Genomic DNA, 66,536 nt, shown 5'->3' on the forward strand with positions numbered 1-66,536 from the left:
CCTCCTTTTCTCCCCCTCTTCTCTCTATATTTCTATCTCCTTCTCTCTCCCCCTCCTCTCCATCTCTCTCTCATTCCCTCCCTTCTCTCCTCTCTCTCATTCACTCTCTCTCTCCACTACCACACACACACGGGACTCGGAGCTGGGGCTGCGGGACTCGGAGCTGAGGCAGCAGGCCGTCTCGGAGCGGAGACGGCTTTCCGGCTTTCGGCAACATCACCACGGAGGTCCGCTGGACTGGAGGGCGGCATCTTCGGCCTGGATCGATCGCCTCAGCGCAGAGGGAGAACAAGGAGGGAAGAGACAGACCAAGACTTTTGCCTCCATCACAGTGAGGAGGTGCCGGGTGAACTCACTGTGGTGGATGTTAATTTGTGTTTATTGTGTGTTTTGTTATTTATTGTTACTGTGTATGACTGCAGGCAACGTCATTTCGCTCAGACCGAAAGGTCTGAATGACAATAAAGGAATCAAATTCAAGGAATCAAATTCAAATTCAAAATTCAAATTCAAGGAATCAAATTCAAGGAATCAAATTCAAAATTCAAATTCACGGAATCAAATTCAAATTCAAGGAATCAAATTCAAATTCAAGGAATCAAATTCAAATCCAAGGAATCAAATTCAAATCAAATTCAAGGAATCAAATTCAAATCAATTCAAATTCAAGGAATCAAATTCAAATTCAAGGGAATCAAATTCAAATTTAAGGAATCAAATTCAAATTAAAAATTCAAATTCAAGGAATCAAATTCAAATTCAAATTCACTTTTGGAATTGTGAAGTAGGCTAAATGTCTCACCCGCTTATCCCGATTTCCATAATTATTTACAGCGCAAAAATGGACAATTTCAGCAGTGGGGTTTTAACGTGCCCGCTACGCTGGAAACAATGGCCACTGCCTACCTGCAGTACATCGCGTGTACTCCACTTGGTGTAACGTAGCAACAGTACGGGTCATGGGTCGTGACCCCACTGCCGTGAAACCTCCCTATAGATAATAATATATATATAAATGTATTATATTATATATAAATATAATACATCACAATATATATATTATAATAAATATAAATATAATAACGTGAAAAATAAATATAATTAATATAAATATTAATAAATATAATAAATAACAGCGCGTACAGTTTTGGTCTCCTAATCTGAGGAAAGACATTCTTGCCGTAGAGGATTTGAGTCTAGGAGCAGGGAGGTTCTACTGCAGTTGTACAGGGTCTTGGTGAGACCACACCTGGAGTATTGCGCACAGTTTTGGTCTCCTAATCTGAGGAAGGACATTGTTGCCATAGAGGATTTGAGTATAGGAGCAGGGAGGTTCTACTGCAGTTGTACAGGGTCTTGGTGAGACCACACCTGGAGTATTGCGCACAGTTTTGGTCTCCTAATCTGAGGAAGGACATTCTTGCCATAGAGGATTTGAGCATAGGAGCATGGAGGTTCTACTGCAGTTGTACAGGGTCTTGGTGAGACCACACCTGGAGTATTGCGTACAGTTTTGGTCTCCTAATCTGAGGAAAGACATTCTTGCCATAGAGGGAGTACAGAGACGGTTCACCAGACTGATTCCTGGGATGGCAGGACTTTCATATGAAGAAAGACTGGATAGACTCGGCTTGTACTCGCTAGAATTTAGAAGATTGAGGGGGGATCTTATTGAAACTTACAAAACTCTTAAGGGGTTGATGCAGGAAGATTGTTCCCGATGTTGGGGAAGTCCAGAACAAGGAGCCACACACACAGTTTAAGGATAAGGGGGAAATCTTTTAGGACTGAGATGAGAAAAACATTTTATTTCACACACAGCGTGGTGAATCTGTGGAATTCTCTGCCACAGAAGGTAGTTGAGGCCACACAGTTCATTGACTATATTGAAGAGGGAATTCAAGTCAAGTCAAGTCAAGTTTATTTGTCACATACACATACGAGATGTGCAGTGAAATGAAAGTGGCAATGCTCGCAGACTTTGTGCAAAAAGACAAACAGACAAACAACCAAACAAACTATAAACACACACATATTATTTTACATATTAAATATTGGAAGGAAAAACGTTCAGTAGAGTTAGTCCCTGGTGAGATAGGAGTTTACAGTCCGAATGGCCTCTGGGAAGAAACTCCTTCTCAACCTCTCCGTTATCACCGCATGGCAACGGAGGCGTTTGCCTGACCGTAGCAGCTGGAACAGTCCGTTGCAGGGGTGGAAGGGGTCTCCCATGATTTTATTGGCTCTGGAGTTGCACCTCCTGATGTATAGTTCCTGCAGGGGGGCGAGTGAAGTTCCCATAGTGCGTTTGTTCGGCCGAACGCACTACTCTCTGCAGAGCCTTCTTGTCCTGGGCAGAGCAGTTCCCAAACCAGATGGTAAGTTCGATGTGGCCCTTGTGGTTAAAGGGATCAGGAGGTATGGAGAGAAGGCAGGTACAGGATACTGAGTTGGATGATCAGCCATGATCACATTGAATGGCGAATGGTGCAGGCTCGAAGGGCCGAATGGCCTCTACTCCTGCACCTATTGTCTATGTTTCTATGTCTATGTTTCTAAAAGCAACAAGATGCTAATTTGCAAGTATGAAAATGGCCATAGCTTTTTTAGCACTGAAGATATGAAGGTGAATTAGGTGTCAAATTAAACTTATTTTTATGCTTTATCTGATGGGATAAATTGCAGACTTGAGTTTTAAAATCTCAACATTTTGCAACATTGCTAGAAACAGGCCCTTCGGCCCCCCCTGTCCTAAATACTAGCGACAATTTACAATTCCCAGAAGCCAATTATCATTATTTATTCATTTATTATTATTATTATTTAATTTAACTCACGTCGCAGCGGCCTCTGCAGTCCGTCTGTCTTTTTATTTTTTTTTGTCTCATTTGAATGTAGTTTTTATTAATTTCTTTTTTGTGTATGTGTGTGGGTGTGTGTGTGGGGGGCGGGGGGTGGGGGAAACTTTAAAAATCTATCCCCTGCATGGAGAACCCGACCTTTTCTCTGTCGGGTCTCCGTTGTCGTTGGGGGCCGAGCACCGTGGGGCGGCCTCCAGCAGGAACGACCTGGGGTCTCCAGTGGCGGAGTTTTGGGGACAGAGCCTTCTCCAGGGCGGCTCCCAGGCTGTGGAACTCCCTTCCCCAATTGATCCGCAATTCCGTGTTCCTCACCATCTTCCAGTCCCGCCTCAAGACCCATCTCTTCACCTCTGCCTATCCTTAGCCCCACGTCCCCCTCCCTTTTCATATGTGCATTAATTGCCTCATATTGTGTTTTGTATTGAATTCTGTCTTTACTTTGTGTACTAGTCATGTCTCTACTATTTATTTCATTCCCCATACATGTTTTTCCTCTACCTGCTAAATTTTTGTAAGGTGTCCTTGAGACTCTTGAAAGGCGCCCATAAATAAAATGTATTATTATTATTATTATTACTCACCATCTGGCCGAGTTCGGAGCGGGTGGAGCGGTGGTGGCGACCCGACCCCGGGGTTTCGGAGGCTCCAACCGCAGGTCTGGCAGACAGGAACACCGACCGGGAGCCCGCGGGTCCCTGCTGGGAGACCGCTTTTCGGGGCTTCCGCAACGGCGACTGCACCCGCCCGAGTTGTGGGGTTGAAGATTACCTGGAGCGGGGCCTGACATCGCCCGGCGCGGCGTAAATGGCCGCGGGACAATTACCATCGCCCGCCGGGCTTTGACTCTGACTCTGACATCGGGAGGGGAATGGGAAGTGCAGGGGAGAGATAAGTCTTTGCCTTCCATCACAGCGAGGAGGAGATGCGCTGTGATGGATGTTTGTGTAAATTGTGTTGCGTCTTGGGTCTTTCTTGTGTGTATGACTGCAGACACAACATTTCGTTTGAACCTCAATGGGGTTCAAATGACAACAAATAAATTGTATTTTAGTGTAATTCTTAATAAACATTGAAGAAAAACGCCCAAAAAAATAAAAGTGTTGATATTGACCTTTTGCAAAAAATGGTGTAAATGGAAATAATGAAATAATGAAGTGCAATCATCAAAAATAAATAGATTCTCAAAACAAACAGAAATTAAAAACTTGTGGAGATACCAAGTCCCAAGTTGGGCCGCCCGGGATCGAGTGTAATACAATGGGGCCGCCCGGGATCGAGTGTAATACAGTTGTGCCGCCCGGTTGTGGTGGGGGAGCGAGCGTTATACCGTTGCGGGGGTGAGGGGGTGGAGCAATTGGGCCGCCCGGGATCGAGTGTACTACAGTCGTGCCGAACGGTTGTGGTGGGGGAGCGAGCGTTATACAGATGCCGGGGTGGGGGGTGGAGCGACTGGGCCGCCCGGGATCGAGTGTAATACAGTCGTGCCGCCCGGTTGTGGTGGGGGAGCGAGCGTTATACAGTTGCCGGGGTGGGGGGTGGAGCGACTATGCCGCCCGGGATGGAGTGTAATACAGTTGTGCCGCCCGGTTGTGGTAGGGGAGCGAGCGTTATACAATTGCCGGGGTGGGGGGCGGAGCGAATGGGCCTCCCGGGATCGAGTGTAATACAATCGTGCCGCCCGGTTGTGGTGGGGGAGCGAGCGTTATACAGTTGCCGGGGTGGGGTGGAGCAGCGTCGACAGTTGCTCGGGGCGGGAACGAGTGTGCTGGCCTTTATAAATCAGAGCATTGAGTATAGAAGTTAATAATAATAATAATACATTTTATTTATGGGCGCCTTTCAAGAGTCTCAAGGACACCTTACAAAAATTTAGCAGGTAGAGGAAAAACATGTAAGGGGAATGAAATAAATAGTAGAGACATGACTAGTACACAAAGTAAAGACAGAATTCAATACAAAACACAATATGAGGCAATTAATGCACAGATGAAAAGGGAGGGGGACGTGGGGCTAAGGATAGGCAGAGGTGAAGAGATGGGTCGTGAGGCGGGATGGAAGATGGTGAGGGACACGGAATTGCGGATCAGTTGGGGGAGGGAGTTCCAGAGCCTGGGAGCTGCCCTGGAGAAGGCTCTGTCCCCAAAACTGCGGAGGTTGGACTTGTGGATGGAGAGGAGACCGGCTGATGTGGATCTGAGGGACCGTGAGGGTTGGTAGGGGGAGAGGAGGTCAGGGGGGGGGGGGCAGATGGTGGAGGGCTTTGTAGGTGAGGATCAGGATTTTGTAGGTGATCCGGTGGGAGATGGGAAGCCAGTGAAGTTGTTTGAGGACTGGAGTGATGTGATGCCAGGATTTGGTGTGGGTGATGAGTCGGGCGGCTGCGTTCTGGACCAGTTGGAGTCGGTTGATGTAGGTGGAGCTGATGCCAAGGAGAAGTGAGTTGCAATAGTCCAGTCGGGAGGAGATGAAGGCATGGATGAGTCTTACAGCAGCGGGAATAGACCCATCAGGTGACAATTGAATGTGAAGGAAGACATTGCCTTGTGAACCAACACACAGCTTTACAGTGTAGCGGAGATGTGGAAAACATCCCATACAAACAATATACAATAGGTGCACGAGTAGGCCATTCGGCCCTTCGAGCCAGCACCGCCATTCAATATGATCATATTTGGTCTCCTAATCTGAGGAAAGACATTCTTGCCATAGAGGGAGTACAGAGGAGAATGGGGTTAGGAGGGAGAGATAGATAAGACATGATTGAATGGGGGAGAAGACTTGATGGGCCGAATGGTCTAATTCTGCTCCTATCACTCATGACCGTACGAAGCCCCAGACCTGGAACCGGGGCCTGGAGGTATCAACTGCTACAGCGGTGAACATGGTTCATCATGAACATTATCTTTGCCCAGGGTGTGTTCATTTCAAGTAACAGACAGTGTGCAAGAGGAAAGAGGGTTTCCAGATATTCAGCGTTCACCGGAGAGTGGGCCCGCGGGCACCTCTGTGCCAACCTTGTTCCTGGAGGCCGGTGACCTCATAGTGTAGAAAGCCAATGATATGTTAGCATTCATAGCAAAAGGATTTGATTATAGGAGCAGGGAGGTTCTACTGCAGTTGTACAGGGTCTTGGTGGTGATGAAGCTGAATTTTAGTTAAAATATAAGAAGATATTAAATTGGCTTCTGGGCTAGCTTACAGCTTATATTTAGTCTCAAATTAGGCTTGCCTCAGGTTGCGGGTGTGTGGGATAATAAATCCTATAACATTGTCTCCCAAGTGAGGAAGTGACAGAGAAAGAAACAGCTAGTCACATCTTTGAAGTAAGATGCCATAAATCAAATGGCCAATGTTTATGAGGGACCAAATGACAGAGAGGGAGCAGCGAAAGAGCTAGGGTGATCTCTGTGAAGATAAAATGGCATTATCCAAATAGCCAATGTTTATGAAGGACGAGAGAGGAACAGGGAAGTGGAAAGATAAAATGTCGTAAACCAAATGGCCAATGTTATCTTGTAACATGTAAACAAAAGGCCTTTGATGTGATGCATTCTGTGGAAACCTTTTCCTGTACCTCTGACCATGACTAATGTCTGTGAAATGTGCTAAGGGGACAAAAAAACCCTATTTAAGGCAATGTAATTCTGTTGTTCAGGGAAGGTGAACGGAGGACGGTCAAGTGTCTGTAATGGTCACTTGACTGGAGTTCTCCCTCCCTTCCATCGGCCGATGTAAAGTAAAGTTTTGAACTGGTCTACCAAACAGTTTGTGTGGTGTCTGTTTATTAAGAAGCGAACCTGGTTTAGTAGTTAAGAAAGTAGCTTTTTCATTGGCGTAGTTATGCAGGCCTCGCTGGGACCACATCAACGGCTGACTGTGCAAGAGGTTGCAGAGGTTGCCGGGATTGGAAGGGAGATAACTGAGCTCTATCGGCCCCCTTGTAAGACCGACTCCCTAGAAACTCCCGGGAACATCTGTGATCCTTCATCAGACATTGAATTGGTTCCCTGCCGAGGTTCTTAGCAACAGACAAAGGTAAGACCAGTTGGGCTTTATATGGGGTTTTTTTTTTAAGAAGGGATTGTGTATGTATTTTTAAGACAGAATTGTGTATGTATTTTTAAGAAGGAATTGTGTATATTTTTAAGAAGGACTTGAGCGGTTTCTCTTTTTCTCTCTCTCTGTCTATCTCTCTTTGTTTTGTTTTTTTCTCTCTCTCTACTAAGGGCTCATCGGCCTCGTTGAGACATCCGTGATTTGTCGGGTTGAGATACGGGGGTTGAGGTTTGCGTCTGGCTTATTGAGACATCCGAAGAGTTGTCGGATTGAGAAATAAGTGGCGTTGTATATTAAAGAGTTAAGAAGTCTGCCAGGTTGAGAAACGGGGGTCCCAGATAGCGGGTCTGCTTCGTTGAGACACTTGGGGCTTATTTTAAGAGTTAAGAAGTCTGCCAGGTTGAGAAACGGGGGTCCCAGATAGCGGGTCTGCTTCGTTGAGACACTTGGGGCTTATTTTAAGAGTTAAGAAGTCTGCCAGGTTGAGAAACGGGGGTCACGGATAGCGGGTCTGCTTCGTTGAGACACTTGGGGCTTATTTTAAGGAATAAAACGTCTGCCAGGTTGAGAAACGGGGGTCTTGGTTAGCGAGTCGGCTTCGTTGAGACACTTGGGTCGTATATTAAAGAGTTAAAAAGTCAGCCAAATTGAGAAACTGGGGTCTCGAGTAGCGAGTCGGCCTGGTTGATATATTTGGAACGATTCGGAATTAAGAAGTCTGTTTTCTCTTTCTCTTCCTCTTTCTTTCTATCTCTCTATGGGGAATGCTCTGGATAACAGTCCAACATATGTGTTATTTGAATCCTAGGTATAATAAGAAATTTAGAATGTTATGTTACAAGTTGACCAAATGGTTAATGGATGAAGCCTGGCCAGTAGGGGGAACATGGAATGTAGAGACATTTATATGGGAAAGGAAGACAGGAAAGAAATGGAAGAAAGGAATTAAAACATGGAAAGCAGGAACAGAGGAGAAGCATGAGGAAAGTAGAGTTCGAAGTTAGATGGATACTGTATGTAAGAAGGGTATAGAGTTAAGAAACAAGGAAAGCACTAGGAAAGGATGGAACGTATTGCAACTAGAATGCCAGTGGGCAGAGGAACAAGAGGAAATAATTAAAAGACAGACAGGAGGTGAGAAACAGGTGATGGTTAGTAAAAATAAACCCAGTACTGGTAAATCCTCTGGAGGAGACTTCATGTCTGGCACGACGACCCTATTTGGTAATGAAGATGAGGAGTTAGATAATCTTGGGAGATGTCCACCTCCCTATGTCCTACCAGTAGCAATGGCATCTTTACCTGGGACAGTTCCGTCAGTAACATCCCTATACCTTGAAGTTCTGACCTTACAAAGCTCCCCAGGATTGGGAGCACGGGAATGCCTTTCTGTGCGTAATTTGTTTAACGCATTGATGCTACCAGAACAGCTGGTCATTGTTAAATGTACTGCACACACTGGTGCTGGGGACCCTATAGCAAAAGGCAATAGGTTGCTGATAGTGTATCCAAACAATGCAGCCTGTACATCCAAATGCGTAGTGACAGCACGTAAACAGATGCTAGCAAATAGAACGGTCCTGCCAAACATGAAGGAGGTATGTACATTACAGAGGGACGCCTCTCATATATAATAATAACTATGGAAACAAGAGGGCTGTGCCATTGATTCAGCACACCCCGCTTGGACAAGTTGGTGTATTCGATACATTTTTACTCGTCTTACCTATGCTGGTAAGGAGGGAATGATAGGATAACAAAGGAAATGTGATGGCAGGCCTATGAATGTAAAATTTGCCAACAAAGTAATCCAGGCAAATCAATTAAGATACCCTCAGCGGTGACGTCAATGCCATCACGATCGTTTGAATGCATACAGATTGATTTTATTGAAATGCCAAGGGCCCAGTGTTATAAATATTGCTTAGTGATTTTAGATTTATTTAGCAGGTGGAGTGAAGCTCTACCAACAACTAATAATACTGCTGAAACTATGGTAACATTGTTGTTAAGAGCAGTTATTCCCAGGTTTGGCCTACCTACTGCCATAAGTTCAGACAATGGTCTTCATTTTATTGCGACTATTAATAAGGAAAAATGTGCACATTGTAATATTCAACAGCAATTTCACTGTGTACACCACCCACAGGCATCTGGGATGGTGGAAAGAGTCAATGAGGATTGCAAAATAAAATTACCCCGGAGGTAAATCCTTTTTCTGACAGGCAACTATGTTATAAAAAATTGGGGATGAAGGAAAATTTGATGGAGAAATGAGGATAAGGTAGGGAGACTGAAAAGTCAAGGGGAGTCTGACTAATCATGATCTGGATCAATGTCCAATTAGGGTTAGGTAACCAGGATTTTGGTAAACAGAAATCTTGTCAGAAAAAGGGAAAGTAAATTACAAAGAGATGTCTTTGAAGATGAAATATTATATACTGCTGGTAAAACAATGTTTTTGTATATATACTGCTGGTAAAACAATGTTTTTGTATATGTACTGCTTGTAAAACAAGGTTTTTTGTATGTGGAATGTGTGAAATTCAAAGCAATGAGCAAAGTTGTGTCACTTTAAGAAGTTTGTCCTTTAAAATGCAAATGGATAGTCTATGGTGTGCTCCGTTAAGAAACAGGCATGAATGGGGGGCGGAGCTATACTCGAATGATAAAATGTGTTGGTTGATTATAAATCTTTTGAACCAAGTTTAAAAAAGACTCATCCCAATTAAAGTGTTAAATGAGATTGGAAATGTCAAAATTACAGAGAAAAAGAAAATGTATTATTGATTACTGATTCTGAGTGAGTTCTTTTAGGAAAGATTGTTTTGATATGATAACAGAGGTTGTCTTTTAAAATGCAAATGAAGCAAGATTACTGTTTTCAAGCAAACAAAAAGATTTTGAAGCATGGGCTGTTTGAGGGAAATGATGGTAGATGAAAAATTGTATTATGACTTACAAAAGGGGGTTTGAGGGAACTCACAATGAGGGATAAAAGGTCAGAAGATAAAGTAGATTGGGGAAGAGAACATATTTGGAGAATTGAATATTTAGGTGGGGAGAGCCTCTTCGGATATAATTGGATTAAAGAATAAGTTCACAGGGAAGTGTTAAGAAGGTACACAAAATTGCTGGAGGAACTCAGCGGGTGCAGCAGCATCTATGGAGCGAAGGAAATAGGCGACGTTTCGGGCCGAAACCCTTCTTCAGACTGAACTGAGATACTGAAGGATCAAAGGAAGACAAAAGTGCTGGAGAAACTCAGCTGGGAACAAGATTCACAACTTTTTATTGATACAGGAAAAGCTGCGGTGTCCACCCCCTGGAGAGTGGGGGGGGAAGCCACCGACAGGCCCTGGGCAATTAACTAATTATGTATGGTCGGCAATTAACCCATGTCTTGCCAGATCTACATTCCCAGGTTGGAGGAGTTTTTGCTGGAAACCAGTGACCAAGGCCATAAAAGCTATACGGTGATGGTGCTGGGACAAGAAGAAATTGAGATTGTGTTGAAAAGAACAACCAAGTGTTGCTAACAACATGAACTGCTGTAAAGATTGAAGATCATCGTCGCTGGATACATTTGATTGACTGTGAACAGTTTGTGGAAACAAGGACGATGGGCTATTGATGCTCCCTTTATTCTAGGGTGGCCCAGCCCACATGGACTGAACTTTCTTCAGAATGGCAAGCTTGTGGACTAACCCACATTTAAAGGATGGTACACACCTCCTTTTAAACAAGATTGAAGTCAAACATGACAAGCGCAGCAAATATACCCTGACTACAGACAGTAAGAGGTCTGCAAAGGCCAGTTAAATCTACCTGTTTTTGCCACAACCAAGGCACTGGTGTATTTTTAGGAAACAGTATATTTGTGACAGGCATTGTTATGTTGCAAATGCAGTGCCACACAAGAGAAGCATGAACCAGTTACACCAGCACACGGGGAATTCCAAGCGAAGCCGAATAAAGGCTGAGCAATTTTTATGATCCTTTTCCTGTCCTATGGTAGTATCTTAGTGTCACGTCCGGGGGAGGTTGGTGGCCATTTAAAATGTTTGGAGGGACTTGTGGAACGATTGTCCACTATGAAATGATTGTGTTACTAGTGTACTATTAATTTGTCTGATGAGATGCTTATGGTTTTCGTATGTACTCAGCAAGGACTGTAGTTGTTATCAGAAATTTGATAAAAGGATGGAATGATGAAGCTGAATTTTAGTTAAAATATAAGAAGATATTAAATTGGCTTCTGGGCTAGCTTACAGCTTATATTTAGTCTCAAATTAGGCTTGCCTCAGGTTGCGGGTGTGTGGGATAATAAATCCTATAACATTGTCTCCCAAGTGAGGAAGTGACAGAGAAAGAAACAGCTAGTCACATCTTTGAAGTAAGATGCCATAAACCAAATGGCCAATGTTTATGAGGGACCAAATGACAGAGAGGGAGCAGCGAAAGAGCTAGGGTGATCTCTGTGAAGATAAAATGGCATTATCCAAATAGCCAATGTTTATGAAGGACGAGAGAGGAACAGGGAAGTGGAAAGATAAAATGTCGTAAACCAAATGGCCAATGTTATCTTGTAACATGTAAACAAAAGGCCTTTGATGTGATGCATCCTGTGGAAACCCTTTCCTGTACCTCTGACCATGACTAATGTCTGTGAAATGTGCTAAGGGGACAAAAAACCCCTATTTAAGGCAATGTAATTCTGTTGTTCAGGGGAGGTGAACGGAGGACGGTCAAGTGTCTGTAATGGTTACTTGACTGGAGTTCTCCCTCCCTCCTTCCATCGGCCGATGTTAAGTAAAGTTTTGATCTGGTCTACCAAACAGTTTGTGTGGTGTCTGTTTATTAAGAAGCGAACCTGGTTTAGTAGTTAATAAAGTAACTTTTTCAGTGGGACCACACCTGGAGTATTGCATACAGTTTTTGTCTCCTCATCTGAGGAAAGACATTCTTGCCATAGAGGATTTGAGTATAGGAGCAGGGAGGTTCTATTGCAGTTGTACAGGGTCTTGGTGAGACCACACCTGGAGTATTACGTACAGTTTTGGTCCCCTAATCTGAGGACAGACATTCTTGCCATAGAGGGAGTACAGAGAAGGTTCACCAGACTGATTCCTGGGATGGCAGGACTTTCATATGAAGAAAGACTGGATAGACTTGGCTTGTACTCACTAGAATTTAGAAGATTGAAGTGGGGATCTTATAGAAATGTACAAAATTCTTAAGGGGTTGGACAGGCTAGATGCAGGAAGATTGTTCTCGATGTTGGGGAAGTCCAGAACAAGGGGTCACAGTTTAAGGATGAGGGGGAAGTCTTTTAGGACTGAGATGAGATGAGAAAAACATTTTTTTTCACACACAGAGAGTGGTGAATCTGTGGAATTCTCCGCCACAGAAGGTAGTTGAGGCCTCAGTTCATTGGCTATATTGAAGAGGGAATTCAAGTCAAGTCAAGTCAAGTTTATTTGTCACATACACATACGAGATGTGCAGTGAAATGAGAAGTGGCAATGCTCGCGAACTTTGTACAAAAAGACAAACAACCAAACAAACTATAAACACAATCATAAACACACACATATTCTTTTACATATTAAATATTGGAAGGAAAAACGTTCAGTAAAGTTAGTCCCTGGTGAGATAGGAGTTTACAGTCCGAATGGCCTCTGGGAAGAAACTCCTTCTCAACCTCTCCATTCTCACAGCATGGCAACGGAGGCGTTTGCCTGACCGTAGCAGCTGGAACAGTCCGTTACTGGGGGGGGGGGGGGGGGGGAAGGGGTCTCCCATGATTTTATTGGCTCTGGAGTTGCACTTCCTGATGTATAGTTCCTGCAGGGGGGCGAGTGAAGTTCCCATAGTGCGTTTGTTCGGCCGAACGCAGTACTCTCTACAGAGCCTTCTTGTCCTTGGGCAGAGCAGTTCCCAAACCAGATGGTAAGTTAGATGTGGACCTTGTGGAGAGGAGAGGAGAGGAGAGGAGAGGAGAGGAGAGGAGAGGAGAGGAGAGGAGAGGAGAGGAGAGGAGAGGAGAGGAGAGGAGAGGAGAGGAGAGGAGAGGGGAGGAGGGTAGAGGAGAGGGGAAGAGAGGAGGCGAGAGGGGAGGAGAGGAGAGGAGAGGATAGGATAGGAGAGCAGAGCAGAGGAAAGGAGTGGAGAGGAGAGGAGAGGAGAGGAGAGGAGAGGAGAGGAGAGGAGAGGAGAGGAGAGGAGAGGAGAGGAGAGGAGAGGAGAGGAGAGGGTAATGGGGAAATCTTTCAGGACCGAGATGAGAAAAACATTTTTTTTCCAACACAGAGAGTGGTGAATCTGTGGAATTCTCTGCCACAGAAGGTAGTTGAGGCCACACAGTTCATTGGCTATATTTAAGAGGGAGTTAGATGTGGCCCTTGTGGCTAAAGGGATCAGTGGGTATGGAGAGAAGGCAGGTACAGGATACTGGGTTGGATGATCAGCCTTGATCATATTGAATGCGGTGCAGGCTCGAATGGCCGAATGGTCTCTACTCCTGCACCTATTGTCTATGTTTGGATGACAAGCAGGCAGCACCGGATATCTGGCATCATCATCAGCATCAGCAGCGCTGAGTACCCGGGTCATGTGACAGCGGGCAGGGCCGCCTCTGATGTCACCGCTCGGGAAGCGTCGGGGTTTAAAGGGGAGGGAGGGCGGCCGTTTAAAGGGGAGGGAGTGCGGGGAATCGGCCAACAATATTCCAGTCCCCAGGGCGGTGACATTTACACCACGAGATGTTCACACAAACATTTTCAGTCCGGGTCTGGGTTCCTGCAGCGACCTCAGTTCCTTCTTCCCGGTTGGACTGAACTTATTCTCCCCCAGCCTGAAACATGTGGAGGAATAAAGAGGAAATAAACAGATGAAACAACAGTGTCAATAACAGGGACTGGGGTTAATATTTCAACAACACTTACAGAACAAAATCACAGGAGAAAGAAGCCCGCGGATGGATGGATGGATCCCCAGATATTTGATCACATTAAACATTAACACAAACACTCACCCGATCAGCTCCAGTCTTGGGAGGGTCAGTATGAGGTCGCGGAGAGCGGGGACACATCGGTCTGTGAGGGAGTTGCCTGTCAGGTACAGCCACATCAGTGAGGGCTTTGTACTGAGAGCGGAGACGAGATCCTCGGCTCCAGAATCTGTGAGACCGACACTGTCCAGCCTGGAGATGAGAGAGAGTGAGGGTGAGGGACACAGAGAGACAGGAGACGGTGCAAATCCCCAGTGTTTATCAGTGACACAATTACTGATCATATTAATGTTCAGTGTCAGACACGCAGTGAGTGTAAACACAATCTCTCACAGTCTGGGACTTACTTCAGTCTCTGTATTTTACAGTCCGGGTTCCTCAGAGCCGCAGACACCAGTTTCACTCCGGAATCTCCCAGTTTATTCCCATGCAGGTTCAGCTCCGTCAGTGAGGGGTTTGTACTGAGAGCGGAGGCGAGATCCTCGGCTCCAGAATCTGTGAGACCGACACTGTCCAGCCTGGAGATGAGAGAGAGTGAGGGTGAGGGACACAGAGAGACAGGAGACGGTGCAAATCCCCAGTGTTTATCAGTGACACAATTACTGATCATATTAATGTCCAGTGTCGGACACCCAGTGAGTGTAAACACAATCTCTCACAGTCTGGGACTTACCCCAGTATCTGTATTTTACAGTCCGGGTTCCTCAGAGCCGCAGACACCAGTTTCACTCCGGAATCTCCCAGGTCGTTTAATCCCAGTCTAAACACAAACAGACAGAGTAAGAAACAAACCCCGAGGCTGAGATAGACAACTTCTCCCAAAGGGATATTTCTGGAAATACCTCAGCACATTATTGAACAAATCTGCGTGGATGTGGGTGTTTGGTGACTTTCACCATTTATTCTCATTCCCCGACAACCGGGACAAGATTTTTTCACATTCCCCGTGCAGTGAACGGCGGCAGGTCAGGGCAGGGCAGGCAACAGGAAGGGGTCGATCACCGTGACCCGGGGGATCCCAACCACCCCGTGCACAGTGACGGCCGCTCCGCCCCATAGAAGGGGTGCTGGACGGACGGAATAACAAAATAGTGGAACAATTTTACAGTTCAGTGTTAGCATCAAACGGACAGTTACCTCAAGTCCTGACACTTGTGCAGAACCGGCCACAGCCGCTGGAGACCTTCACACTGAATGCGGCAGTTCCATAGATTGAGGTGCTTGATTGTATCACAGAGCCTGATGGCATGAGACAGGGCCACACAGTCAATCGGGGTCAGTCCCAGTCTACTGAATGAAAGCGTTTCCACAGATCCCAGTGTCTGCTGAGACAGTGCAGGATTCTGTGACTCAAACAGGTAGTGCATCGTGTTCAGGAGCCTCCGTTTACCAGCTTCACTCCCTGTGTTTCCAGCCCGGTGTTTAACCTCCCCCTTCACCCAGTGACTCACTCGGCAGATTGTTTGATGAGATAATTTACCCAGAAACTCCTCCAGGATCCAACCTGTCCGTGGGGAGGAGAGACCAGCGACAAAACGGAGAAATACTTCAAATCGCCCGTCTGAATTGCCATGGGCTTTAATGAGGAGTGTCGTGATATCCCCGCGATCTACAGTCAGGAATTGTGCGAGTGCGGCTACAAACTCTTGGATGGTGAGGTGCGGGAAGGTGTACACCACGCTCCGGGCTGAATCCTCTCTCTCCAAAAGTTCCATCAGGAACCCAGACAGGAACTGTGAAGGCTGCAGATTGTATTTGATCAAATCTTCATCTGTGAACACAATTTTCTTCTTAGCCACTCCAGTGAAGGCCATCTGACCAACCCTCAGTAACACCTCACGGAGGTTCTCAATCTCACGGCCGTGGTTTTTCAGGATGTTGTAAATAAAGTAGCAATATAGTTGTGTGATGGTCTTGGGAACTCGCTGCGGGTCCCGGTGTGTTTGTGTGAAGAAGGGGCCCAGTGCCAGGACAAGGATCCAGCAGTAGGCGGGGTTGTAACTCATGGAGTACAGGATCTCGTTCTCCTTCACATGTTTGAAAACAGCTGCTGCCACCGTCTGATCTTCAAAATACCTGGTGAAATATTCCTTCCGTTCCTCACCAACAAATCCCAGGATTTCAGCCCAGACACTGATCTCTGCCTTTTCCAGTAAATGTAACGCAGTGGGGCGGGTAGTCACTAGCACTGAACACCCTGGGAGAAGCTTTTCCTGGACTAAACTGTACACAATGTCAGACACTTCACACCGGGACTCAGGATCTGGACACTGGTGCTTAGGTTCTGTGTCTCTCCGACTGTCAGCAAAATCGATTCTGCCCTTGAATTCATCCAGACCGTCAAATATAAACAGCAATCCCTCTGGGTTCTTCCAGACCTCCCGCAGCATATTCCCAAAGTAAGGATACTGATCCAGAATCAGTTCCCTCAGGGTTATTTTGCAGTTAATAGTGTTCAAATCCCGGAATTTGAAACTGAAGACAAACTGGAATTGTTGGAATATTTTCCCTGTGGCCCAGTCATGAACAATCTTCTGCACCATTGTTGTTTTTCCGATCCCCGCGACTCCGGACACTGATGCTGAACTCCCCGCGACTCCGGCTACTGATGCTGAACTCCCAGATCGGGATTTACTCCGGTAAAAGCTGCTGTGGAACAATTGATCAGTCCTGATTTTTTCCAGTTCGCCCCGGAGATGTTTCTCTTGCCATTTCTCATGGTCCCGACCTCTTGCCAGCAGCTCATGTTCCACCAGTGTCCGATCTCGAACAGTGGAGATGATTGTGAGCTCAGCGTATCGATCAAGCAGCAGGAAATTCTTAACCTTCTCGTTCATCAGGATGGTGTTTACACTCAGTGTTTCAGTCTGTGCTCGCAGAGTCTCCTTGTGTTTCCGTTGAACATCTGCGGACAGAGAGCCAGCATGTATTGAGTCTAGGAGCAGGGAGGTTCTACTACAGTTGTACAGGGCCCTGGTGAGACCACACCTGGAGTATTGCGTCCAGTTTTGGTCTCCTAATCTGATGAAGGACATTCTTGCTATTGAGGGAGCCCAGCATAGGTTCGCCAGATTGATCCCTGGGATGGCGGGACTGTAATATGAGGAAAGATTGAAAAGACTAGGCTTGTATTCACTGGCGTTTAGAAGGATGAGGGTGGGAGGGTCTTATAGAAACATGTAAAATTATAAAAGGACTGGACAAGCTAGATGCAGGAAAAATGTTCCCAATGTTGGGAGAGTCCAGAACCAGGGGCCACACACAGTCTTAGAATAAAGGGGAGGCCATGTAAGACAGAGGTGAGAAAAAACCTTTTCACCCAGAGAGTTGTGAATTTGTGGCCATTTGGGACTGAGATGAGGAGAAACTTTTCCACCCAGAGAGTTGTGAATTTGTGGCCATTTGGGACTGAGATGAGGAGAAACCTTTCCACCCAGAGAGTTGTGTGAATTTGTGGAATTCCCTGCCACAGAGGGCAGTGGAGGCCAAGTCACTGGATGGATTTAAGAGAGAGTTAGATAGAGCTGTAGGGGCTAGTGGAGTCAAGGGATATGGGGAGTAGGCAGGCACGGGTTATTGATAGGGGATAATCAGCCATGATCACAATGAATGGTGGTGCTGGCTCGATGGGCCGAATGGCCTACTCCTGCACCTATTTTCTATGTTTCTATAAGAGAGGAGGGGAGGAGATTGAGGGTGGAGGAGGGTGAGGAGAGGAGAGGAGAGGTGAGGAGAGGGGAGGAGAGGAGAGGAGAGGCGAGGGGAGGGGAGGAGAGGGGAGGAGAGGAGGAAACATTGCGGATGGTAACAGTCGATGGGATCAATTACAAGTCCAGGACAAGTGGCCACACACACAGTTTAAGGATAAGGGGGAAATCTTTTATCGCCGAGATGAGAAAAACTTTTTTTTCACACACAGACAGTGGTGAATCTCTGGAATTCTCTGCCACAGAAGGTAGTTGAGGCCACAGTTCATTGGCTATATTAAGAGGGAGTTAGATGTGGCCCTTGTGGCAAAATGGATCAGGGGGTGTGGAGAGAAGGCAGGTACAGGATACTGAGTTGGATGATCAGCCATGATCATATTGAATGGCGGTGCACGCTCGGAGGGCCGAATGGCCTACTCCTGCACCTATTTTCTATGTTTCTATGATCATGGCTGATCATCCCCAATCAATACCCCGTTCCTGCCTTCTCCCCATATCCCCTGACTCTCGCTATCTTTAAGGGCCCTATCTAGCTCTCTCTTGAAAGAATTCTCTCCAGAGAACCGGCCTCCACCGCCCTCTGAGGCAGGGAATCCCATAGATTCACACAACTCTCTGGGTGAGAATGACAGACTCTACTGACAGAGAGCAGCTGGCCACTGGAATCCCCGTAGAGGAGTCTGACTACTCAAAATGACCGAGGAATGTGACACTAACACATAGTTCCCTGTCCATCCTCCAGAGCCAGCAAGGAAGGCCCAACACCCAAGTTGTGACACATTCTCATCAGGCAGCTAAAGACAATACAATACCATTTATTAAAGACAGACATTCAGTTTCAGAGTGAAAGGAAGGCGGCTATGGGACTTTTCATGGAGTTTCCCCCTCTGTCTGTGTCTCTCTCTCTGTCTCTCTCTCTCTCTCTCTGTTCCCTCTGTTTCTCTCTCTCTGTGCCTCTCTCTGTGTGTCGCTATCTCTCTCTCTGAGTCTCTCTCTCTATCCCCATCTCTGTCCCTCTCTCTTATCTCTCTCTCGGTCTCTGTCCCCTCTCTCTTATCTCTCTCTGTCTCTGTCTCTCTGCCTCTCTCTCTCTCTCTCTCTCTCCCCCTGTGACTCTATCTGTCCCTCCCTCTCCCTGCCTGCCTGTCTCACACACACACACACACACTCACACTCACAATCACACACACTCACACTCACACTCACACTCACACTCACACTCACACACACACACACACACACACACACACACACACACACACACACACACACACACACACACACACACACACACACACACACACACACACACACACCCTCCCCTCCTGTCTCTCTCTCTGCCACTCACTCAGGCAGCTAAAGACAGACATTCAGTTTCAGAATGAAAGGCAGGAAGCTATGGGAATCCCATCCCATCACTTACCTTTCAGGTGAGTGGGCACTTCAGATAAACCCTGCCCCACCGTATCCATGTAGGCGAGCTGGTCTTTACCTGTTTAAACAGAATAACGTGTTAACATGAGCTTACACCCCAGCGGTATGAATATTGACTTCTCCAACTTCAAGTGACCCTTGTTTCCCTCTCTCTCCATCCCTCTCCCTTCACAGTTCCCCGACCAGTCTGACTGTCCTTGATTGCATAGAAACATGGAAAATAGGTGCAGGAGTAGAGGCCATTCGGCCCTTCGAGCCTGCACCATTCGCCATTCAATATGATCATGGCTGATCATCCAACTCAGTATCCTGTACCTGCATTCTCTCCATACCCACTGATCCCTTTAGCCACAAGGGCCACATCTAACTCCCTCTTAAATATAGCCAATGAACTTGATGAAGCTGAATTTTAGTTAAAATATAAGAAGATATTAAATTGGCTTCTGGGCTAGCTTGCAGCTTATATTTAGTCTCAAATTAGGCTTGCCTCAGGTTGCTGTGTGTGAGATAATAAATCCTATAACATTGTCTCCCAAGTGACAAGCAGAGAGGAGAAGCTAGAGAGATCTCTTCGAAGTAAGATGCCATAAACCAAATGGCCAATGTTATGGGGGAGGAGGCGAGAAAGGAAGAGAGAAACAGCTAGTCATATCTGTGAAGTAAGATGCCATAAACCAAATGGCCTATGTTTATGAAGGACCAAATGACAGAGCTAGGGTGATCTCTGTGAAGATAAAATGGCCTTATCCAAATAGCCAATGTTTATGAAGGACGAGAGAGGAACAGGGAAGTGGAAAGATAAAATGTCGTAAACCAAATGGCCAATGTTATCTTGTAACATGTAAACAAAAGGCCTTTGATGTGATGCACTCTGTGGAAACCTTTCCCTGTACCTCTGACCATGACTAATGTCTGAAATGTGCTAAGGGGACAAAAAAACCCTATTTAAGGCAATGTAATTCTGTTGTTCAGTGAGGTGAACGGAGGACGGTCAAGTGTCTGTAAAGGTCACTTGACTGGAGTTCTCCCTCCCTTCCATCGGCCGATGTTAAGTAAAGTTTTGAACTGGTCTACCAAACGGTTTGTGTGGTGTCTGTTTATTAAGAAGCGAACCTGGTTTAGTAGTTAAGTAAGTAGCTTTTTCATTGGCGTAGTTATGCAGGCCTCGCTGGGACCACATCAACAGCTGACTGTGCAAGAGGTTGCAGAGGTTGCCGGGATTGGAAGGGAGATAACTGAGCTCTATCGGCCCCCTTGTAAGACCGACTCCCTAGAAACTCCCGGGAACATCTGTGATCCTTCATCAGACATTGAATTGGTTCCCTGCCGAGGTTCTTAGAAACAGACAAAGGTAAGACCAGTTGGGCTTTATATGTTTTTTTTAAGATGGGATTGTGTATGTATTTTTAAGACAGAATTGTGCATGTATTTTTAAGAAGGACTTGAGCGGTTTCTCTTTCTATCTCTCTTTGTTTTCTCTTTTTCTCTATCTCTACTAAGGGCTCATCGGCCTCGTTGAGACATCCGTGATTTGTCGGGTTGAGATACGGTGGGTGAGGTGTGCGTCTGGCTTATTGAGACATCTGAAGAGATGTCGGATTCAGAAATAAGTGGCGTTGAATATTAAAGATTTAAGAAGTCTGCCAGGTTGAGAAACAGGGGTCCCGGTTAGTGGGTCTGCTTCGTTGAGACACTTGGGTCGTATATTAAAGAGTTAAAAAGTCAGCCAAATTGAGAAACTGGGGTCTCGAGTAGCGAGTCGGCCTGGTTGATATATTTGGAACGATTCGGAATTAAGAAGTCTGCTTTCTCTTTCTCTTTCTTTCTATCTATCTATGGGGAATGCTCTGGATAACAGTCCAACGTATGTGTTATTTGAATCCTAAGTATAATAAGAAGTTTAGAATGTTAAGTTATAAGTTGACCAAACGGTTAGGGGTTGAAGCCTGGCCAGTAGGGGGAACATGGAAAGCAGAGACAATTATATGGGAAAGGAAGGCAGGAAAGAAATGGAAGAAAGGAATTAAAACATGGGACGCAGAAGCAGTGAAGAAGCATGAGGAGAGTATAGAGTTCGAAGTTGGATGGATGCTGTATGTAAGAAGGGGATAGAGTTAAGAAACAAGGATAGCACTCGGAAAGGATGGAACGTATTGCAACTAGAATGCCAGTGGGCAGAGGAACAAGAGGAAATAATTAAAAGAGGTGAGAAACAGGTGATGATTAGTAAAAAATAAACCCAGTACTGGTAAATCCTCTGGAGGAGACTTCATGTCTGGCACGACAACCCTATTTGGTAATGAAGATGAGGAGTTAGATAATCTTGGGAGATGTCCACCTCCCTATGCCCTACCAGTAGCAATGGCATCTTTACCTGGGACAGTTCCGTCAGTAACATCCCTGTAACTTGAAGTTCTGACCTTACAAAGCTCCCCAGGATTGGGAGCAGGGGAATGCCTTTCTGTGCGTAATTTGCTTGAGGCATTGAGGCTACCAGAACAGCTGGTCATTGTTAAATGTACTGCACACACTGGTGCTGGGGACCCTATAGCAAAGGACAATAGGTTGCTGATAGTGTATCCAAACAGACAGCCTGTACATCCAAATGCGTAGTGACAGCACGTAAACAGATGCTAGCAAATAGAACGGTCCTGCCAAACATGAAGGAGGTATGTACATTAGAGGGACGCCTCTCATATATAATAATAACTATGGAAACAAGAGGGCTGTGCCATTGATTCAGCACACCCCGCTTGGACAAGTTGGTGTATTCGATACATTTTTACTCGTCTTACCCATGCTGGTAAGGAGGGAATGATAGGATAACAAAGGAAATGTGGTGGCAGGCCTCTGAATGTAAAATTTGCCAACAAAATAATCCAGGCAAATCAATTAAGATACCCTCAGCAGTGACGCCAATGCCATCACGACCGTTTGAATGCATACAAGATTGATTTTATTGAAATACCAAGGGCCCAGTGTTATAAATATTGCTTAGTGATTTTAGATTTATTTAGCAGGTGGAGTGAAGCTCTACCAACCACTAATAATACTGCTGAAACTATGGTAACATTGTTGTTAAGAGAAGTTATTCCCAGGTTTGGCCTACCTAATGTCATAAGCTCAGACAATGGTCTTCATTTTATTGCCACTATTAATAAGGAAAAATGTGCACATTGTAATATTCAACAGCAATTTCACTGTGTACACCACCCACAGGCATCTGGGATGGTGGAAAGAGTCAATGGGGATTGCAAAACAAAATTACCCCGGAGGTAAATCCTTTTTCTGACAGGCAACTATGTTATAAAAAAATTGGGGATGAAGGGAAATTTGATGGAGAAATGAGGAAAGAGCTAGGGAGACTGAAAAGTCAAGGGGAGTCTGACTAATCATGATCTGGATCAATGTCCAATTAGGGTTAGGTAACCAGGATTTTGGTAAACAGAAGTCTTGTCAGAAAAAGGGAAAGTAAATTACAAAGAGATGTCTTTGAAGATGAAATATTATATACTGCTGGTAAAACAATTTTTGTATATGTACTGCTGGTAAAACAATGTTTTTTATGTGGAATGTGTGAAATTCGAAGCAATGAGCAAAGTTGTGTGTCGCTTTAAGAAGTTTGTCCTTTAAAATGCAAATGGGACAGACAGTTTATGGTGTGCTCCGTTAAGAAACAGGCATGAATGGGGGCGGAGCTATACTCGAATGATAAAATGTGTTGGTTGATTATAAATCTTTTGAACCAAGTTTAAAAAAGACTCATCCCGATTAAAGTGTTAAATGAGATTGGAAATGTCAAAATTACAGAGAAAAAGAAAATGTATTATTGATTACTGATTCTGAGTGGGAAAGATTGTTTTGATATGATAACAGAGGTTGTCTTTTAAAATTCAAATGAAGCAAGATTACTGTTTTCAAGCAAACAAAAAGATTTTGAAGCATGGGCTGTTTGAGGGAAATGATGGTAGATGAAAAATTGTATTATGACTTACAAAAGGGGGTTTGAGGGAAGTAGATTGGGGAAGAGAACATATTTGGAGAATTGAATATTTAGGTGGAGAGAGCCTCTTCGGATATTATCGAATTAAAGAATAAATTCAAAGGGAAGTGTTAGGAAGGAACTGGAGATGCTGAGAGATCAAAGGAAGACAAAAGTGCTGGAGAAACTCAGCTGGTGAACAAGATTTACAACTTTTTATTGATGCAGGAAAAGCTGTTGCGTCCACCCCCTAGAGAGTGGGGGGAAGCCACCGGCAGGCCCTGGGCAATTAACTAATTATGTATGGACGGCAATTAACCCATGTCTTGCCAGATCTACATTCTCAGGATGGAGGAGCTTTGCTGGAAGCCATAAAAGCTGTACGATGATGGTGCTGGGACAAGAAGAATTGAGACTGTGTTGAAAAGAACAACCAAGTGTTGCTAACAACATGAACTGCTGTAAAGATTGAAGATCATCGTCGCTGGATACATTTGATTGACTGTGAACAGTTTGTGGAAACATGGACGATGGGCTATTGACGATGGGCTCCCTTTATTCTGGGGTGGCCCAGCCCACATGGACTGAACTTTCTTCAGAATGGCAAGCTTGCGGACTAACCCACATTTAAAGGATGGTACACACCTCCTTTTAAACAAGATTGAAGTCAAACATGACAAGCGCAGCAAATATACCCTGACTACAGACAGTAAGAGGTCTGCAAAGGCCAGTTAAATCTACCTGTTTTTGCCACAACCAAGGCACTGGTGTATTTTTAGGAAACAGTATATTTGTGACAGGCATTGTTATGTTGCAAATGCAGTGCCACACAAGAGAAGCATGAACCAGTTACACCAGCACACGGGGAATTCCAAGCGAAGCCGAATAAAGGCTGAGCAATTTTTATGATCCTTTTCCTGTCCTATGGTAGTATCTTAGTGTCACGTTCGGGGGAGGTTGGTGGCCATTTAAAATGTTTGGAGGGACTTGTGGAACGATTGTCCACTATGAAATGATTGTGTTACTAGTGTACTATTAATTTGTCTGATGAGATGCTTATGATTTTCGTATGTACTCAGCAAGGACTGTAGTTGTTATCAAAAATTTGATAAAAGGATGGAATGATGAAGCTGAATTTTAGTTAAAATATAAGAAGATATTAAATTGGCTTCTGGGCTAGCTTGCAGCTTATATTTAGTCTCAAATTAGGCTTGCCTCAGGTTGCTGTGTGTGAGATAATAAATCCTATAACATTGTCTCCCAAGTGACAAGCAGAGAGGAGAAGCTAGAGAGATCTCTTCGAAGTAAGATGCCATAAACCAAATGGCCAATGTTATGGGGGAGGAGGCGAGAAAGGAAGAGAGAAACAGCTAGTCATATCTGTGAAGTAAGATGCCATAAACCAAATGGCCTATGTTTATGAAGGACCAAATGACAGAGCTAGGGTGATCTCTGTGAAGATAAAATGGCCTTATCCAAATAGCCAATGTTTATGAAGGACGAGAGAGGAACAGGGAAGTGGAAAGATAAAATGTCGTAAACCAAATGGCCAATGTTATCTTGTAACATGTAAACAAAAGGCCTTTGATGTGATGCACTCTGTGGAAACCTTTCCCTGTACCTCTGACCATGACAAATGTCTGAAATGTGCTAAGGGGACAAAAAAACCCTATTTAAGGCAATGTAATTCTGTTGTTCAGTGAGGTGAACGGAGGACGGTCAAGTGTCTGTAAAGGTCACTTGACTGGAGTTCTCCCTCCCTTCCATCGGCCGATGTTAAGTAAAGTTTTGAACTGGTCTACCAAACGGTTTGTGTGGTGTCTGTTTATTAAGAAGCGAACCTGGTTTAGTAGTTAAGTAAGTAGCTTTTTCAAACTGTGGCCTCAACTATCCTCTGTGGCAGAGAATTCCACAGATTCACCACTCTCTGTGTGTGAAAAAAATGCTTTTCTCATGTCGGTCTTAAAGGATTTCCCCTTTATCCTTAAACTGTGTGTGTGCCCCCTTGTTCTGGACTTCCCCAACATCGGGAACAATCTTCCTGCACCTAGCCTGTCCAACCCCTTAAGAATTTTGTAAGTTTCTATAAGATCCCCCTCAATCCTGTAAATTCTAGCGAGTACAAGCCGAGTCTATCCAGTCTTTCTTCATATGAAAGTCCTGACATCCCAGGAATCAGTCTGGGGAACCTTCTCTGTACTCCCTCTATGGCAAGAATGTCTTTCCTCAGATTAGGAGACCAAAACTGTACGCAATACTCCAGGTGTGGTCTCACCAAGACCCTGTACCACTGCAGTAGAACCTCCCTGCTCCTATACTCAAATCCTCTATGGCAAGAATGTCTTTCCTCAGATTAGGAGACCAAAACTGCACGCAATACTCCAGGTGTGGTCTCACCAAGACCCTGTACAACTGCAGTAGGACCTCCCTGCTCCTGAACTCAAATCCTTTTGCTATGAACATTGTATCTGTTAGTTTAGTTGTTACCTTCTCCGAGTTAACAATGATCTATCCTACATTTTCATTCATCCCCATCCTCTGTGTCCATGTTCACACCTTACACTTCCTTATCTCTGTATCTCCCACTCCCCCGACACAGTCTGAAGGGTCACCCATTCTATCCATCCTGAGATGCTACCTGCCCTGCCGAGTTAAAGGGGCTGTCCCACCAGCGTGCGATTACATGCGTCTAGCGCGACCAAACGTGGTGGCTTGAGGCGTACGGCCTCACGGGGGCCGGTCCCACTTACAACCGCGGAGCCGTATGGAGTTGTGTGTGGCTGGTCCCGACATCATACTCACCAATTAGCCGGGCAGGAGGCGGGACGACTGAATTTGGACGTCGCATGGCGTCGGGCGGAGACGTCATCGTGCAATGCCACGCTGGGCGGTGACGTCATCGCGCAACGCCACGTGCTGGGTATATGCCGTCAAGCCGTTGCCTGCGGAGTATACCTGGAGTATTGCGTACAGTTTTGGTCTCCTAATCTGAGGAAAGACATTCTTGCCATAGAGGGAGTACAGAGAAGGTTCACCAGACTGATTCCTGGGATGGCAGGACTTTCATATGAAGAAAGACTGGATAGACTCGGCTTGTACTTGCTTGAATTTAGAAGATTGAGGGGGGGATCTTATAGAAACGTACAAAATTCTTAAGGGGTTGGACAGGCTAGATGTTGGGGAAGTCCAGGGCAAGGGGTCACAGTTTAAGGATAAGGGGGAAGTCTTTTAGGACTGAGATGAGATGAGAAAAACATTTTTTTTCACACACAGAGAGTGGTGAATCTGTGGAATTCTCCGCCACAGAAGGTAGTTGAGGCCACAGTTCATTGGCTATATTGAAGAGGAAATTCAAGTCAAGTCAAGTCAAGTTTATTTGTCACATACGAGATGTGCAGTGAAATGAGAAGTGGCAATGCTCGCGGACTTTGTGCAAAAAGACAAACAGACAAACAACCAAACAAACTATAAACACAATCATAAACACACACATATTCTTTTTCATATTAAATATTTGAAGGAAAAACGTTCAGTAAAGTTAGTCCCTGGTGAGATAGGAATTTACAGTCCGAATGGCCTCTGGGAAGAAACTCCTTCTCAACCTCTCCGTTCTCACAGCATGGCAACGGAGGCGTTTGCCTGACCGTAGCAGCTGGAACAGTCCGTTGCAGGGGTGGAAGGGGTCTCCCATGATTTTATTGGCTCTGGAGTTGCACCTCCTGATGTATAGTTCCTGCAGGGGGGCAAGTGAAGTTCCCATAGTGCGTTCGGCCGAACGCACTACTCTCTGCGGAGCCTTCTTGTCCTGGGCAGAGCAGTTCCCAAACCAGATGGTAAGTTCGATGTGGCCCTTGTGGTTAAAGGGATCAGGGGGTATGGAGAGAAGGCAGGTACAGGATATTGAGTTGGATGATCAGCCATGGTTCACCAGACTGATTCCTGGGATGTCAGGACTTTCATATGAAGAAAGACTGGATAGACTCGGCTTGTGCTTGCTAGAATTTAGAAGATTGAGGGGGGATCTTATAGAAACTTACAAAATTCTTAAGGGGTTGGACAGGCTAGATGTAGGAAGATTGCTCCCGATGTTGGGGAAGTCCAGGACAAGGGGTCACAGTTTAAGGAAAAGGGGGAAATCTTTTAGGACCGAGGTGAGAAAAACATTTTTTGTCCCACACAGAGAGTGGTGAATCTGTGGAATTCTCTGCCACAGACGGTAGTTGAGGCCACACAGTCCATTGGCTATATTGAAGAGGGAGTTAGATGTGGCCCTTGTGGCTAAAGGGATCACGGGGTATGGAGAGAAGGCAGGTACAGGATACTGAGTTGGATGATCAGCCATGATCATATTGAATGGCGAATGGTGCAGGCTCGAAGGGCCGAATGGCCTCTACTCCTGCACCTATTGTCTATGTTTTTATGTCTAGGTTTCTAAAAGCAATAGGTAACAAGATGCTAATTTCCGAGTATGAAAATGGCCATAACTTTTTTGATACTGAAGATATGAAAGTGAATTAGGTGTCAAATTGAACTTCTTTTTATGCTTTATCTGATGGGATAAATTGCTGACTTGAGTTTTAAAATCTCAACATTTTGCAACATTGCTAGCATTAGTGCAACAGTGATACAGCCTGGAAACAGGCCCTTCGGCCCCCCGTCCTAAATACTAGCGACAATTTACAATTCCCAGAAGCCAATTATCATTATTTATTCATTTATTCATATTTTTTAATTTAATTCTTAATAAATATTAATAAATATTGAAACACAGTGTTTTTATGGAAGTGTAACTGTGACACCTGCAACCTCCGGCAACCACCTGCAACCTCCTGCAACCACCTGCAAACTCCGGCAACCACCTGCAACCTCCGGCAACCACCTGCAACTAGCTTCGACCCAGAAGCCAATAACATTATTTATTCATTTATTATTATTATTATTTAATTTAATTCTTAATAAACATTGAAGAAAAACATCCAAAAAAAAAGAAAAGCGTTGATATTGACCTTTTGCAAAAAATGGTGTAAATGGAAATAATGAAATAATGAAATGCAATCATCAAAAATAAATAGATTCTCAAAACAAACAGAGATTAAAAACTTGTGGAGAAAGCAAGTCCCAAGTTGGGCCGCCCAGGATCGAGTGTAATACAGTCGGGCCTCCCGGTTGTGGTGGGGGAGCGAGCGTTATACAACTGCCGGGGTGGAGGGGCGTGATATAATGGGGCCGCCCGGGATCGAGTGTAGTACAGTTGTGCCGCCCGGTTGTGGTGGGGGAGCGAGTGTTATACAGTGGTCAGGGTGGAGCATCGACAATTGCGCCGCCTGGGATCGAGTGTAATGCAGTCGTACCGCCCGGTTGTGGTGGGGGAGCGAGCGTTATACAGTTGCCGGGGTGGGGGGTGGAGCATCGACAATGGGGCCGCCCGGGATCGAGTGTAACACAGTCGTGCCGCCCGGTTGTGGTGGGGGAGCGAGCGTTATACAGTTGCCGGGTGGGGTGGGGGGGGGGGGGGGGGGGGGGGGGGGGGAGCAGCGTCGACAGTTGCTCGGGGCGGGAACGAGCGGCGACTGCACGGACCGCGCGGGTTTAACGGGCGTCGACAGTTGGCGGCGGGAACAAGGTTTAAAGTCCAGAGGAAGGTGAGGAAATATTATTGTTTAATGGCCACATTATTCTGTCTGTCCGGGAATATGGTGGTGGGGGGAGGGGGCGCTGAACAACATGGTGGAGACCTGGGTCGTCTACAGCAGCGGGTCTCCACCCGGCGCGGCCTACAGACTCCGGTAGGAGGGGGCCGACTCTGTGTCCACGCCGCTGAGGACGTCCCGGGTGGGGAGAGAGTGGGAGGAGGGATGGGGTAGGGGTAGAGAGGGAAGGGGGATGGGGGAGAGAGGGATAGGGGGATGGGGGAGAGAGGGATAGGGGGTGGGGGAGAGAGGGGGGTGGGGGAGAGATGGGTGGGGAAGGGGGAGAGAAGGGGAAGTGTGGGGAGGGAGGGGGAGAGCGGAAGGGGAGGGGTGGAAGGGGAGTGAGGAGGAGAGGGGGAAGAGTGGAGGGATGGAGGGGTAGGGGAGAGAGGTGGAAGAGTGTGGAGGGAGGGGAGATGGGGGGGGAGAGGTGGAAGAATGGAGGGAGAGAGAGGTGGGGGGAGAGGGGGAAGAATGGAGTGGGAGAGAGAGGTGGGGGGAGAGGGGGAAGAATGGAGAGGGGTGGGGGGAGAGAGGGAGATGGGGTAGGGGAGAGAGGGGGAAGAGTGTGGAGGGGAGATGGGGGGAGAGAGGGAGAGGGAGAGATGGGGTGGGGGGAGAGAGTGGGAAGAGTGTGGAGGGAGGGAGGGGGTATGGGAGAGAGGGGGAAGAGTGTGGATGGAGGGGGAGATGGGGTAGGGGAGAGAGGGGGAAGAGTGGAGAGGGAGAGTGGGGGGGGGGTAGATAGGGAGGGGGTAGAGGTTTTTTTTAATCGAAATCTTTTTATTTAGTTTTCAAGACATAACAAGGTGCAAAGTTGTCCATTTGTTACAGACAGAGTGTACGAAAAGAATAAATAAAAAACAGGGGAGGGGGAGAGGGGGAAGAGTGTGGAGGGGTGGGGGAGAGGGGAGGGGGAGAGGGAAGAGTGTGGAGGGATAGGGGAGAGGGAGGGGTGGGGAGAGGGGGAAGAGTGTGGAGGGGTGGGGGAGGGGGAGAGGGAAGAGGGAGAGATGGGGTAGGAGAGAGAGGGGGAAGAGTGTGGAGGGAGGGAGGGGTGGGGGAAGAGTGTGGAGGGAGAGGGGGTAGAGGAGAGAGGGGGAAGAGTGTGGAGGGAGGGGGAGATGGGGTAGGGGAGAGAGGTGGAAGAGTGTGGAGGGAGGGGGAGATGGGGTAGAGGAGAGAGGGGGAAGAGTGTGGAGGGAGGGGGAGATGGGGTAGGGGAGAGAGGGGGAAGAGTGTGGAGGGAGGGGGAGATGGGGTAGGGGAGAGAGGTGGAAGAGTGGAGGGAGGGAGGGGGCGGAGGGGAGAGGAGATGGGGAGAGGGGGAAGAGTGTGTCTTTACTTTGTGTACTAGTCATGTCTCTACTATTTATTTCATTCCACTTACATGTTTTTCCTCTACTTGCTAAATTTTTGTAAGGTGTCCTTGAGACCCTTGAAAGGCGCCCATAAATAAAATGTATTATTTAGGTATGTTGCAAAACGTACCTGAAGCGTCGCTGAAAATCTGTCGCTGCGGGTGTGCGTGATTTTGGCGCCGTTTATAGGGGGGCGGGTTTAAAACGCGATTTTCCCTAGGCTGTTCAAATCGAGGATGTTCAGCCTAGTTCATTATTAACGAAAAATCGCTGGAAGATTCCGTCGCTTTAGCTATTATTACTTTTAAGGGATTTATCTAATTGTTATAGTAGTTTAAAAATTAACCTCTAAACCCGCGACCGCCGGCAAGCGGCCGGATCTCATACAGGGAACAACAGGAGGTAGGCTGTTTATTTTTACATTAAAACGGGCTTCTTAAGATCCCTTTATACAAAGTTTAATGTTGCGAGAAGCTAATTTTGGGCCCATTATATCCCGCAGTATTTTTCTGGGCATTTGTGGGCACAAATCTACCGCAATGTGAACGTTCTAAACCAGCGCGTTCACAGGATCCCACTAGAAAGCTGATTTAAATGGACTTTAATTTACAGCAATTAAACACTAAATTCCTTCCATTTGGCCAATAAATTAATGTAAATGAGATTTAAAAATCATGTTTTATGGTGAATTATTTGTGAATATTATTTGGACACTTAGGCTATTTAAAAATGTTAATCATTTATTAAGAAATGGATAGATGTTTAATCTAGTAATTGAAAGTTTGTCCTGGTATATGGTATTAGGGAGAGGGGAGAGTGGGGTGGGGGAGAGAGGGGAAAGAGTATGGAGGGAGGAGGGGATGGGGTGTGCGAAGGGAGGGGGAAGAGTGTGGAGGGAGGGAGGAGGATATGGGGTAGAGGGGTGGGGTGTGAGGAGAGGGGGAAGAGTGTGGAGGGGAGAGGGGGGAGAGTGTGGATGGGGTAGGGGAGAGAGGGGGGAGGGTGTGGAGGGAGGAAGAGGGACGGAGAGAGGGGGAAGAGTGTGGAGGAGAGGGGAGAGTGGGGGGGAGAGAGGGGGACGGGTGGGGGAGGGGGTAGGGGAGCGTGGGGGGGGGAGCGTGGGAGATGGGGTAGGGGAGAGAGGGGGAAGAGTGGAAGGAGAGGGAGATGGGTGGGGGGAGGAGAGGGAGAGGGAGGGAGGGGTGGGGGGAGAGAGGGGGCGGTGGGGTAGAGAGGGAAGGGGAGGTGGTGGTGAGGGAAGGGGGGTGGGAGAGAGATGGGTGGGGAAGGGGGAGAGAAGGGGAAGTGTGGGGAGGGAGGGGGAGAGCGGCAGGGGGAGGGGTGGAAGGGGTGGAAGGGGAGAGAGGAGGAGGAGGAGGAGGGAGTGAAGGAGGGAGAGATGGAGGGAGAGATGGAGGGAGAGATGGGGATGGGGTGAGGAGAGAGGGGTGATGAGGGAGGGTTGAGGAGGGGAGAGAGACGGGGAGAGGGAGGGGAAAGGGAGGGAGGGGGAGAGTGCGGAGGGGAGTAGAAAGGGGGGAGAGATGGAGAGGGGGAGGGGGAGGAGAGGGGTGGGTGAGAGGAGAAGGGGGGGAGGAGTTTGGAGGGGGTGAGAGGAAGAAAGACTGGATAGACTTGGCTTGTACTCGCTAGAATTTAGAAGATTGAGGGGGGGATCTTATAGAAACGTACAAAATTCTTAAGGGGTTGGACAGGCTAGATGCAGGAAGATTGTTCCCGATGTTGGGGAAGTCCAGAACAAGGGGCCACACACACAGTTTAAGGATAAGGGGGAAATCTTTTAGGACCGTGATGAGAAAAACATTTTTTTTTCACATACAGAGAGTGGTGAATCTGTGGAATTCTCTGCCACAGAAGGTAGTTGAGGCCACACAGTTCATTGGCTATATTTAAGAGGGAGTTACATGTGGCCCTTGTGGCTAAAGGGATCTGGGGGTATGGAGAGAAGGCAGGTACAGGATACTGAGTTGGATGATCAGCCATGATCATATTGAATGGCGAATGGTGCAGGCTCGAAGGGCCGAATGACCTCTACTCCTGCACCTATTGTCTATGTTTCTATGTGGTCTGCCGTTTAGCAGAGTGGGGTGGTGACAGCTATCGGTGGAGAAACCCTTGATAATTCCATTATTTGATTCATCACAGCTCCTGCAATGTCTTCGATGACGGAGCTCCTGGAAAGGTGTGATGAGTCACAGCTGCTGGATTTGACAAATCATTACTGCAAGAGGCTGGAAGCGGCGACTCAAGAGGCGGTGGAGAATGTCGTCTTCGTTCTAGCGTACGAGAGATATTTCAGTGAACAAGAGTACAAGGTAGGGAGAGGAATGGATGAGTGTGTAACTTCAGCCGATACACAAATGTTTTCATTCACAAATATTGTGGGCTGAAGGGTCCATTCTTGTGCTGTCCTCGTTGTAATGAGTCGAGTCATATACACGTCAAGGTACAATACATGTTTATTAAAGTCCACTCACTCACACAATTCATCTGCATGGTGTTACAGTAACTAGCAGCTACTCAAATGACCAATAAACATAATATGACATAGTGTTAATAGCAAAAGGATTTGAGTATAGGAGCAGGGAGGTTCTACTGCAGTTGTACAGGGTCTTGGTGAGACCACACCTGGAGTATTGCGTACAGTTTTGGTCTCCTAATCTGAGGAAAGACATTCTTGCCATAGAGGATTTGAGTATAGGAGCAGGGAGGTTCTACTGCAGTTGTACAGGGTCTTGGTGAGACCACACCTGGAGTATTGCATACAGTTTTGGTCTCCTAATCTGAGGAAAGACATTCTTGCCATAGATGATTTGAGTATAGGAACAGGGAGGTTCTACTGCAGTTGTACAGGGTCTTGGTGAGACCACACCTGGAGTATTGCGTACAGTTTTGGTCTCCTAATCTGAGGAAAGACATTCTTGCCATAGAGGGAGTACAGAGAAGGTTCACCAGACTGATTCCTGGGATGTCAGGACTTTCATATGAAGAAAGACTGGATAGACTCGGCTTGTACTCGCTAGAATTCAGAAGATTGAGGGGGGATCTTATAGAATCGTAAGGGGTTGGACAGGCTAGATGCAGGAAGATTGTTCCCGATGTTGGGGAAGTCCAGAACAAGGGGTCACAGTTTAAAGATAAGGGGGAAATCCTTTAGGACCGAGATGAGGAAAGCATTTTTCACACAGAGAGTGGTGAATCTATGGAATTCTCTGCCACAGAAGGTAGTTGAGGCCACAGTTCATTGGCTATATTTAAGAGGGAGTTAGATGTGGCCCTTGTGGCTAAAGGGATCAGGGGGTATGGAGAGAAGGCAGGTACAGGATACTGAGTTGGATGATCAGCCATGATCATATTGAATGGCGGTGCAGGCTCGAAGGGCCGAATGGCCTACTCCTGCACCTATTTTCTATGTTTGGATGGCAGGCAGGCAGCACCGGATATCTGGCATCATCATCAGCATCAGCAGCGCTGAGTACCCGGGTCACGTGACAGCGGGCAGGGCCGCCTCTGACATCACCGCCCGGGAAGCGTCGGGGTTTAAAGGGGAGGGAGGGCGGCCGTTTAAAGGGGAGGGAGTGCGGGGAATCGGCCAACAATATTCCAGTCCCCAGGGCGGTGACGTTTACACCACGAGATGTTCACACGATCACTGTCAGTCCGGGTCTGGGTTCCTGCAGCGACCTCAGTTCCTTCTTCCCGGTTGGACTGAACTTATTCCCCCCCAGCCTGAAACATGTGGAGGAATAAAGAGGAAATAAACAGATGAAACAACAGTGTCAATAACAGGGACTGGGGTTAATATTTCAACAACACTTACAGAACAAAATCACAGGAGAAAGAAGCCCGCGGATGGATGGATGGAGCCCCTGATATTTGATCACATTAAACATTAACACAAACACTCACCTGATCCGCTCCAGTCTCGGGAGGTTCAGTATGAGTTCGCGGAGAGCGGGGACACATCGGTCTGTGAGGGAGTTGTCTGTCAGGTACAGCCACGTCAGTGAGGGCTTTGTACTGAGGGTGGAGATGAGATCCTCGGCTCCAGAATCTGTGAGACCGACACTGCCCAGCCTGGAGATGAGAGAGAGTGAGGGTGAGGGACACAGAGAGACAGGAGACGGTGCAAATCCCCAGTGTTTATCAGTGACACAATTACTGATCATATTAATGTTCAGTGTCAGACACCCAGTGAGTGTAAACACAATCTCTCACAGTCTGGGACTTACCCCAGTCTTTGTATTTTACAGTCCGGTTTCCTCAGAGCCGCAGACACCAGTTTCACTCCGGAATCTCCCAGTTCATTATCACTCAGCCACAGCACCGTCACCGTATGGTTTGTACTGAGGGCGGAGGTGAGATCCTCGGCTCCAGAATCTGTGAGACCGACATATTCCAGCCTGGAGATGAGAGAGAGTGAGGGTGAGGGACACAGAGAGGCAGGAGTTGGTGCAAATCCCAAGTGTTTATCAGTGACACAATTACTGATCATATTAATGTTCTGTGTCACACACCCAGTGAGTGTAAACACAATCTCTCACAGTCTGGTACTTACCACAGTGTCTGTATTTTACAGTCCGGGTTCCTCAGAGCCGCAGACACCAGTTTCACTCCAGAATCTCCCAGGTTGTTGCCTCCCAGTCTAAACACAGACAGAGTAAGAAACAAACGGATACAAACCCCGCCCGGTGAGGCTGAGATAGACAACTTCTCCCAAAGGGATATTTCTGGAAACACCTCAGCACATTATTGAACAAATCTGTGTGGATGTGGGTGTTTGGTGACTTTCACCATTTATTCTCATTCCCCGACAACCGGGACAAGATTCTTTCTCATTCCCCGTGCAGTGAACGGCGGCAGGGCAGGGCAGGGCAGGCAACAGGCGTGTCCCGGGGGAAGGGGTCGATCACCGTGACCCGGGGGAGCCCAACCACCCCGTGCACAGTGACGGCCGCTCGGCCCCATAGAAGGGGTGCTGGACGGACGGAATAACAAAATAGTGGAACAATTTTACAGTTCAGTGTTAGCGTCAAACGGACAGTTACCTCAAGTCCTGACACTTGTGCAGAGCCGGTCCCAGCCGCTGGAGACCTTCACACTGAATGCGGCAGTTCACCAGATCGAGGTATTTGATTGTATCACAGAGCCTGATGACATGAGACAGGACCACACAGTCAATCGGGGTCAGTCCCAGTCCACGGAATGAAAGTGTTTCCACAGATCCCAGTGTCTGCTGAGCCAGTGCAGGATTCTGTGACTCAAACAGGTAGTGCATCGTGTTCAGGAGCCTCCGTTTACCAGCTTCACTCTCTATGTTTCCAGCCCGGCGTTTAACCTCCCCCTTCACCCAGTCACTCACTCGGCAGATTGTTTGATGAGGGAATTTACCCAGAAACTCCTCCAGGATCCAAGCTGCCCGTGTGGAGGAGAGACCAGCGACAAAACGGAGAAATACTTCAAATCGCCCGTCTGAATTGCCATGGGCTTCAATGAGGAGTGTCGTGATATCCCCGCGATCTACAGTCAGGAATTGTGCGAGTGCGGCTACAAACTCTTGGATGGTGAGGTGCGGGAAGGTGTACACCACGCTCCGGGCTGAATCCTCTCTCTCCAAAAGTTCCATCAGGAACCCGGACAGGAACTGGGAAGGCTGCAGATTGTATTTGATCAAATCTCCATCTGTGAACACAATGTTCTTCTCAGCCACTCCAGTGAAGGCCATCTGACCAACCCTCAGTAACACCTCACGGAGGTTCTCAATCTCACGGCCGTGGTTTTTCAGGATGTTGTAAATAAAGTAGCAATATAGTTGTGTGATGGTCTTGGGAACTCGCTGCGGGTCCCGGTGTGTTTGTGTGAAGAAGGGGCCCAGTGTCAGGACAAGAATCCAGCAGTAGGAGGGGTTGTAGCTCATGGTGTACAGGATCTCGTTCTCCTTCACATGTTTGAAAACAGCTGCTGCCACCGTCTGATCTTCAAAAGACCTGGTGAAATATTCCTTCCGTTCCTCACCAACAAATCCCAGGATTTCAGCCCAGACACTGATCTCTGCCTTTTCCAGTAAATGTAACGCAGTGGGGCGGGTGGTCACTAGCACTGAACACCCTGGGAGCAGCTTGTGCTGGATTAAACTGTACACAATGTCAGACACTTCACACCACCACTCGGGATCTGGACACTGGTGCTTAGGCTCTGTGTCTCTCCGACTGTCAGCAAAATCGATTCTGCCCTTGAATTCATCCAGACCGTCGAATATAAACAGCAATCCCTCTGGGTTCTTCCAGACCTCCCGCAGCATATTCCCAAAGTAAGGATACTGATCCAGAATCAGTTCCCTCAGGTTTATTCTGCAGTTAATAGTGTTCAAATCCCGGAATTTGAAACTGAAGACAAACTGGAATTGTTGGAATATTTTCCCTGTGGCCCAGTCATGAACAATCTTCTGCACCATTGTTGTTTTTCCGATCCCCGTGACTCCGGACACTGATGCTGAACTCCCCGCGACTCCGGCTACTGATGCTGAACTCCCAGATCGGGATTTACTCCGGGAAAAGCTGCTGTGGAACAATTGATCAGTCCTGATTTTTTCCAGTTCTCCCCGGAGATGTTTCTCTTGCCATTTCTCATGGTCCCGGCCTCTTGCCAGCAGCTCATGTTCCACCAGTGTCCGATCTCGAACGGTGGAGATGATTGTGAGCTCAGCGTATCGATCAAGCAGCAGGAAATTCTTAACCTTCTCGTTCATCAGGATGGTGTTCACACTCAGTGTTTCAGTCTGTGCTCGCAGAGTCTCCTTGTGTTTCTGTTGAACATCTTGCACGGGAACAGGCAGATAATGGACACAATGTTAGATGGCTCAACTCAAACCCAACAATCATGATTACAAGAATGAGTTCAATGCCCTTCAATGAATGGACGGATTTCAGTGGAGTGAGGTAAACCTGGTGAGAGAGAGATAGAGAGAGAGAGATAGAGAGAGGGGTAGAGAGAGGGGAGAGGGAGAGGGAGAGGGAGGGAGGGGGAGGGAGAGAGGGGGAGAGAGGGAGGGGGGGAGAGAGAGGGGAGAGAGGGAGGGGGAGGGGGAGAGGGGGAGAGAGGGAGGGGAGGGGGAGAGAGAGGGAGAGAGAGAGAGGGGGGGAGAGAGAGAGAGAGAGAGAGAGAGAGAGGGAGAGAGAGAGAGAGGGGGGGGAGAGAGAGAGGGGGGGGCGGAGGAGAGAGAGAGGGGGGGAGAGAGGGAGGGGGGAGAGAGGGAGGGGGGAGAGTGGGATGGGGGGAGAGAGGAGAGAGAGATGTGGAGGGAGAGAGAGAGGTAGTAGAGGAGGGAGAGGAGAGAAGAGGAGAGAGAGAGATGGAGAGGGAGAGGAAGAGGGAGAGAGAGGGAGAGAGAGAGAGGGAGAGAGGGGAGAGGGAGAGGAGAGGGAGAGGGAGAGGGGAGAGGAAGAGGGAGATCATCAGTTTGTGGGGAGGATTGTCGGGTAGACAGTGAAGACCAGGGAAACGGTGTCCAGGAGCAGGGGAGTGAGAGACAGATCACATTCATTCAGGTTTATGTTCACTCTGGTGGAGGGAACCTTCGTGATTCAAGGACCATAGACATTGTGGACTTCAGGAATGTTCTAAGAATCTACATATTTTCAGTATGTCAAGACCCTACCAGGAGTGTGTGGGGTTACACAGTGTGTCAGTACCGATCCAGGAGTGTGTGGGGTTACACAGTGTGTCAGGGTCCATCCAGGAGTGTGTGGGATTACACAGTGTGTCAGGACTCTATCCAGGAGTGTGTGGGGTTACACAGTGTGTCAGGGCCCATCCAGGAGTGTGTGGGGATACACAGTGTGTCAGGGCCCATCCAGGAGTGTGTGGGGATACACAGTGTGTCAGGGCCCATCCAGGAGTGTGTGGGGATACACAGTGTGTCAGGGACTCTATCCAGGAGTGTGTGGGGTTACACAGTGTGTCAGGGACCCATCCAGGAGTGTGTGGGGTTACACAGTGTGTCAGGACTCTATCCAGGAGTGTGTGGGGTTACACAGTGTGTCAGGGACCCATCCAGGAGTGTGTGGGGTTACACAGTGTGTCAGGGACCCATCCAGGAGTGTGTGGGGTTACATAGTGTGTCATGACCCATCCAGGAGTGTGTGGGGTTACAAAGTGTATCAGGACCCATCTAGGAGTGTGTGGGGTTACACAGTGTGTCTAGACACTGCCAGGAGTGTGTCGATTACACAGTGTGTCAGGACACCGCCAGGAGTGTGTGGGGCATTACTGCGCACACAGTCTCCCCGGGAGAGTACTGGATTTCACAGATCTGATACACTGCAAAGCCTTGTACAATTAACGCCTGGAGAAGCTGAAATAATGCAGTGTAATGGTTCTAGTGTACGTCAGAGATCAATTGATCTGTGAACAACTATCTGCCTCTTTGGTTCTCCTCGTTTTACCTGGCACTAAACATTATTCCCTTATCATGTATCTTTACAGTGTAAATGGCTCGATTATAATCACGTATTGTCTTTCTGCTGACTAGGCAGAATGCAACTAAAGCTTCTTGCTGTACTTCGGTTCAAGTGACAATACACTAAACGAAGCTAAATTAAACCAGAATTATAATTAATTAATTAATTAACGAGATTAAAACTGACGAAGGAGCAATCCATAGTGAATTCCCATGTCTGTCCCAATAATTCAACCTATGATCTTCCGATTTCCAATTCTGCAAAGCTCTGCACATACAGTTTCAGTATGACATCAATTCTAACGTAATTGGTGTGAACTGTACATTTCAACACTCACCTTCCATATGAGAGGGTAATTCAGTTAAACCTCCGATGATGTTCATGTATTCTTCGGGATCAGGACCTGTTCAAATCAACGAGCATTCATTAAACCAGACGAATAACATTGTTAACTCCAGTGTTTCAATGTGATATTCAGTTCAGTGTGTTGATTTACCGTACCGAGCTCCTGGATTTCTTTCAGTATTTTGTTCAGCTTCGGCAATTCGTTCTGCATTTTCACAAAGGATTCCCACATCACCCGCCGGGCACGGTTACCCTTCTCCATCACCAGACTGAGGAAGAGTGAGGAACTGTCTCTGCGGTTTCCCTTTGCCACGAGCTCAGCGACACTCTGTGAAAAACAACAATGAATATATGGAGAAGTGACTGAGACAATGCTGTTCAGTGATGGGATATTCTGGAAGTTTTGAGCATGGTGACAGGCGTTGGTCTGCCTCTTCATACACCCATGACACTGTGCTGACAAACTGTGTACTCCCAGAGTCCTGACAGTGCGAAACTCGCACAAAGAAAGCACATCAGCGCCTCTACTTCCTGAGAAGATTACGGAGAGTCGGTATGTCAAGGAGGACCTTCTCTAACTTCTACAGGTGCACAGTAGGGAGCATGCTGACTTGTTGCATCGTGGCTTGGTTCGGAAACTTGAGCGCCTTGGAGAGGAAAAGTAGTAAACACTGCCCAGTCCATCATCGGCTCTGACCTCCCGTCCATCGAGGGGATTTATCGCAGTCGCTGCCTCAAAAAGGCTGGCAGTATCATCAAGGACCCACAACATCCGGGACACTCACTAATCTCCCCACTACCTTCAGGTAGAAGATACAGGAGCCTGAAGACTGCAAAGACCAGGTTCAGGAATAGCTGCTTCCCCACAGCCATCAGGCTATTAAACTCGGCTCGGACAAATTCTGAACATTAATAGCCCAAGGTGAACAGCCGGAAGTGGTTGTGCATGTCGGTACAGAAGATGTCGGAAAGAAGGGGATGAATATTCTGCAGCGTGACTTTAGAGAGCTCGGAAAAATGCTGAAAAGCAGGACCCCAGGGTGGTTATCTCCGGTTTGCTTCCAGTTCCTCGTGCTGGCGAGAACAGGAACAGGGAGATACGAGACCTGAATGTGTGGCTGAGGAACTGATGCAGGGGGCAGGGATTTACATTCTTAGAGGGACGACAGATGGCACAATGGGCTAGGTGTTCGGCTGGCAACCGGAAGGTAGCCGGTTCGAATCCCGCTTGGAGTGCATACTGTCGTTGTGTCCTTGGGCAAGACACTTCACCCACCTTTACCTGTGTGTGAATGTGTGTGAGTGATTGGTGGTAGTCGGAGGGGCCGTAGGCGCAGAATGGCAGCCACGCTTCCGTCAGTCTGCCCCAGGGCAGCTGTGGCTACAGAAGTAGCTTACCACCACCGAGTGTGACTGAGGAGTGAATGAATAATGCGATGTAAAGCGCCTTGAGTATTAGAAAGGCGCTATATAAATCCCATCCATTATTAGATCACTGGGATCTGTTTTGGAGTAAGGGGGAACTGTACAAAAGGGACGGATTGCATCTTAACAGGTGGGGGACCAGCATTCTGGCAGGCAGGTTTGCCACTGCTACACGGGTGGTGTTAAACTAAATAAGGGGGATGGGGTGTCAAATGGGAGAGTCAAGGATGGAGTTAAAGGGAAAGAGAATAAAGGGATAGTTAATGACCCCAGAATTAACGGGAAAGGAAGCTCACAAAGGGATAGGAGAGTATGGCCAAGTGTAATAGGGATCGATGTGAAAGGTGAGATGCGTAAGGAATTAAAAGTATTGTATATGAATGCGCGAAGTATAAGAAGTAAAGTAGATGAGCTTGAGGCTCAGTTAGAGGTTGGTAGATATGACATTGTGGAGATTACTGAGACGTGGCTGTAGGAGGATCGGGCCTGGGAACTTAATATTCAGGGTTATACATCCTATAGAAAGGACAGGAAGGTGGGCAGAGGAGGGGGGTAGCTCTGCTGGTGAGGGATGGAGTTCAGTCCCTTGCGAGGGAAGACAAAGGGACCGACGAGGTAGAGTCACTGTGGATTGAGTTGAGGAATTGTAAAGGCAAGAAGACACTAATTGGTGTTATTACAAGACCCCCAAATAGTAGCCCGGATGTAGGGTGTAAGTTGCAGCAGGAGTTGAAACTGGCATGTAACAAAGGTAATGCCACTGTGGTGATGGGGGATTTCAATATGCAGGTAGACTGGGAAAATCAGGTTGGTTCAGGACCCCAAGAAAGAGAGTTTGTAGAATGCCTCCGAGATGGATTCTTAGACCAGCTTGTAATGGAGCCGACCAGAGAAAAGGCAATTCTCGATTTAGTGTTGTCCAATGAACCAGATATGATAAGAGAACTCGAGGTAAAGGAACCGTTTGGAGGTAGTGATCATAATATGATTAGTTTTAATCTGCAATTTGAGAAAGAAAACGTAAAATCGGAAGTGTCTGTGATGCAGTTGAACAAAGGGGACTATGAAGGCATGAGAGGGGAGCTGGCCAATGTAGACTGGAAAGGGATCCTGGAAGGAATGGCGGTGGAACAGCAATGGCAGGAATTTCTGGGCATAATCCGGAAGACGCAGGATCATTTCATTCCAAAAAGGAAGAAAGATTCTTAGGGGAGTAGAAGGTAGTTGACAAGAGAAGTTAGGGATAGAATAAAACTAAAAGAAAAGATGTATAACACAGCAAAGAGTAGCCGGAAGCCAGCGGATTGGGAAACTTTCATAGGACAACAGAAGGAAACAAAACGGGCAACACGGGCTGAAAATATGAAGTACGAAGGGAAGCTAGCCAGGAATATAAAGAAGGACAGTAAAAGCATATTTAGATATGTCCAGGGAAAAAGAGTAGAAAAGTCATACTTAGAGGATACTTAGAGATAATATATATAATCATCTGGATAAACAGGGTCTGATTAGGAACAGTCAACATGGATTTGTGCCTGGAAGGTCATGTTTGACTAATCTTCTTGAATTTTTTGAAGAGGTTACGAGGGAAATTGATGAGGGTAAAGCAGTGGATGTTGTCTATATGGACTTTAGTAAGTACAGTTCAGTACACGTGTGTGTGTGTGTGTGTGTGGGGGGGGGGGGGTCAGACTCGTTATAAATAAACCAACCTCCCCCTCTTATTCACTCAGGTCAATAACTGAGGTTATAAATAAATAAACAAATCAGCAGCGTAATCAGCGAAATAAATATACCCGGTAAATCTGGAGGAGAGAGAGAGAGCTGAGGTCTATCTCCACATAAACTACACGTCTGGGGGAATAAAACTGGGGTAAATAATATAAACTCACCGCCTGGAGCAGCGTCCTGAGATAAAACACGTTATAAACATCTCCCTCTCTCTGGCTCACAACCCCCCCCCCCCCCTCTCTGTAAATAATAAATACATCACCAAATAAACTACACCTGGGGAAATAAACCCGGTAAATCAAGGGTAAAATTGGGGTAAATAATGTTATAAACACACAGGGGAACGGAATAAACCCGGTCTGGGGTAAAACTGGGGTAAGTTAGTAAGTTTATTGGCCAAGTATTCACATACAAAAAATCTGCCTTGCTGCTCCTCCCACAAGTAACACATGACATGACAGTAAATAATGTTATAATACAGTATAATACAGTAAATAATGTTATAAACACACAGGGGAGCTAAAGTATACCTTGTCTGGGGGTAAAATTGAAGTAAATAATGTTATAAACACACAGGACAGCGGAATAAACCCGGTCTGGGAAAACTGAGGTAAATAATGTTATAACACACAGGGGAACAAAATACATACAGCCCCATAGTCATCAGGATAATGAACTAAACTCAAACAAAAGTTTGAACATTAACAGCCCATTATCAGTTTATTTGCACTTTATCTGTTTATTTATTCACGTGTGTATATATATTTATATATACAATGGTATATGGACACACTGATCTGTTCTGTATTCATGCCGTCTATATTCTGTTGTGCTGAAGCATGGCAAGAATTTCAATGTCCTATCTGGGACACATGACAATAAACTCTATTGAATCTTGAATAAACCCACTCTGGGGTAAAACTGAGATAAATAATGTTATAAACTCACAGGGGAGCAGAATAAACCCAGTCTGGGGTAAAACATCAGACCATTCGATTCTTGGTCAGGATGTGACATTTACATCAGAAATAAGACAGGTCTCTTACAGGCCTGTCAACCAGCCTGGCACTGCCCCAGTCCCACAATGGCCGTTACCCCCACTTTCCCCACTATGGCAGTCAGTGGGGTTCAGTAAACGGGGGAACACAGAGGATCTGTCGTGACCCTTTAATTAGGCAGGTTCATGAGCCCTTAAAACCTGGGACCTCTGCGGCAGTCTCATTACATTTCCTATTAAAGCGACTGGAAGATTCCTTGCAGGTCTGTCCCCAGCCTGGAACTGCCCCAGTCCCACTATGGCCGTGACCCCCACTCTGCACACTGGCAGTCAGTGGGGTTCAGTAAAGGGAGGAACCCACAAGAACTGCCCTCACCCATTAATTAGTCTGGTTCAGGAGCAGGACGTCTGCGACAGTGTCATTCAAAAAACACACTCACAAAATTATATTCATCATATTATTTTATATGATATCAATATACTTAATTATATATGATTACAGTCATATTTACAAGTCATATATTTATATGTAAATATAAATATAATAATATATAGTTTAAATGGACTGCAACACGGAAATAGGCTGCCCATGGTGTAATGTGGGCATTGACCACTAGATGACGCTTATTTACCCGATCTCATTTTCTAATAAGTTTAATTAATTAATGTGCAACTTTTGTCAATGACGAGTTATGACTTCCTTCTCAATTATATTTCATCTAAATCTGTGGAAAATGTCATGTAGTTTGGTGACTTGGGTCACGAAAATTGATTTCTATACACATTTTTGATGCTCGGCCCACAGACTATGGGTGGAATTCTCAGTGATAAAGTATGCGCTGAATTACTTGATACGACTGATACTTGCCCGACCTGAACATGCTTGTCGTATTAATGAGATGATGACCCTTCACACCAGGTCATTGGGACCCGGTCCGCATTCCTCATACCATGTTGATGCTACCGACACAACTACCGTAACCAGCGCTCACAACCCCACTCATCATCTCGACAATCTCAAAGATTATTAGAAAGTGTTCTAACTGTGGCGGCTCGCACCCTGCAGACCGCAAATTTTGCTTTGCTCTAGGAAAAATATGCCATTTTTGCAAAAGAAGAAATAATTTCTCAAAATGTTGGCGTACTTGTGGAATCCGATCACGCCCAAGGCAGTCTGTACACTGGTTAAAACATGAAGCTGCTGATAGCAAGAACCCAGAACTAGCAGCGCCACCTCCAGCTCTACTCCCTGAGCATGAAAATAGCAGCCATAACATAAACTCCTTGGTTGCTTCCACTAACAAGCAACTCAACCCTGAAGTTTCACTTCATGTCAACAACACCGTTACTGTTGCAAAGATCGATACTGGAGCCAAATGCAACGTCATGTCATTATCCAAATTTAAACGGATCAGAAATGACGAATGTATTGTAAACACTTTTACTACTTTGTTATCCTACAATAGACAATAGACAATAGGTGCAGGAGTAGGCCATTGGGCCCTTCAAGCTAGCACCGCCATTCAATGTGATCATTGCAGATCATTCCCAATCAGTAACCCGTTCCCGCCTTCTCCCCATATCCCCTGACTCCACAATCTTTAGGAGTCCTATCTAGCTCTCTCTAGAAAGCATCCGAAGAACCTGCCTCCACCGCCCTCTGAGGCAGAGAATTCCACAGACTCACAACTCTCTGTGAGAAAAAGTGTTTCCTCGTCTCAATTCTAAATGGTTTACACTTTATTCTTAAACTGTGGCCCCTGGTTCTGGACTCCCCCAACATCGGTGTAGCGGCAGATTTTTCTTATCTATCGAGAAACAAATTCTCTAGCCATTATTTGGATGAGAATGGATAAGGGGAATATCTTCTATACGCATGCAAGCTTCCTCAGAGACCTTCAGAGCTTCTTCACTCATCAAACTTCAACACACAGTATTTTGTTGAATAAATGCTTTATTGTTAATGGTAAACAGCAAGATACATCCACATTTCTTCCGACTTTACTGCAATCTTACTTGAATTCCAACTTGCAACTTTAAACATTACAAAACTCCCCGTGTCTCCGTAACATTGACATGGTCGAAGGATTGACATTCTCCATCGTCTCTCCAAATTAATCTAAAAACTAAACTTCTGCACACGCATCTAAGCTCCAAACACGCCCATAAACACATCATAAATCCCACCCACAATGTAACGGGTAGTCTAAACTTTAAAAGGACATGCCATCACCAGTGACATGCAAAACAGGCCAAATCGCCACTACCATATAACCATATAACCATATAACAATTACAGCACGGAAACAGGCCATCTCGACCCTTCTAGTCCGTGCCGAAAACGTATTCTCCCCTAGTCCCATATACCTGCGCTCAGACCATAACCCTCCATTCCTTTCCCGTCCATATAACTATCCAATTTATTTTTAAATGATAAAAACTAACCTGCCTCCACCACATTCACTGGAAGCTCATTCCACACAGCCACCACTCTCTGAGTAAAGAAGTTGCCCCTCATGTTACCCCTAAACTTCAGTCCCTTAATTCTCAAGTCATGTCCCCTTGTTTGAATCTTCCCTACTCTCAGTGGGAAAAGCTTATCCACGTCAACTCTGTCTATCCCTCTCATCATTTTAAAGACCTCTATCAAGTCCCCCCTTAACCTTCTGCGCTCCAAAGAATAAAGCCCTAACTTGTTCAACCTTTCCCTGTAACTTAGTTGCTGAAACCCAGGCAACATTCTAGTAAATCTCCTCTGTACTCTCTCTATTTTGTTGACATCCTTCCTATAATTAGGCGACCAAAATTGTACACCATACGCCAGAATTGGCCTCACCAATGCCTTGTACAATTTTAACATTACATCCCAACTTCTATACTCAATGCTCTGATTTATAAAGGCCAGCACACCAAAAGCTTTACCACCCTATCTACACGAGATTCCACTTTCAGGGAACTGTGCACAGTTATTCCCAGATCCCTCTGTTCACCTGCATTCTTCAATTCCCTACCATTTACCATGTACGTCCTATTTTGATTTGTCCTGCCAAGGTGTAGCACCTCACACTTATCAGCATTAAACTCCATCTGCCATCTTTCAGCCCACTCTTCCAACTGGCATAAATCTCTCTGTAGACTTTGAAAATCTACTTCATTATCCACAACCCCACCTATGTTAGTAGCATCTGCATACTTACTAATCCAATTTACCACACCATCATCCAGATCATTGATGTACATGACAAACAACAGTGGACCCAACACAGATCCCTGTGGCACCCCACTAGTCACTGGCCTCCAACCTGACAAACAACCATCCACCATTACTCTCTGGCATCTCCCATTCAGCCACTGTTGAATCCATCTTGCTACTCCACCATTAATACCCAACCATTGAACCTTCTTAACCAACCTTCCATGAGAAACCTTGTCAAAGGCCTTACTGAAGTCCATATATACAACATCCACTGCTTTACCCTCATCAATTTCCCGAGCAACCTCTTCAAAAAATTCAAGAAGATTAGTCAAACATGACCTTCCAGGCACAAATCCATGTTGACTGTTCCTAATCAGACCCTGTTTATCCAGATGCTTATATATAGTATCTCTAAGTATCCTTTCCATTAATTTGCCCACCACTGACGTCAAACTAACAGGTCTATAATTGCTAGGTATACTCTTAGACCCCTTTTTAAACAATGGAACAACATGCGCAGTACGCCAATCCTCCGGCACTATTCCCGTTTCTAATGACATTTGAAATATTTCTGTCATAGCCCCTGCTATTTCTACACTAACTTCCCTCAATGTCCTAGGGAATATCCTGTCCGGACCTGGAGACTTATCCACTTTTATATTTCTCAAAAGTGTCAGTACTTCCTCTTCTTTGAATCTCATAGTTTCCATAGTTACTCTACTTGTTTCCCTTACCTCACATAATTCAATATCCATCTCCTTGGTGAATACCGAAGAAAAGAAACTGTTCAATATCTCCCCCATCTCTTTTGGCTCTGCAGATAGCTGTCCACTCTGACTCTCTAATGGACCAATTTTATCCCTCGTTATCCTTTTGCTATTAATATAGCTGTAGAAACCCTTTGGATTTACTTTCACCTTACTTGCCAAAGCAACCTCATATCTTCTTTTAGCTTTTCTAATTTCTTTCTTAAGATTCTTTTTACATTCCTTATACTCCTCAAGCACCTAATTTACTTCATGCTGCCTATAATTATTGTAGATCTCCCTCTTTTTCCGAACCAAGTGTCCAATTTCCCTTGAAAACCAGGGCTCTTTCCAATTTTTACTATTTCCTTTCAACCGAACAGGGACATAAAGATTCTATACTCTTAAAATTTCACCTTTAAATGTACTCCATTTCTCTTCCACATCTTTCCCATAAAACAAAATGTCCCAATTTACTCCTTTTAAATCCTTTCGCATCTCCTCAAAGTTAACCTTTCTCCAATCAAAAATCTCAACCCTAGGTCCAGTTCTGACCCTCTCCATAATTATATTGATACTAATGGTATTGTGATCACTGGTCCCGAACTGTTCCCCAACGCATACCTCTGCCACCTGACCCGTCTCATTTCCTAACAGGAGGTCCAGCACCGCCCCTTCTCTAGTAGGTACTTCTCTGTATTGCTGCAAAAAACTATCCTGCACACATTTTACAAACTCCAACCCATCCAGCCCATTTACAGAAGGTGTTTCCCAGTCTATGTGTGGAAAATTGAAATCTCCTACAATCACTACCTTGTGCTTACTACTAATATCTGTAATCTCCTTACATATTTGCTCTTCCAATTCTCGCTCCCCATTTGGCGGTCTATAATACACCCCTATAAGAGTTGCTACCCCTTTCCCATTTCTCAGTTCCACCCAAATAGCCGCCCTAGACGAGCCCTCTAATCTATCCTGCCAAAGCACTGCTGTAATATCTTCCCTGATAAGCAATGCAACACCTCCACCTCTTGCCCCTCCAATTCTATCACACCTGAAGCAACGAAATCCTGGAATATTTAGTTTCCAATCACAGCCCTCCTGCAACCATGTTTCACTGATCGCCACAACATCATACTTCCAGGTGTCAATCCAGGCTCTAAGTTCATCCACCTTTCTTACAATGTTCCTAGCATTAAAATATACTCATTTAAGAAACCCACCATCTCTTATTCTCTGTTTATTGTCTTTTTCTTCTCTCTCCCCTACATTTTGGGTCAGAGTGCTACCATTCTCTGCCTCCTGCCTCACACACTGACTGCTAGCTTTCCCAATTTGAGTCCCTCCCCCCAACCATACTAGTTTAAAGTCTCCCCAGTAGCCTTTTCAAATCTCCCCGCCAGGATATTGGTCCCCCTCGAGTTCAAGTGCAACCCGTCCTTTCTGTACAGGTCGCACCTTCCCCAAAAGAGGTCCCAATGATCCAGAAACTTGAATCCATACCCACTGCACCAGTCCCTCATCCACTCATTTATCCTCCACCTCGCTCCATTCCTACTCTCACTATCGCGTGGCACAGGCAGTAATCCTGAGATTGTTACCTTTGCAGTCCTTCTCCTTAACTCTCTACCTAACTCCCTAAATTCTTCTTTCAGGACCTCTTCTCTTTTTTTACCTATGTCGTTGGTACCTATATGTACCACAACCTCAGGCTCCTCTCCCTCCCATTTCAGGATTTCTTGGACCCGTTCAGACACATCCCTGACCCTGGCACCAGGGAGGCAAACTACCATCCGGGTCTCCTGTCTGCGTCCACCGAATCGCCTATCCGACCCCCTGACTATAGAGTCCCCTATTACAATTGCCCTCCTCTTCTTTTCCATACCCTTCTGAGCAACAGGACCGGTCTTTATGCCAGAGGCCCGGCCGCTGTCGCTGCCCCCAGGTAGGCTGTCTCCCCCACCCTTACTCAAACATGAGTACTTATTTTCAAGGTGTACAGCCACCGGGGTACTCACCAGTCCCTGCCTCTGCCCGTTGCCCTTCCTAACTGTGACCCAGTTTTCTGTCTCCCGTGGTCTTGGAGTGACCACCTCCCTGTAACTCCTTTCTATGACCTCCTCGTTCTCCCTGAGCAGACAGAGGTCATCGAGTTGCTGTTCCAGGTTCCTAACATGGTCCCTTAGGAGCCCCATCTCGACGCACCTGGCGCAGATGTGGACGTCTGGAGGGCACTCAGACTCCATGACCTCCCACGTCTGACATCCAGAACAGTAAACTGCCCTGGCCCTCATTCTCCCCCTAATCCGAATACAATAACGCCTTACCCGGGATACAAGCCAATCAGCTGCTTCCTCTAGTCATGTAACGGCTGCTTCCTCTAGTCCGTTCGACCAATCAGAGGCTTCCACCAGCCCCCTTAATTTGAAGTGTGATCTGCGAATGGAACGTTGCAGATTTTGGTTCCTCCCTCTGTTGAAACAAGCCCCGCGATGGGTTTTTTAACTCACCACACGGAGGTCGCTCCTCCCTCTGTAACGGCTCCTGGGCACTCTCTATACTACACACCGGCCCCTAATTTTTCCGAGTATCTAACGAGGAAATGACTAATAAACATTTAAAAAGTGGCCATAAAGGCTATACATATATCAAAAGCAAAAGGTCAGGGAATTAAACCCTGTGGCTCCTGGTCGGGAAATTGAACGTTGGTCTAACGCGTGACAGGCAGGGGTACAAAACACGATACTAACGAGGAAAAAATAACATGCAAACGTTGCTCTTCATCAACTCTTCCATCTTCACCTTCACCTTCTAGAAGCAAGCACAACTTGGTTATTGATCTTATTAAAACATTGATTTTTGTTTTAAGACGTATCATACGCACCAAGCCCCGAACATCAGGCATGATTTCTAGTATTCTTCCCATCAACCAAGAATCTCATGATGCTGTAGAGACAGCCTCGATAGCCCAATATGTTTTACCAAGTTGGGATAGCATGTAATTTCTTCCTCCATGTCCAACTTGTACATGAATATGTCGTAATAATAATGTCGTTATGTAAAAGTACTTTGAGAGAATGATAGGACGTTTAGTGTTTTCGGGCATTGCCAATTTGTTTAGTTGACCACCCATCCGCAGAAGACCATCCTGCCAGACTGGGTCAAGCTTGTACAATTGACTGTTTCTTTTTACCCCCTGTCCTCCAGCTTCCAATGTTAATATTTCGTCTTTGTATTTCTGTCTTTGACAAAGAGCTGATGGCATTTTCCGCCATGAGGAGATCAACAACACTAAGGGGCAGAAAACGCTAGTGGGAGTTGTGTACAGGCCACCTAACAGTAGTAGTGGAGTTGGGGATGGCAGCAAACAGGAAATTAGAAATGCGTGCAACAAAGGTAAAACAGTTATAATGGGTGACTTCAAACTACATATAGATTGGGTGAATCAAATTGGCAAGGGTGCTGAGGAAGAGGATTTCTTGGAATGTATACGGGATAGTTTTCTAAACCAACATGTAGAGGAACCAACGAGAGAGCAGGCTATTCTAGACTGGGTATTGAGTAATGAGGAAGGGTTAGTTAGCAGTCTTGTTGTACGTGGCCCCCTGGGCAAGAGGGACCATAATATGGTTGAGTTCTTCATTAGGATGGAGAGTGACATCGTTAATTCAGAAACAAGGGTCCTGAACTTAAAGAAATGTAACTTTGAGGGTATGAGACGTGAATTGGCCAAGATAGACTGGCGATTGATTCTTAATGGGTTGACGGTGGATATGCAATGGAAGGCATTTAAAGACTGCATGGATGAACTACAACAATTGTTCATCCCAGTTTGGCAAAAGAATAAATCAGGGAAGGTAGTGCATCCGTGGATAACTAGGGAAATCAGGGATAGTATCAAAACAAAAGATGAGGCGTACAAATTAGCCAGAAAAAGCAGCCTACCAGAGAACTGGGAGAAATTCAGAGACCAGCAGAGGAGGACAAAGGGCTTAATTAGGAAAGGGAAAATAGATTATGAAAGAAAACTGGCAGGGAACATAAAAACTGACTGCAACAGCTTTTATAGATATGTGAAAAGAAAAAGATTAGTTAAAACAAATGTAGGTCCCTTGCAGTCAGAAACAGGTGAATTGATCATGGGGAACAAGGACATGGCAGATCAGTTGAATAACTACTTTGGTTCTGTCTTCACCAAGGAAGACATAAATAATCTGCCGGAAATAGCAGGGGACCGGGGGTCAAATGAGATGGAGGAACTGAGTGAAATCCAGGTTAGCCGGGAAGTGGTGTTAGGTAAATTGAATGGATTAAAGGCCGATAAATCCCAAGAGCCAGATAGGCTGCATCCCAGAGTACTTAAGGAAGTAGCCCCAGAAATAGTGGATGCATTAGTGATAATTTAAAAAAACTCTTTATATTCTGGAGTAGTTCCTGAGGATTGGAGGGTAGCTAATATAACCCCACTTTTTAAAAAGGGAGGGGGAGAGAAAACGGGTAATTACAGACCAGTTAGTCTAACGTCGGTAGTGGGGAAATTGCTAGAATCAGTTATTAAAGATGGGATAGCAGCACATTTGGAAAGTGGTGAAATCATTGGACAAAGTCAGCATGGATTTATGAAAGGTAAATCATGTCTGACGAATCTTATAGAAATTTTCGAGGATGTAACTAGTAGAGTGGATAAGGGAGAACCAGTGGATGTGTTATATCTGGACTTACAGAAGGCTTTCGACAAGGTTCCACATAAGAGATTAGTATACAAACTTAAAGCACATTATTGTGCCTTAAGACTGTGCTCCCAAAATTCAAGCAAATGTGGATTTTGAGACCAGGGGAGAGAACATCTTGGAGTTAGTTTACACCAACACCCCAGAGGCTTACATGGCAGCCCCACGCCCTCACCTGGGCCACTCGGACCACATTTCAGTGTTTTTAACACCAGCCTACAGACCTCTGCAAAAACAAGTCAGAGCGGAGAGAAAACACACCAGGGTCTGGCCAGAGGGAGCAGCCTCAGCACTGCAGGATTGCTTCCTGCACACTGACTGGGATGTGTTCAGGACAGCAGCATCTTATGAAGACCTCATTAACATCAAGGAGTACGCAGAGACTGTAACCAGCTACATTGCCAAGTGCACCGAGGATGTCACTATCATGAAAACCTTCACTGCACGTGGAAACGAAAAGCCATGGATGACAGCAGAGATGCGCTCGCTGCTGAGGGCTCGTGATGCAGCCTACAGAGCCGGTAACACAGCCGCTCTTCGATCTACCAGGACTGCACTGGAAAAGGGAATCAGGGCAGCGAAACGTGCCTACGCGGGGAAAATCCAGGGACACCTCTGTGACACAGGAGACACCAGGAGGATGTGGAAGGGAATCCAAACACTGACGGGGTACAAGGCAAGGCAGCAGGTAACTGACACGGACACTTCTCTCCCAGATAAACTGAACAACTTATTTGCACGTTTTGATGCAGCAAACACCTCACCCAAGGGGAGAGCCAGCCCCTGCTTACAAACCGACCAGCCAGTCCTGACCATAGACTCAATGGACACACGGAGAATCCTGTCTAAGGTCAACCCGTGGAAAGCAGTCGGACCCGACAACATCCCAGGACGTGTGCTCAAGGAATGTGCTGAGGAGTTAGCAGATGTGCCAACAGACATCTTTAACATCTCCCTTAGTCAAGCCATTGTCCCCACATGCCTCAAAACGTCCACAATAATCCCCATAGCGAAGAAACCAGTTGTTGCCTGCCTAAATGACTACCGCCCTGTCGCCCTGACCCCAATAATAATGACGTGTTTTGAACGCCTGGTGAAACCCCACATTACTGCCAGCCTCCCCTCATCGTTAGACCCCTTCCAGTTTGCCTATCGCCCCAACCGTTCTACAGAGGATGCCATCTCTACCACGCTGCACACAGTACTCACGCATCTGGAAAACAAAAACACATACGCCAGAATCCTGTACATTGACTTCAGCTCAGCGTTTAACACCATCATCCCACAGAGACTTGTGGAGAAACTAACCCTGCTGGGCCTCAACACCAACCTGTGTCACTGGATCTTGGACTTTCTGACAGAGAGACCGCAGTCAGTCCGTGTTGGCAAGAACACTTCAGGCTCGATCACGCTGAGCACCGGCTCCCCTCAAGGCTGTGTGCTCAGCCCGCTGTTGTTCACATTGCTCACACATGACTGTGCTGCCAGATTCAGGGACAATAAGATCATAAAATTCGCGGATGACACAACAGTGGTGGGACTCATCAGCCGAGAGGATGAATCAATGTACAGGGAGGAAGTGGAACAACTAGTGGACTGGTGCGGCAAAAATAATCTAGCATTAAATGTCGACAAAACAAAGGAGATGATTGTCGACTTCAGGAGGGCGCAGCCAAAGCATACACCCCTCAACATTAGTGGCACCACAGTGGAGAGAGTGGAGAGCATAAAGTTCCTCCATGTGTGCAAATTACAGACAGTCTCACCTGGTCCAGGAACATCACTGGAATTGGCAAACGGGCCCATCAGCGACTGCACTACCTGAGGAAACTCAAACAGGCCTCACTCCCCACCAACAACCTCAGGACTTTTTACAGGGGCACGGTGGAGTCTGTACTCTCGTACTGTATAAACACGGAGTATTCCAACTGTAACTGCTCAGACAGGATGGCTCTGCAGAGGGTAGTGAGGGGAGCAGAGAGGATCATTGGCGTCTCCCTACCCTCGGTGCAGGAACTGTTCCAGAGCCGCTGTCGGAAGAAAGTTCTGAGAATAGCTGAGGACAAACGGCACCCCCTCCACATACACCTGGATCTCCTGCCATCAGGCAAGGGATACCGTAGCATCAAAGCCCGGACTACAAGACTGCTAAACAGCTTCCTACCACAGGCTGTGAGGCTGCTAAACAGTCACTGTACTCACAGTCACCTGATTCTGCGGCTTTGCACGGACATTTTAATAACTGGCACTGGCCACTTTAATAACTGGCACTGGCCACTCAAATCAGCTGCCCCGGACATTTTAAGGATCGGTTTTACTGTATTTTAATGCTGCTGATTTACCTGTTTTTAACTATTTATATTGTTTCATCAGGGACTGGATTGTTGTGTGTTTTTTACTGTTATTATGTGTGAAATGTTTTAAGTTTCATGTGCGATGCTCCGGTATTCCCTGGGAAACGTCTTTTCATTTTGCCCTGTACAACTGTTGCTTTTCAAGATGACAATAAAGGTTGATTGATTGATTGATTGATTGATTGATTGATTGATTGATTGATTGATTGATTGATTGATTGATTGATTGATTGATTGATTGATTGATTGATTGATTGATTGATTGATTGATTGATTGATTGATTGATTGATTGATTGGATCATCACCAAAATGTTCCTTTAGTAATCTTCTCGCCTTTCTATATCCCTGGCTGCCTGGCTCCATCTGACAACTTTCAACAAGGACCTTCACACTTCCTTTTGTGTACTTCACCTGAAATCGTAAGCGCTCTTTTTCATCCTTAACTTTCATCTCTAATACCTCCTCTAGTGCCCTTACAAAAGTTTCATACTCCAAAGGATCTCCAGCATACGTAGGAATTTCTACTGGTGGTAAAATGAGAGAGGTATTTTGTCGAGCTATAATCTCGTTGAATTCAGATTGTCTATTCAACAGTGCCAATAAACCAACCTGATTCCCTTCTCTTGACTCCACCTGTTGATAAACAGGCCTTTGTGATTCAAACTGGCTTGCCCGAGTCTGTGCACCAGGCCTCCACATAGCATGGTTTGTCTCGAGCATCCGCAGACGCTCCAATAGTCATTGGTTTCAATGTAGCACTCTTTTGCTGTGATGAGGTTTTACCCATCTTCCTCTGTTCCTATGAGTTTCCAAAGCGTATAAAACCAGTGGACCTCAATTATGGAATTGATGCAACTGCTAATTTATTTCGAGCCGTTTTTCTTCTTGGTCCAGAGCTCATCGTCCTCGATGATCTAGAGCTGCATCTTGACCCCTCTCCATCGAGTATGTCCTTCCTGGTTTTGGCCACCGCCATCTTTGTGTCTAATTCCAATTGTTCCTGCTGTCGCATCATCTGTTCCTCTCTGTCGTTTTATCTCTCGCTTCATCTCTTCTTGCTGTCGTGCCATCTTATGTGGTCTCTCTTCTAGCTGTAACATCATCTCTTCTTGCTGTCGTGCGATCTAATGTGTTCTCTCTTCAAGCTGTAACGCCATCTAATGTGTTCTCTCTTCTAGCTGTAACGACATCTCTTCAAGCTGTAACGCCATCTAATGTGTTCTCTCTTCTAGCTGTAACACCATCTCTTCTTGCTGTCGTGCCATCTAATGTGTTCTCTCTTCAAGCTGTAACACCATCTCTTCTTGCTGTCGTGCGATCTAATGTGTTCTCTCTTCTAGCTGTAACACCATCTCTTCTTGACGTCGCCTCATCTCTCGCTCGATCTCATGTTTTTTCGTCATGTCATCCGCTTCTATTGAGAGCACAGCTAAATCAGCTTTGGCTTCCAATTGAGCAGACGTCCTCAAAACAGAACTGACTGAGCAACCAAATCTGTGGCCTGATCTTCGTGAAGATACGTTCGAGATACTATCTCCTCGTCTAAATTCATCTTCCATTCTGGCACCTTGTTGCTTCGCACTTCCAGCTACTAAGCTCGTCACTTGTGACATCATTTCAGATAACCACTTCTCTGTCTTTTTCTTGAAACAATTGAATATCTTTTCGTGTATTCATCCCACTGGGTATGTCTTCTGCGTTCTTCCCAAGACAGCACTGAACACAGCAGTACATTCTGTTTCTTGCCAACCTCCTGGTAGACGTTCCATAGTTGGCTCATATTAGATTTCACCTCGATCGCATTCTGTTCTGATTCCATTAGTTTTTTCTGTATATCCATTAATCTGGTCACCTGCAACCATAATTCATTTCTCTCTTTCTCGGTTTCCCTCAAACAGGCAGCATGTGAAATATCTGTTTCTTCAAGTTGTCTGGGTCTTTCTTCACCACCACGTGGTTCTTCTGACATCGCTCTGCCTTCATCTTCTTCTAAATTCATGATTTTAAAGAGGTTGTGGCAGATTGCCAAGTCTTTAAATTAGTCGAACAAGTCTCTACTAGTAGCTGTGGCTTTGTTTTTTAATCAGCAATTTCTTCCAAAATTAAAACATACTGATAATGCAGAGAACATATTTCTAACACCAGGTGCAAAATGTAGCTCTAATTAAATAGAATGCACCTATCAGGAGCAACAACACACTCCAAGGTCGCAAGTACACAAAAATGCTGGAGAAACTCAACGGGTGCAGCAGCATCTATGGAGCGAAGGAAATAGGTGACGTTTCGGGCCGAAACCCTTCTCACCTCCGTTATCCTGACCGCGGTCTACATCCCACCCCAGGCAGACGTCCGTCTGGCACTGGAGGAGCTGCATGCCGTGGTCAACAGACACCAGACGTCTTACCCCGAAGCATTTACCACCATTGCTGGGGACTTCAATGCGAACCTCAAGAAATCACTCCCTAACTTCCTCTTTACTCATAAATCCAGTGATACGTCTCGATGCTGTAGATAGACGTCTAGGCTCTTCTGACCGAGATCTAGTTCATCCTGGAACCACTTTGTTCTGGCTAAAACCTCTCCGAGAATTTTAGACAATCTTTTGTCTTAAGGGCAAGACTGCTTTACCAAAGGGAGCTGAGGGAATGCTGTGTGTTCTGTTTCACAGACATGGCTTACCCCCAGCTCCCCAGACTCAGCAGTCCAGCCTGAAAGTTTCTCCATCCACCGTATGGACCAAGGTCGGTCTGCTTTACCCGGACACGCTGGAGAAAACAACTTCTGAGCTCTGTTACAGAAGTATTTTAATTAAAACCGTGGTTTGAATTCAAAGAGTAATAATCGATTTGTACTCACAAATCCAGTGATACGTCTCGATGCGGTAGATAGACGTCTAGGCTCTTCTGACCGAGATCTAGTTCCTCCTAGAACCACTTTCGTCTAGCTAAAACCTCTCCGAGAATTTTAGACAATCTTTTGTCTTAAGGGCAAGACTGCTTTATCAAAGGGAGCTGAGGGAATGCTCTGTGTTCTGTTTCACACAGACATGGCTCACCCCCAGCTCCCCAGACTCTGCGGTCCAGCCTGAAGGGTTCTCCATCCACCGTATGGACCGTACCCTGGCATCTGGGAAAGGGAGAGGAGGGGGCGTCTGCCTCATGGTCAACTCTGCGTGGTGCTCAGACGTGGCAGTCCTGTCCAACTCTTGCTCTCCACACCTGGAACATCTGGCGGTGAAGTGCCGTCACTTCTACCTCCCAAGAGAATTCACCTCCGTTATCCTGACCGCGGTCTACATCCCACCCCAGGCAGACGTCCGTCTGGCACTGGAGGAGCTGCACGCCGTGGTCAACAAACACCAGACGTCTTACCCCGAGGCATTTACCACCATTGCTGGGGACTTCAATAAGGCGAACCTCAAGAAATCACTCCCCAACTTCCACCAACATGTCTCCTGCTGCACCAGAGGACCTAACACCCTCGACCACTGCTGCACCACCATCAAGAATGCCTATCGTTCTATCCCTCGCCCTCACTTCAGTAAGTCCGACGATACCGCGGTGCTGCTTCTTCCTGCCTACAGGCAGCAATTAAAGAGCGCACCCCCAGAGGTGAGGATAGTACAGAGCTGGTCGGGGGGGGGGGGGGGGGGGGGGGGGCAAAAGAACAACTCCAGGACTGTTTGTAGTCTGTAGACTGGGCAATGTTCAAGGATTCGGCAACGGACTTGAACGAATATGCCACAGTCGTTACAGACTTCGTAAAGAAATTTGTGGAGGACTGCATCCCTACAAAAACCTTCCGAGTGTTTCCCAATCAGAAACCTTGGATGAACGTTGAGATCCGCACTCTCCTGAAGCCCAGACACAGGGCATTCACTTCCGATGATACAGTGGCCTACAGGAAGACCAGATACGACCTTGATAAGGCCATCAAAAAGGCCAAAAGGGACTTCTGCTCCAAACTGGAGGATGAGACAGATGTTCGGCAGTTGTGGCGGGGCCTGAATGCAATCACCTCCTACAAGGCGAAACCAGGAGGCAGCTCGAATGTCGGTGAAACATCACTCCCTGACCAGCTCAATGCGTTTTACGCACGCTTTGACAGGGAGAATACTGATGTGCCTTCCCGATCCCCCATTCGCTGTGATGGCATTTCAGTCTCAGTCACAGAGGCCGATGTCAGGAAATCCTTCAGAGGGGTGAACCCCCGAAAAGCACCTGGTCCTGATGGTATACCCGGTCGTGTTCTAAAAACCTGTGCGGACCAACTGGTTGGAGTTTTTACGATAATTTTCAACCTCTCACTACTGAGGTCTGAGGTTCCCACGTGCTTTAAAAGGGCATCAATTATACCGGTGCCCAAGAAGAGCAAGGTGACGTGCCTCAATGACTATCGACCAGTGGCACTAACGCCGGTGGTGATGAAGTGCTTTGAGAGGATGATCATGGAGCAAATCAACTCCTACCACGACAAAAACCTGGACCCACTGCAGTTCGCTTACCGCCACAACAGATCAACGGTGGATGCGATCTCGCTGGCCCTCCACTCCGCACTGGACCACTTGGACAACAAAAACTCATATGTCAGGCTGTTATTCATCGATTACAGCTCGGCATTCAACACAATCATCCCCTCCAAACTGGTTACCAAACTCGCAGAACTGGGTTTCTGCGCATCCCTCTGCAACTGGATCCTCGACTTTCTCATTCACAGACCACAGTCTGTTCGTATTGGTGGAAATGTGTCGGCCTCGATAACAATCAGCACGGGATCACCTCAAGGCTGCGTGCTCAGCCCCCTGCTGTACTCACTCTATACTCATGACTGCGTAGTCGGTCACAGTGCCAACTCCATCATCAAGTTCGCTGACGATACCACTGTTGTGGGATGTATCACTGATCGGGGATGAGTCCGAGTATAGAAGAGAGATCGAGCAACTGTCCATATGGTGCCAACGCAATAACCTGGCCCTCAACACCAGTAAAACCAAGGAACTGATTGTGGACTTTGGAAGAAGTAGGAGGGGGACCCACAGCCCCATTTACATCAACGTGTCGATGGTTGAAAGGGTCAAGAGCTTCAAATTCCTGGGCGTGCACATCTCTGAAGATCTTTCCTGGTCCGAGAACACTAATGCAATTATCAAAAAAGCTCATCAGCGCCTCTACTTCCTGAGAGGATTATGGAGAGTCGGTTTGTCAAGGAAGACTCTCTCTAACTTCTACAGGTGCACAGTGGAGAGCATGCTGACCGGTTGCATCGTGGCTTGGTTCGGAAATTTGAGCGCCCTGGAGAGGAAAAGACTACAAAAAGTAGTAAACACTGCCCAGTCCATCATCGGCTCTGACCTTCCTTCCATCGAGGGGATTTATCGCAATTGCTGCCTCAAAAAGGCTGGCAGCATCATCAAAGACCCACACCATCCTGGCCACGCACTCATCTCCCCGCTGCCTTCAGGTAGAAGGTACAGGAGCCTGAAGACTGCAACAACCAGGTTCAGGAATAGCTACTTCCCCACAGCCATCAGGCTATTAAACCTGGCTCGGACAAAACTCTGATTATTAATAACCACTTTCTGTTATTTGCACTTTATCAGTTTATTATTCATGTGTGTATATATTTATATCATGGTATATGGACACATTTTTCTGTTTTGTAGTAAATGCCTACTATGTTCTGTGTGCTTGAGCAAAGCAAGAATTTCATTGTCCTATACAGGGACACATGACAATAAACTTACTTGAACTTGAACTTGTCCTCTTCTCTGGGACTGTATTTCTTCTTCAGTTCCCTGACTGGAACCAGTCCTCTTTGGCTCTGCCTCTCCGAGGTCTTGGCCTGGTCGTCCTTCTCTGGCTGTCCCTCTCCGAGGTCTTGGCTTTCTTCGCTTCGATTCATTCTTCTGTCCCTCGCTCAGGGACTGGTATGTAATCCCCGCCGGAGGTATCCTTCTACTTAATGTAGCAGTAGATTATCATATCTTTCAGGTAATTAGCACCCTAGCCGCTATTTGGATGAGAATGGTTGAAGTGTCTTCTAAACACATGAAAGCCAACTCACAGAGACCTTCAGAGCTTCCTCAGATATCTTCAAAACACAGTCTTTTGATGAATAAAGGCTTTATTGTTGATAGAAAACAGTGAAATACATCCTTCTTCCGACTCGTTACTGTAATCTTCTTCGAACTCCAGCTTATTATTTAGACATTAATAAACTCCTCGTGTCTCCGTAACACTGGCAAGATCTCCTTTAGATCTCCCATGGACGCGGCATGGCCCGCATGATCTTACACATTCTTACATGTTCTTACATGTGGCTCTTACATGTTCTTACATGATCTTACATGGGAGAAGGGTTAACGTTCCCCATGATCTCCAAACTAATCCAAAAACTAAACTTCTGCGCAAGCAGCTAAGCTCCGAACACTCCCAAAACACTTCATAAATCCCACCCACAATATAACAAGCAGTCTAAAATGGAAACATAGAAACATAGAAAATAGGTGCAGGAGTGGGCCATTCGCCCCTCCGAGCCTGCACCGCCATTCAATATGATCATGGCTGATCATCCAACTCAGTATCCTGTACCTGCCTTCTCTCCATACCCCCTGATCCCTTTAGCCACAAGGGAAACATCTAACTCCCTCTTAAATATAGTTAATGAACTGACCTCAACTACCTTCTGTGGCAGAGAATTCCAGAGATTCACCACTCTCTGTGTGAAAAATGTTTTCTCATCTCGGTCCTAAAAGATTTCCCCCTTATCCTTAAACTGTGACCCCTTGTTCTGGACTTCCCCAACATGGGGAATAATCTTCCTGCATCTAGCCTGTCGAACCCCTCAAGAATTTTGTAAATTTCTATAAGATCCCATCACAATCTTCTAAATTCTAGCGAGTACAAGCCGAGTCTATCCAGTCTTTCTTCATATGAAACTCCTGTCAGAAATACCCCACAGTATGCGACCACTTCAGCACTCATCCACAGTGTGCCACTACATCCGTACAACTCCACAGTGTGAAACTCCATCAGTTATACCCCACTGTATGTTACTATATCAGAACCTCCCCACAATGTGTCACCATCAGAACTGCCTGACAGGTTATCATTCCAACAGTATTTTCCCACAATAGGTCACTCCATCACTACTACCCCCAAAGTGTGTCCCTCCATCAGAGCTACTCCACAATATGTCATACATCAGTATTACCCCCACAGTGTGTCACTCCACCAGGAGTACCCTACAGAGTGTCACTCCATCAGTGCTGCCACACATTTGGTCAGTTCATCAGTACTACCTCGCAGTGTATCACTCCATCTGTACTGGTCCACAATATATCACTCCATCACTACTATCCCCAAAGTGTGTCCCTCCATCAGAGCTACTCCAGAATATGTCATACATCAGTATTACCCCACAATGTGTCACCCCATCAATACTACTCCACATTGTGTTGCTCCATCAGCACTTCACCAAACTATGCCACTCCATCAGGACAACCACATAGCGTGGTGTCCTGGGCCTCCTCCATTGTCAGAGTGAGGCCCAGCGCGAATTGGAGGAACAGGACCTCATAGTTCGCTTGGGTAGCTAACACACCAGCGGTATGAACATTGCCCTTGCTTTCCATCTTTCTTCATCCTCTTCCTCTTCCCAGTTCTCCCACCAGTCTTATTGTCTCCGACTACATTGTATCTCTGTCACGCCCACTCATGTGACATTAGTCTGAAGAAGGATCTCGCCCCGAAACGTCACCCATTCGTTCTCTCCAGTGATGCTGCCTGTCCTGCTGATTTACTTCAGCATTGTGTGTATATTTACGCTACAGAGTGTCACTCCATTTGTACTACCGTACATTTTATCAATTCATTAGTACTACATGTGTACCACTCCACAATATGTCACCCCATCAGTAATGCGCCATAGTGTATCTCTCCATCAGTATTACCCCAATGTGACACTACATCAATGCTCCCCCTCGGTAAGTCACTCGATCAGTACTACCCCATAGTGTGTAATTCCATCTGCACTAACACACAGTGTATTACTCCATCAGTATTACCCCACACCGTTTGTCACTTCAAATGTACCACCCCAGAGTGTCAGTCCATGTCTACGACTCCAGAGTGACACACCATCAGTACTACTCCTCAGTGTCATTCCATCAGTACTACCCCACAGTGTTTCCCTCCATCAGCAGTACCATAGAATGTGTCACTTCATCAGTAATACCCCAAAGAGTGTCACTCCATCAGCACTGCCCTTGAATATATCATTACATATGTGTCTCTCTATCAGTACTACAACACAATGTGTCGTTTCATCAGGACTACCCCACAGTGTGTAATTCCATAGGTATTAGCACAAAATGTCATTATTTCAGTGCTACCCCACAGCGTGTCATTACATCAGTACAACCCACAATTTGTCACATCATCAGTACCTCCAGTGTGTCACTCCATCAGTACCACCACAGTGTGTCACTGCATCATTACCACCACAGTATGTCACTCCATCAGTACCACCACAGTAAGTCACTCCAACAGTACCACCACAGTATGTCACTCCATCAGTACCACCGCAGTATGTCACTCCATCAGTACCACCACAGTATGTCACTGCATCATTACCACCACAGTGTGTCACCATCCGTAATATCCCAAAGTGTTTCACTCCATCGTATCACCACAGTGTGTCACTCCATCAGTACCACCACAGTGTGTCCCTACATCAGTACCACCGCAGTGTGTCCCTTCATCAGTACCACCACAGTGTGTCACTCCATCAGTACCACCGCAGTGTGTCCCTTCATCAGTACCACCGCAGTGTGTCACTCCATCAGTACCACCACAATGCGTCACTCCATCAGTAACACCACAGTGTGTCACTCCATCAGTCCCACCACAGTGAGTCACTGCGTCAGTATTGCCCCTTTTTGTCCCCCCATCAGTTCTATCCCACTGTATGTCACTGGCATACAGAGCGCAGCCCAGAGAGGGCGAATAGAGAGTGTAAGAGTGAAAGAGTGAGTAACAGTCCAGTGAGAGTGACATCAGAAAGGATGGAGGGAGAGAGAAAGGGAGGAGGGAGAGGTGCTGCATCATTCGCCGTTTTATTTAGGTTTAGGACAATTCTGAGGCGGCAATGTTTCTGTTCTCTACGTGTCTTTGGGTCGTTCCTCCTCAGAGGTGATGAAGGAAGGCAGAGAATGTTATTGTCCCATGGTATAGTCAGATCTATTCCAGACAAGCGGGGAGTGAATGGTTCCCGGGGTCAGTCAGCGGGAGTGTGTGGTTGAGGTCACAGTCAGTGAAGCCGCGATCATATTGAGTGGTGAAGCAGATTGGAGGGCGGGGGGTTTGGGGCATTTTAGTCCGAGGCGATGTGTTTAACTAATTCCTCAACCTGTGGACAAAGGTCGCCCAGTCCAGTCCACCTTCAAACTGGGCACCAGAAGCCCTGAGAGGGTCCCTGGAATTTGGCATTGCCTTGCTGAGTGAAACGGATTGAAGGAAATCAGACAAACAACATGAGGTGGAGAGTTGGATCTGATGGAGTTTGAAACAATAACCCCTTTGCTCGAATAATGCCGCCCGCCCGCCGCTCCCAATTTCCATCCCTCAGTATCTATCGCCACAATTCCCAGTCTTTGGAGTTTCTCAATCAATTCCCTGAATAAATCACAACCTGTCTGTCTGTCTCAGCAGGGATTTCACTCGGCTGATGTCATGTGTTTTTTGAATCATTTCAAAATCTCTATATTTAAACTCTGTTGAAACTTCACTGTCCCGGTGGAGACGGTAAATGGTATAAAATCTCCAGGAATGTTGTGTCCCAACATTTCATTCCGAGACATTACCGGTAGCTCACAGGGACACGTCGCTGGGCTGCGAAAATGGTGCACAGGATAAAACTGGAGCAATATTACAGTGTGGAGAAAATCCTGTACGCGATCATTGCTGCCGTTGGAATCCCTGGTAAGTGAGCAGAACAATTCAAGTTTTATAACTCCATCCGTGTGTTAACTGGTGTTGACCTGATTCTCATCATGTTACAAGTTCCCAACTGATGATCGTTGTCCAAGAATATGTGAAGAATATCAATCCTCTCAGTGAAATATTTGTGAATTAACGCTGCTGTGGTTTGTCTTATTTTCAGACAGCTGAAACTAAGCCTCGTTTTCTCTCACTGCTGCCGGCCGGGAGCCACTAGAATGTTGTTCTTGCTTCCAGTGACCACTTGCCCAGCGTTGTCCCAGTGCTCGGGACAGGCAGACAGGCATGCAGCTCTCCGGGACGGTGTGACTGGGAGAGAGGGGTTCACAGTGTGAAGTTCACTGTGTGTGAGTTATTGATCAGAGTGAACAGCCACTCGCTCCGGTGGACCCTGTGTCTCACTGTGGAGTCTGTCTGTCACAGTCGGATTCCACCCACAGCCTGTTGGTCTATAATTGGATCCATCTCCTGGACCAATGGCCGCGGATCTACGTGTGTGTGTGTGTGTGTGTGTGTGTGTGTGTGTGTGTGTGTGTGTGTGTGTGTGTGTGTGTGTGTGTGTGTGTGTGTGTGTGTGTGTGTGTGTGTGTGTGTGTGTGTGTGTGTGTGTGTGTGTGTGTTGTTACTGAACTGAACTCACTGTGGAATGAATCCATTAACGGAGCCACTCTGCTGCCGGATTCCATGTTGCCCCTGCCTTCCCTCTGGAAGCCTCCTCGTCCCCATCAGATGCCGATTTCCCAGAGCCCTGGTTAAACAGGGCCGGCCGCTCACGGTTAAGTCTGCGAAAGCGGCCCCAGCACAGACTGTGAGCAGCAGCAGGGTTCACTATAGAAAGGACCATTGCGCCTATTGTAGCGGGTGGGTGGCTGCTCGTTCCCTCCCCGCCCTTTACCCCGTCTGCCCGTCGCCTTATTTCTTCTCCCCTGAAGCAGGCAGGCAGGTCGGGCACAGTCGGAGCCGGCTCTGACATTGATCAACTTGCAGCAGCCGCGCACCGACTCCAACACTCCTGATCTTGAGCTGAAAGTCGAGCCGGTGTTCAGCCCCGGAGACCCCCCGTGTTGAGTAAATGCCCAGTGTCCGTTCCCTTGTCTTTTCACAGTGAATTTAGTGGCGATTGTGATCCTGTCCCGGGGAAAGTGCGGCCTCTCCACCTGCACCACTCGCTACCTGGTGGCCATGGCAGCGGCCGATCTACTGGTCCTCATCACCGTGGTCATTTTGTCTCGGATCCGATTTCATTACTTTTATTGGAGTTTCCCGTCCATCACCCCTGTGTGCAGTGTTAACTTTGTACTGACGTCTGCAGCTACAGAATGTTCTGTCTGGTTCACCGTCACTTTCACCTTTGATCGCTTTGTCGCCATCTGTTGCAAGAAGCTGAAAACTAAATATTGCACCGGGAAAACTGCGGCTGTGGTTCTGGCAACAGCCGGCATTCTGTTCTGTCTGAAAAATATTCCCCGCTACTTCACGGTGGAAACGTGGATATTCATCGACAATGTCCCGTGGGGCTGTAACACGGTGGACAGTTATTATACTGACCCCGGGTGGGTGGCATTTGACTGGTTCGACACGGTATTAACTCCGTTCCTCCCTTTTGCTGTAATCCTGCTGCTCAACGCTCTGACAGTCCGGCACATTTTAGTGGCCAGTCGGGTCCGTAAGGGGCTGAGGGGTGAGAGCAAGGGGGAGAACCGCAGTGACCCGGAGATGGAGAGCAGGAGGAGGTCTATGGTTTTACTCTTCACCATCTCCGGTAGCTTCATCCTCCTGTGGATGACGCTGGTTGTAAACTTCGTCTATTATCAGATCACAGGAGTTGGAAATGATCTGAATGATTCTCAATTGATCTTTAGCACCGTCGGGTATTTGCTGAGCGAGCTCAGCTGCTGCACCAACACATTTATTTACGCGGTGACCCAGTCCAAGTTCAGGGAGCAGGTGAAGAGCGCGGTGAAATATCCGCTCACCTCAGTGCTTCGGCTCATTAATAAATCCCCGCCCTGAGCGCATCCATCCAGCACAGAGGCGGCCGCAGTTTCTTCGCTCCGGGCTCCGGCTCCTGACATTCAGCGCCGGACCCATGAGGGAGGGAGGGAGGGAGGAGCTGGCCAAAGTTGCTGGAAATATCCACTAGCAGGGATGAGAGGGAGTGGAACAACAATGGCAGATATTTCCGGGAATAATACACAATGTGCAGGATCAGTTCATTCCAAAGATGGAGAAAGATTCCAAGGGGAGAAAGGGGCGACCGTGGCTGACAAGGGACGTCAGGGACAGTTTAGACATTAAAGTGAAGAAGTACAACGTAGCAAAGATGAGCGGGAAGCAAGAGGATCGGGTCATGTTTAAAGAACAACAGAAGATAATTAAACAGGCAATACATGGAGAAAAGATGAGGTACGAGGAGAGAGAGAGAGAGAG

The 66,536-nt window shown here is 46.7% G+C and overlaps 1 protein-coding gene across 3 annotated transcripts; it reads right to left on the reverse strand.

Moving 5' to 3' along the window:
- Positions 1 to 13,631: 13,631 nt before the first annotated feature.
- On the reverse strand, positions 13,632 to 35,606 carry LOC116970292 (NACHT, LRR and PYD domains-containing protein 3-like). 3 transcript variants are annotated; one of them, XM_033016964.1, is made up of 6 exons: positions 35,173 to 35,606; positions 34,683 to 34,769; positions 34,357 to 34,527; positions 14,277 to 14,447; positions 13,954 to 14,121; positions 13,632 to 13,773 (listed from the first exon to the last, which is right to left on the reverse strand). In XM_033016964.1, exons 1-6 carry the CDS (start codon positions 35,400 to 35,402, stop codon positions 13,686 to 13,688), a joined length of 915 nt encoding a protein of 304 aa, XP_032872855.1. In that variant the 5' UTR covers positions 35,403 to 35,606; the 3' UTR covers positions 13,632 to 13,685. The 3 variants fall into 3 exon arrangements, with proteins under 3 accessions (XP_032872855.1, XP_032872857.1, XP_032872856.1); XM_033016966.1 differs by lacking the exon at positions 34,357 to 34,527; XM_033016965.1 differs by lacking the exons at positions 13,632 to 13,773; positions 13,954 to 14,121; positions 14,277 to 14,447 and adding exons at positions 33,544 to 33,853; positions 34,034 to 34,201.
- Positions 35,607 to 66,536: the final 30,930 nt, after the last annotated feature.

Source organism: Amblyraja radiata, unplaced genomic scaffold (assembly GCF_010909765.2).
Source record: "Amblyraja radiata isolate CabotCenter1 unplaced genomic scaffold, sAmbRad1.1.pri scaffold_704_ctg1, whole genome shotgun sequence".
Taxonomy (NCBI): Eukaryota; Metazoa; Chordata; class Chondrichthyes; order Rajiformes; family Rajidae; genus Amblyraja; species Amblyraja radiata.

Excerpts from the sequence above, each read along its gene's own strand:
- LOC116970292 (XM_033016964.1), bottom strand. The coding sequence starts at position 35,402 with ATGCACTACCTGTTTGAGTCACAGAATCCTGCACTGGCTCAGCAGACA. Across the intron at positions 14,448-34,356 it reads TGTAAAATACAAAGACTGGG|GCTGGACAGTGTCGGTCTCA; the intron begins GTAAGTCCCAGA and ends TCTCATCTCCAG. Across the intron at positions 13,774-13,953 it reads CCAAGACTGGAGCTGATCGG|GCTGGGGGAGAATAAGTTCA; the intron begins GTGAGTGTTTGT and ends CACATGTTTCAG.